We start from the raw sequence: 62,461 nt of genomic DNA on the forward strand, positions 1-62,461 counted from the left end.
TCAGATTCCCCAGTAGCTGGGACTACAGGTGCATTGCCCTCAGGCTCAGCTAATTTTTGTATTTTTTGTAGAGATGGGGTTTCACTAAGTTGGCAAGGCTGGTCTCAAACTCCTGACCTCAGGTGATCTGCCCGCCTCAGCCTCCCAAAGTGCTGGGATTATGGACGTGAGCCACCATGCCCTGCCTATAATTGCTTTTAAACATAATTTTATACTTTTCCAGGAGCCTCCTAATGCATACGTGTACTGCGTATTCTCGAAATTTATGCTTTTTTAAAACATAAACCAGGCCTGGCACGGTGGCTCATGCCTGTAATCCCAGCACTTTGGGAGGCCAAGGCAGGTGGATGATCTGAGGTCACGAGTTTGAGACCAGCCTGGCTAACATGGTGAAACCCCGTTTCTACTAAAAATACAAAAAATTATCCAGGTGTGGTGGTGCGCACCTATAATCCCAGCTACTCGGGAGGCTGAGGCAGGAGAATCGCTTGAACCCAGGGGGCAGAAGTTGCGGTGAGCAGAGATCGCACCATTGTACTCTGGCTTGGGCAACAAGAATGAAACTCCATCTCAAAAATAAATAAATAAAAAAATAAATAGCAGATTAGAAACCTGTCTGTGACTCAGGTTTTCTCATTTCTCTTAGAATAAAATTCAAACTCCTACAAAAGGCTGCATGCATAGTGCCTCTCTCTCTGCCATCCCTAGCTTCACTTTCCTTGCCTGCATCCTATCAGACAGTCTGTCTCTCCAGCCCTTGAATATTTTGTTTCTTTCCTACCTCTTTTTTTCTTTTTTTGAGACAGGGTCTCGCTCTGTCACCCAGGCTGGAGTGCAGTGGTGTGATCATAGCTCACTGCAGCCTCAAACCCTGGGGCTCAAGCAGGTCCTCCCACCTCGGCCTCCTCAGTAGCTGCAACTACAGGCATGCACCACCACAGCTGGCTAATTAAAAAAAAAAAAAAAAAAAAAAAAACTTTTACAGATGGGGTTTCTCTGTGTTGACTAGTCTGGTCTTGAACTCCTGGCTTCAAGAGATCCTCCTGCCTCAGCCTCCCAAAGCTCTGGGATTACAGGCATGACCCATCTCACCTGACCAGGACTCTCAAACTTACCCTTCATTTGTCCTGAAATCTTTCACTACAGATCCTCACGTAATTCATTCATTCTCATACTGCAGATTTTGGCTCAAAATAGCACCTAGGCAGAAATGTCTTTCAGACTCTCTTATTTTAAGGAGCTCTTGCCCCAAACCCACCCAAGTTACTTCCATCATCCTAAGTATTAATACTTTTGCTTGATTTTGTTCTTTTCTAGTTTCTGGGTTCTATGCATAGACCATTTTTACTAATATTCATATTTTCTTTTAAATACCTTAGAAAGATATTTTAGATTTCTTCATTTGAGCCATGCACATTCTTTGAAAATTTATCCTAAAATAGCTGGGCACCCAGCCCATCCCTTGAACCCAGGAGGTGGAAGTGGTAGTGAGCCGAGATTGTGTCGCTGAACTCCAGCCTGGGACACCGAGTGAGACTCCATCTCAAAAACAAACAAACAAAAAAATGTTGGGCACAGTAGTTCATGCCTAGTCCCAGCTACTCAGGAGGCTGAGGCAGGAGGATCACTTGAGGCCAGGAGTTTGAGATCAGCCTGGGCAACACAGCAAGACCTCATCTCTAAAAAATAATGTTAATGCTAACATATAACTTTGGTTCTGTTGTGATTGGCATATGGTTTATATTATACGTTTTTTTTTTATTTGAGACGGAGTCTCACTCTGTCGCCCAGGCTGGAGTGCAGTGGTGTGATCTTGGCTCACTGCAACCTCCATCTACCGGGTTCAAGCGATTCTCCTGCCTCAGCCTCCAGAGTAGCTGGGATTACAGGCACACACCACCACACCCAGCTAATTTTTGTATTTTTTTTAGTAGAGACAGGGTTTCACCATGTTGATCAGGCTGGTCTCAAACTCCTGACCTCGTGATCCGCCCGCCTTGGCCTCCCAAAGTGCTAGGATTACAGGAGTGAGCCACCGCGCCCAGCAAAAAGTTTTTTAAGTAGCTGAGTATAGTGGCACGAGCCTGTAGTGCCAGCTACTCAGCAGGCTGTGGCGGGAAGAGGGAGGCTGCAGTGAGCTATGATCGCACCACTGTACTCCAATCTAGGTGACAGCAAGAACTTGTCTCAAAAAAAACAAATAACTTCGGCCGGGCAAGGTGGCTCACACCTGTAATCCCAGCACTTTGGGAGGCAGAGTCGGGTGAATCCCCTGAGATCAGCAGTTCAAGATCAGCCTGACCAACACTGTGAAACCCCGTCTCTACTAAAAATACAAAAAATTAGCCGGGCGTGGTAGCGGGCGCCTGTAGTCCCAGCTACTCGGGAGGCTGAGGCAGGAGAATGGCGTGAACCCGGGAGGCGGAGCTTGCAGTGAGCCGAGATCGCGCCACTGCACTCCAGCCTGGGCAACAGAGCGAGACTCCGTCTCAAAAAAAAAAAAAAAAAAAAAAAAAAAAAAATACAAACAATTAGCCAGGCGTGGTGGCCGGTGCCTGTAACCTCAGTTACTTGGGAGGCTGTGGCAGAAAGATGAAGGCTGCAGAGAGCTGTGATCGCACCCCTGTACTCCAACCTAGATGACAGCAAGAACCTGTCTCAAAAAAATAGACAAATACATAAAATAAAATCGGAGTGAAGCTACCAATGTAATGTTGAGTGAGTGAAATGTTTCAGAAAATACTTTCTAGATCCTTGATGTTTAATACGGTATCCCTAGTCATATGTGGCTATAGAAACATAAACTACTTAAAACTAAATAAAATGTAGAATCTCATTCTTCAGTGACAATAGCCACTGTTCTACTGCTCAACAGACAATTGTGGCTTGTGGTTACTATATTGGACAGCACAGATATAAAACATTTCCATCAATATAGAAATTTCTTTTTTATTCTTTTTTTTTTTTTTTTTTTTTTTTGAGACGGAGTCTTGCTCTGTCACCCAGGCTGGAGTGCAGTGGGGCGATCTCGGCTCACTGCAAGCTTCACCTCCCAGGTTCACGCCATTCTCCTGCCTCAGCCTCCCGAGTAGCTAGGACTACAGGCGCCTGCACCACGCCCAGCTAATTTTTTGTATTTTTAGTAGAGACGGGGTTTCACCATGTTAGCCAGGATGGTCTCGATCTCCTGACCTCGTGATCCGCCCGCCTCAGCCTCCCAAAGTGCTGGGATTAGAGGTGTGAGCCACCGCGCCCGGCCCCCAGTACAGAAATTTCTACAGGGTAATGCAGATCTAGAATATGATCCCATTTTAAAATAAAGTCCATGGCCAGGCATGTTGGCTGATGCCTGTAATCCCAGCACTTTGGGAGGCCAATGCAGGTGGATCACCTGAGGTTAGGAGTTCGAGACAAGCCTGGCCAACATGGTGAAACCCCGTCTCTACTAAATCTACAAAAGTTAGCTTGGCATGGTGTCGGGCACCTGTAGTCCCTGCTACTCAGGAGGCTGAGGCGGGAGAATCACTTGAACCCAGGAGGCAGAGGTTGCAGTGAGCTGAGATCGCACCATTGCACTCCAGCCTGGGCAACAAGAGCAAAACTCTGTCTCAATAAATAAATAAATAAAATAAAATAAAGTACGTGTGTCACATGTGCGTTTACATGTGTATATATAAATATATTTAACAGGTTTTTAATCTGTTATGTGAATTTTTAAAATTTTTTCATACAGTGTCACTTTATTAAGTGGGTAGAAAATGTTAAATTTTTCTTTGAAACAAGGTTTCTTTTTTGGGGGGGTGGGGGGATGGAGTCTCGCTCTGTCGCCTAGGCTGGAGTGCAGTGGTACGATCTCAGCTCACTGCAACCTCTGCCTCTTGGGTTCAAGCAATTCTCCTGCCTCAGCCTCCCAAGTAGCTAGGACTACAGGCGCCCGCCACCACGCCCAGCTAACTTTTGTATTTTTAGTAGAGACAAGGTTTCACCATGTTCGCCAGGCTGGTCTTGAACTCCTGACCTCAGGTTATCCTCCTGCCTCAATCTGCCAAAGTGCTGAGATTATAGGCGTGAGCCACCACACCTGAGACACGGTTTCTTAAAACAAAAGAAAAAAAGAGACAGGGTTTCACTCTGTCACCCAGGCTGGAGTAAAGTAGCACAATCACGGTTCACTGTAGCCTCAACATCCCAGGGCTCAGGTGATCCTCCCATCTCAGCCTCCTGAGTAGCTGGGATTACAGGAGCATGCCACCACACCTGGCTAATTTTTGTACTTTTTGTAGAGATAGGGTTTCACCATGTTGCCCAGGCTGGTCTTGAACTCCTGGGCTCAGGCAATGCGACTGCCTCGGCCTCCTCCCAAAGTGCTAGGATTACAGGCATGAGTCACCACACCAGGCCTAAATTATTAAATATTTAAAATTGCCAAGTTCCTTGGAGAAACTCTATTTGACTACATTGTTTATTTTTTTAATATGCTGCTTCATAACATCTATTTATTTAAAAATTTCTTAACATATGATGCAGCAACTCCCCTTCTGGGTATATATCAGAAAGAATTGGGTCGGGCATGGTGGCTCACGCCTGTAATCCAAGCACTTTGGGAGGCTAAGGCAGGAGGATCACCTGAGGTCAGGAGTTCGAGACCAGCCTTGCCAACATGGTGAAACCCCATCTCTACTAAAAATACAAAAATTAGCCAGGTGTAGTGGCACACGCCTGTAATCCCAGCTACTAGAGAGGCTGAGGCAGTAGAATCACTTGAACCCAGGAGGCGGCGGTTGCAGTGAGCCAAGATCACGCCATTGCACTCCAGCCTGGGGGATAGAGCCAGACTCTGTCTCAAAAAGAAGAAAGAAAAGGAAGAAAAGGAAGGAGGGAGGGAGGGGGGGAAGGAAAGGAGGAAAGGAGAGAGGGAGGGAGGAGGAAGGGAAGGAGGAAGGCAGGAAGGGAGGAAGGGAGGGAGGAAGGAGGAAGAAAAGGAGGAAGGGAGGAAGGGAGGAGGAAGAAAAGGAGGAAGGGAAGGAAGGGAATTAGAGGCGTGAGCCACAGCGCCCAGCCTACATTATACTTTCTAACCTACTAACGGCATCAAATAAATAGGAACCAGTATTTGAGAAGCACATATTATAATTGGAGGCTGCAGTGGCTCATGCCTGTAATCCCAGCACTTTGGGAGACAGAGGTGGGCAGATCGCCTGAGCCCAGGAGTTCAAGACCAGCCAGGGCAATGTGGCAAAACCCCATCTCTACAAAAAATCCAAAAGAATTAGCCAGGTGTGGTGGTATGAGCCTGTAGTCCCAGCTACTCCGGAGGGTGAGATGGGAGGATCACCTAGTCACAGGAAGGTGGAGACTGCAGTGAGCCGTGATCTGGCCAGTGCACTCCAGCCTGAGCCACAGAGGGAAGGAAGGAAGGGAAGGAAAAGGGAACAGTGACAAACAGAGACCAGAAACACAGAGGGATGCTGAAGCATAAGGAACAAAAGACCCAGAGATACAGAAATTTAGAAACACGAAGAGACCCAAAGATAGTGACAGAAACAGAGAGACAGAGGAAAGTCTAGAAAGAAACAATGCAGTGACACCCAGCACCTTCATTTATTTATTTATTTACTTATTTATTTATTCATTCATTCATTCATTTATTTTTTGAGTTGGAGTCTTGCTCTGTTGCCCAGGCTGGAGTGCAATGGCACGATCTCAGCTCACTGCAACCTCCACCTCCTGGATTCTCCTGTCTCAGCCTCCTGAGTAGCTGGGATTACAGGTGTGCACCACCATGCTTGGCTAATTTTTGTATTTTTAGTAGAGACAAGGTTTCACCATGTTGGCCAGGCTGGTGTCAAACTCCCGACCCCAGGTGATCTGCCCACCTCGGCCTCCCAAAGTGCTGGGATTACAGGCATGAGCCACCTTGCCCGGCCTTATTTATTTATTTAGAGACAAGGTCTCGCTCTGTCATCCAGGCTGTAGTGCAGTGGTGCAATCACTGCTCACTGCAACCTTAACCTCCCAGGGCTAAGCAGTTCTTCTGCCTCAGCCTCCCGAGTAGCTGGGACCACAGGCATGTGCCACCACGCCAGGCTAATTTTTTATTTTTGTAGAGATGGGATCTCACTATGTTTCCCAGGCTGGTCTTGAATTCCTGAGCTCAAGCCATCCTTCTGCCTTGGCCTCCCAAAGTGTTAGGATTACAGGCATGAGACACCACGCCCAACCTCCCACATCTCTCTCTTTTTTTTTTTTTTTTTTTTGAGACGGAGTCTCACTCTGTTGCCCAGGCTGGAGTGCAGTGGGGCGATCTCGGCTCACTGCAAGCTCTGCCTCCCGGGTTCACGCTATTCTCCTGCCTCAGCCTCCCAAGTAGCTGGGACTACAGGCGCCCGTCACCACGCCTGGCTAATTTTTTATATTTTTAGTAGAGACGGAGTTTCACGGTGTCAGCCAGGATGGTCTCGACCTCCTCACCTTGTGATCCACCCGCCTCGGCCTCCCAAAGTGCTGGGATTACAGGCGTAAGCCACCGTGCCCGGCCTCCCACATCTCTTTAATTTTATATATTTATATGTACATATATACACGCATATATATTTATATATGTATAAATATATATATACATATATGTGTATATACACGCGCACACACACACACACATATATAGAAGCTTTTACTTTAAAGCTTTGATTATTGCTAAGTTTATTTTCATTGTCTCAAGATCTGTTTAACCCTGGAGCCAGACTGGGTCAGTGGGTCTGTGTGGTGCCTCATGTACCTGTCTCTGCCCCTTGAAGTTCTGTTTACCACCTTCAAGAGGCATAGCCTGCAGTCTCAGCAAAAGGATAGATTCCCAGGAAGAGTGCGAGAGAGGTTTGGGGCCCAGGTGGGCAGCCCACCCAGCTGACCCCACCAGGCGGGCATGATATCATGATATCAAATATGCTAAATTTGTGTCTGTGTACATCATGTTCTGGCCCCAGGGAAATGAGCCCTTTGCTGGTGAGGTTGGTGCCATTTTGTTTACCATCTATGCCTGAGGAGGAAAGACTGGAGGAAAGAAAGACCTAAGAGGCCAGTTTATATTCACAAACATGGAAGTCAAGCCTGTTCCACCTTTCCAATGCAATAGAGCACCTACTGGGAAAGCCATGCCTGGCCAGCCCCTGGCAAAACACACCTGAGGATTCATTCCTCCATTCACGCAATCATACCTTCAAGAAAAGTTCAGAGGGCGTGGTGGCTCGCGCCTGTAATCCCAACAGTTTGGGAAGCCAAGGCTGGCTGATCACCTGAGGTCAAGAGTTCGAGACCAGCCTGGCTAACATGGTGAAACCCCATCTCTACTAAAAATACAAAAATTAGCCTGGCATCATGGTGCATGCCTGTAGTCACAGCTACTCGGGAGGCTGAGGCAGGAGAATCACTTGAAACTGGGAGGCGGAGGTTGCAGTGAGCTGAGATCGAGTCACTACACTCCAGCCTGGGTAACAGAGCAAGACTCCGTCTCAAAAAAATAAAAAGTGTATTGAGTGTTTACTGTGTGCCAGGCACTGGGGAGACATCAATGAACAAAATTCACAACCCGCCAGGCACAGTGGCTCACACCTGTAATCCCAGCACTTTGGGAGCTCAAGGCGGGAAAATCACTTGAGGTCAGGAATTCAAGACCAGCCTGGGCAACACAGCAAGATCCCATCTCTACAAAAAAATTTTTAAATTAGCCAGACATGGTGGCACACACCTGCAGTCCCCACTACTCAGAGTGGGAGGATCGCTCGAGTCCAGAAAGTCGAAGCTGCAGCGAGCTATGATGGCATTACTGTACTCCAGGCTGGGAGACAGAGCAAGATCCTGTCTCCAAGACATAATAATAATAATAATAATAATAATAATAATAATAATAATAATTCACATCCTAATGGTGTTGCTGGACTCCAGTGGGGAAAGTGGTCAGTGGAATTCCTTAGAAGGTCCACAGACCTAGGAAGAGACTTCAGGAACTGCAACCAATCCCTGACTCTCTAGGGCCTGAGGAGGCACTTGGGTGGGAACACCCTCCACCTCCCAAGAGAAGCAGTTGACTCTTCCACGAGGAAGCACTGGACAGCCAGGAGGCGCCTCTTGTTAACCAAAGTGGGCTGTTGACCTTGAACTCCAGCTCAGAGATCTTGTCCCTGGTCTTGTTCTCAAGACTCATCAGGTTCTCTTTTTCTCTGGACATGGAATCTAGATCTTCAATTTTGAAGCCAAATCTATGGGAGTAAAACAAAGAGATTTGATTAAAACAAAAGATGTTGTGCAAAACTCAAAAAATAAAACAGGCTGGGCGCTGTGGCTCAGGCCTGTAATCCCAGCACTTTGGAAGGCCAAGGCAGGAGGATCACTTGAGCCCAGGAGTTCGAGACCAGCCCTGGCAACAAACAGAGACTCTGTCTCTACAAAAAATGCAAAAATTAGCCTGATGTGGCGGTACACGCCTGTAGTCCCAGCTACTCGGGAGGCTGAGGTAGGGGGATCCCTTGAGCCTGGGAGGCTGAGGCTGCAGTGAGCCGTGATCCAGCCACTGCATTCCAGCCAGGGCAACAGAGCGAGATCCTGTCTCAAAAAATAAAATAACAGTAGTCCCAGCACTTTGGGAGGTCGAGGCAAGCAGATCACTTGAGGTCAGGAGTTCTCAACCAGCCTGGCCAACATGGTGAAACCCCATCTCTACTAAAAATACAAAAATTAGCCAGGGGTAGGGGGGCACACCTGTAATGCTAGCTACTGGGGATGCTGAGGCAGGAGAATCACTTGAACCCGGGAGGCGGAGTTCGCAGTGAGCCAAGATCACGCCACTGCACTCCAGCCTGGGCAACAGGGCGAGACTCCGTCTCAAAACAACAACAAAAATAAACATGAGAAGCTAGATGACTGTAGCTGGCTGATCACCTGCTTGGCAGCCACAGCTTTTACCTGTGTCTTGGGCTCGGGACTCATGGAGCAGAGTGGGTGTCGCCCACAGGACGCATGAATGCTTGGAGCTTACTGGATCCCTGCATCCCTCCCATCTGTGTTCAGCTCACATTCTTAGTATGTCTAACAGGTCTCATGAGTTGCTTTTTTTTTTTTTTTTTGAGACGGAGTCTTGCTCAGTTGCCCAGGCTGGAGTGCAGTGGCGCGATCTCAGCTCACTGCAACCTCCGCCTCCCGGGTTCAACTGATTCTCCTGCCTCAGCCTTCCGAGTAGCTGGGATTACCAGCGGGTGCCACCACGCCTGGCTAATTTTTTGTATTTTTAGTAGAGACAGGATTTCACCGTGTTCGCCAGGATGGTCTCGATCTCCTGACCTCATGATCCGCCTGCCTCAGCCTCCCAAAGTGCTGGGATTACAGGTGTGAGCCACCACGCCCGGCTTGAGTTGCTTCTTAATATCCATCCTTCATTTCACCTGTCTGTGTCCTTATTTATAGGGCTCTTGTTCCCTATATAACAGAATTGAAAATTCCCTTTAAAAAAATACAGCAAATGCACACAGAGGATCAGAGGATGGAGGGGAGAATTTGATGAGATAACCAGGGAAGTATTTAGTACAAAGCCTGGCACAGAGTCCATGTGCAGTACATGTTAATTATTGTGATTATCTAAGGAAAAATAAAGAGACACAGAGAAAAGCAAAAAGGTTGCCTTAGGCCAGGTGCAGTGGCTCACACCTGTAATCCCAGCACTTTGGGAGGCCGAGGCAGGCAGATTACCTGAAGTCATGAGTTCGAGACCAGCCTGGCCAACATGGTGAAACCTTGTCTCTACAAAAAAAAAAAAAAAAAAGACAAAAATTAGCTGGGCATGGTGGCACGCGCCTGTAATCCCAGCTACTCAGGAGGCTGAGACACAAGGATCACTTGAACCCAGGAGGCGGAGGTGGCAGCGAGCCGAGATCACACCACTGCACTCCAGCCTGGGTGACAGGGCGAGACTCTGTCTCAAAAAAAAAAAAATAAAGGCCAGGTGCAGTGGCTCACGCCTGTAATCCCAGAACTTTGGGAGGCCGAGGCAGGCAGATCACCTGAGGTGAGGAGTTCGAGACCAGCCTGGCAAACATGATTTAGTAGAAACCCCGTCTCTACTAAAAATACAAAAATTAGCTGGGCATGGTGGCGGGCGCCTGTAATCCCAGCTACTCGGGAGGCTCAGGCAGGAGAATCGCTTGAACCCGGGAGGCGGAGGTTGCAGTGAGCCGAGATCGCACCATTGCACGCTAGCCTGGGGGGACAAGAGTGAGACTTCGTCTCAAAAATAAATAAATAAATAAACAAATAGGCTGGGCGCGGTGGCTCACGCCTGTAATCCCAACACTTTGGGAGGCCAGGCGGGCGGATCACGAGGTCAGGAGATCGAGACCATCCTGGCTAACACGGTGAAACCCTGTCTCTACTAAAAATACAAAATATTAGCTGGCATGGTGGCAGACGCCTGTAGTCCCAGCTACTCGGAAGGCTGAGGCAGGAGAATGGCGTGAACCCGGGAGGCGGAGCTTGCAGTGAGCCGAGATCGCGCCACTGCACTCCAGCCTGGGCGACAGAGCGAGACTCCATCTCAAAAATAAAATAAAATATAATAAAATAAAATAAATAAAATACAAACACTCCCTTAGTCCAGGGCAGGGACCAGATACAGAGATACCACTCTAAAGGTAGACATTGGTGTTGGGGTTTGGTGAGTTGGATGGCGAGTGAACAGATGGCTAGTGGGAAGGGAAAGAGAAGAGGAAAGGGTTCTCCATCCAGTACCTGGTCCCCAAGTTAATGAGTGGAGGATCCCAGCCTGCCCCACCAGGAGGGAATACATTTGCATAAGGTCCCTCATCTGCATGGCATCCCAGGGAATTTGCATAGAGATGGCAGCCTGGGCCCACATCAGTATGACCCCTCCTCCCAAGGGTTGAAACTCCAGCCTACATTACAAAGGCCTAGGGCAATAGGAAAGTGGGAGGTGTGAACCTCAGGATCTGGGGCTCCAGGAAGTAAAGACAAGTTGGTAGTAAACTACCCTTGCTCTTTAACCTTCTATGGTTCCCAGAGCATGAGCCGCCCTTCAGCTGGCATTCTGGACCTTCTAAGATACTGACCCTCACATCCCCTGCTCCCGCTCTCACCACCCTCCTACCTGGAATGCCCTTCCCCATATCCCGTGCTGTGACAAAGCTTGCCTATTCTTCAAAGCCTGGACATCCTGAAGAATTCTGAAAGCTTTCACCACCAGCCCCTCCTTGCCCTGCCCTTGGAAATTTACAAAGCTCTGTGCATCTCCCAGACATGTACAGATTTTTTGGGGTATATATTTTATTAGTAAGGTTATATTTGATTGCAAATGACTATATATATATATATACACACACACACACACACACACACACAGTCTCATACATATATATATAGTCTCATACATATATATATAGTCTATACATATATATAGTCTCATATATATATATATACCAGGAGTCATGTCTCATGCTTGTAATCCCAGCAGTTTGGGAGGCCAAGGCAGGAAAATTGCTTGAGCCTAGGAGTTCAAGACCAGCCTGAGCAACCTAGTGAGAGCCTGTCTCTACAAAAAAGTCAAAAGATGAGTCTGGCAGGCCGAGCACGGTGGCTCACGACTGTAATCCCAGCACTTTGGGAGGCAGAGGAGGGCAGACCACTTTAGGGCAGGAGTTCAAGACCAGCCTGGTAATATTGTGAAACCCCGTCTCTAATAAAACTGCAAACATAGCCAGGCGTCGTGGCCCAAACCTATAGTCCCAGCTACTTGGGAGGCTGAGGCAGGAGAATCACTTGAACCCAGGAGGCGGAGGTTGCAGTGAGCCAAAATCACACCACTGCATTCCAGCCTGGGTAACAGACTGACACTCCGTATCAGAAAAAAAAAAAAAAAAGATTGGCCGGGTGCGGTGGCTCACGCCTGTAATCCCAGCACTTTGGGAGTCCGAGGAGGGCAGATCACAAAGTCAGGAGATTGAGACCATCCTGGCTAACAAAGTGAAACCCCGTCTGTACTTAAAATACAAGAAATTAGCTGGGCATGGTGGCGGGCGCCTGTAGTCCCAGCTACTCGGGAGGCTGAGGCAGGAGAACGGCGTGAACCCGGGAGGCAGAGCTTGCAGTGAGCCAAGATCGCTCCACTGCACTCCAGCCTGGGCAACAGAGCAAGACTCCGTCTCAAAAAAAAAAAAAAAAAAAAAAAAGATTATTCTGGCACAGTGGCAAATGCCTATAGTCCCAGCCACTTGGGAGGCTGAAGTGGGAGGATCGCTTGAGCCTGAGAGGTGGAAGCTTCAATGAGCCATGATTGTACCTCTGCACTCCAGTCTGGCCAACAGAGCATGACCCTGTCTCAGAATAAGAGCCGGGTATGGTGGCTCATGTTTGTGATTCCAGCACTCTGGGAGGCCAAGGCGGGCAAATTGCTTGAGCCCAAGAGTTCAAGACCAGCCTGGGCAACAACGCAAAAACCCATCTCTACAAAAAAATAGAAAAATTAGCCAGGCATAGTGGCACATGCCTGTAGTCCCAGCTACTCGGGAAGTTGACATGGAAGGATCCCGAGCCAGGGAGGTCATGGCTGCAGTGAGCCGTGGTAATGTCACCGCACTCCAGCCTGAGCCACAGAGTGAGACCCTGTCTTAATTAAAAAAAAAAAAAAAAGACTGAGGGGAGGAAGTGTTTAGGGGAGCTGCTGCTGCTGCTGCTGCTAAAAGAAAGGAAAGGTTGCCAGGCAGGTAAAATACTTGGCATCAGCTCCATAGCTCCGTCAGGAAGCCTTTGCCCCTACCTATGCTCCTACCTCCTGGTGGTTATGGCTCTTCAGTGAAGTGCCACCTCTGGGACTCCTTGACACTAAAAGTCAACTCCCCAGGCGGGCGTGGAACCCACCCAGTCATTTGTCAACAAACTTGGTGCCCAGCCTCATGCTTGTGACCCAAGGGTGTGAAACTCCAGCCTACACCTCTGGGGCATTTTTTTCTTTCTTTTTTTTTTTTTTTTGGCAGAGCCTTGCTGTCGCCCAGGCTGGAGTGCAGTGGCACAATCTTGGCTCACTGCAACCTCCGCCTCCCGGGTTCAAGCGATTCTCCAGCTTCAGCCTCCCAAGTAGCTGGGATTATAGGCGCCCGCCACCACATCCTGCTAATTTTTGTATTTTTAGTAGAGACAGGGTTTCACCACGTAGGCCAAGCTGGTCTCAAACTCCTGACCTCAGGTGATCCATCTGTCTCGGCCTCCCGAAGTACTGGGATTACAGGCTTGAGCCACCATGGCCAGCCTCCTGGGGCTTTCTTCCTGGGCTCATCCCTGCTCACAAAGAACAGCCAGGAGAGAGCTAAGCCCACTCATTCGTAGGCCAGGAGAAAGGAGGTGCTAGAGGCCTTCCTAGAAGAAGACTCCCTGGGGACTGGTTCTTTTGTTCAATGGATAAACGGGGTTCCCAGGATTTTGCAAAGCAAGTTAGTAGCGAGGCTGGCACTAAAACCCAGAGGTCCTGGTCCACAAACCTGGCCTCAGATTGGGGAGAGAAGGTCAGAGAGATCTAAAGCACATTTATTGCCAGGCGCGATGGCTCACACCTGTAATCCCAGCACTTTGGGAGGCTGAGGTGAGAGGATCACTTGAGGGCAGGAGTTCAAGACCAGCTTGGGCAACAAAGCGAGACTCAAATTCTACAAAACATTTAAAAATGCACCGAGCAGCCGGGCACAGTGGCTCACACCTGTAATCCCAGCACTTTGGGAGGCCGAAGCAGGTGGAGCACGAGGTCAGGAGATCGAGACCATCCTGGCTAAGACCGTGAAAGCTCGTCTCTACTAAAAATACAAAAAATTAGCTGGGCGTGGTGGCAGGCACCTGTAGTCCCAGCTACTCGAGAGGCTGAGGCAGGAGAATGGCATGAACCTGGGAGGCGGAGCTTGCACTGAGCCAAGATCGCGCCACTGCACTCCAGCCTGGGCGACAGAGCAGAGACTGTCTCAAAAAAAAAAATGCACCAAGCATGGTGGCACATGCCTGTAGTCCCAGCTACTCAGGAGGCTGAGGCAGAGGATCCCTTGAGCTGGGAAGTTTGAGGTTAGAGGGAGCCAAGATCTGCACTCCAACCTGGGCGACAAAGCACAACCCTGCCTCAAAATTAAATACATAAATAAATAAAGCACATTTATTTATTTTACTGTTTTATTTTATTATTATATATATTTTAAGAGACGGGGCTCTACCATGTTGCCAGGCATGTCTCGAACCCCTAAATTCAAGTGATCTGCCAGCCTTGGCCTCCCAAAGTGCTGGGATTGCAGACATGAGCCACTGCGCCAGGCCTATTTGTGTATTTATTTATTTTAGAGACAAAATCTCTCTGTCTCCCAGGCTGGAGTGCAGTGGCTCAATCACAGCTCACTGCAGCCTCAACCTCCCTGGGCTCAGGTGATCCTCCCACCTCGGCCTCCCGAGTAGCTGTAGCTGCTATGCATTTATTATGTGTGTGCCTATTTGTCCAGCCGTCCTCACACCCAGTTTGTGCCAAGCCTGAGACACAAGCTATCTGGAGCTCACATGGCATGGAGGTTAAAAGCACAGACTGGCCGGGTGCAGTAGCTCACCCCTGTAATCCCAGCACTTTGGGAGGCTAATGCAGGCAGATCACAAGGTCAGGAGTTCAAGACCAGCCTGACCAACATGGTGAAAGCCTGTCTCTACTAAAAATACAAAAATTAGCCGGGCGTGGTGGTGCGTGCCTGTAATCCCGGCTACTCAGGAGGCTGAGGCAGGAGAATCACTCAAACCTGGGGGGCGGAGGTTGCAGCGAGCCGAGATTGATTGTGCCACTGCACTCCAGCCTTGGCAACAGAGCCAGACTCCGTCTCAAAAACAAAAAGAGCACAGACCATCCGGGCCCAAAAGAAGCACCCGGCCTGCTATGTGTCTTTGCTGGGTGGCTTGGGGCAAACAACCACCCTGTGCCTCAGTTTACTTTTCAGTGAAATGGGGATCACCATGGTGTCCCCTTCATGGGATTCCTGTGAGGAACTAACTAAGAGAAATAAGGTGCTTAGAAGAGTCAGCTCTGGCTCTGCCATTTTGTTTATTTTTATTTATTTTTAATTTTTATTTTATGTTTTTTAGACTGAGTCTCTCACTCTGTTGCCCAGGCTGGAGTGCAGTAGTGCGATCTCGGCTCACTGCAACCTCCAACTCCCAGGTTCAAGCGATTCTCCTGCCTCAGCCTCCCAAGTAGAGACAGGGTTTCACCATGTCGGCCAGGCTGGTCTCGAACTCCTGAACTCAAGTGATCCACCCGCCTCAGCCTCCCAAAGTGCTGGGATTACAGGCATCAGCCAGGGCGCCCCGCCCTGGCTCCACCATTTTGTAACTCAGTGAATCACTTTATCTCTCTGCTTCAGTTTCCCTATCGCCCATGGCGCTGCATGGCTTATATGAGATAATATTCGCAGTGCACTTAGATCAGTGCCTGGCACATGGTAAGTGCTGACTACATGTATTAACAGTATCGTAAGTGCCGGGCGCGGTGGCTCACACCTGCAATCCCAGCATTTTGGGAGGCTGAAGCGGGTGGATCAGGAGGTCAGGAGTTTGAGACCAGCCTGACCAACATGGTGAAACCCCGTCTCTACTAAAAATACAAAAATTAGCCGGGCGTGGTGGCGCGCGCCTGTAATCCCAGCTACTCAGGAGGCTGAGGCAGGAGAATCGCTTGAACCCAGGAGGCAGAGGTTGCAGTGAGCCGAGATCGCGCCACTGCCCTCCAGCCTGGGCGACAGAGCGAGACTCCGTCTCAAAAAAAAAAAAAAAAAGTATCATAACTAAGACTCGAATGCGGAGGGATAACAGCCTCTGCTACTTGAAACCTAGTCCTTCTGGGGAGGAAAGCCCAGGTGTGTGGCAGGTGGAAGGGAGGGCGAGCCTAGGTGGTCATCTTGCTAGGGCAAGAAGCCCCCAAGCACCTGCCCCCAGCTGAGCAGCTCGGCGCCTCCTGGCCCTGGACGAACCTGGGCCCAGACTGGCGCTCCGTGGCACCCCCTCCCCCGGCCTCCCTCTTCGCGCCCTCACCCCGCCCCCCGGCGCGGCCTCACCAGCTCCCCCTGGGCAGCCCAAAGAATGCGAAGAGGTAGGTGGGGGTAGGGAGGAGGGCGAGCCGCTGGGAGAGACAAAGGGCCCGAGTCTGAGCGAGAGACACAAAGACGCGAGGAGGCTGGGGAGATAGGGGAAGTGGGACAAGGACGCGGGGAGTGACCAAGTCCGGAGGCCGGACTGGAGTCCAGCCCCACCCAGCCCGGCCGGGCCAGCGCAGCCCGGGGGCCGGTCTCTGCTGCCCCCTGGCGGGTGGCTGCGGTGAGAAGGCGGCGCGGAGCAGGTGTTGGGAGGGGAGGACCAGGGCGCGCAGGGAGGTAGGGAGGGAAGGAAGCAGAGAACAGAGCAGGGACAGAGAGACTCGCACGCAGAGACAAGAGACGCCGAGAGGGAGACACAGAGAAAGAGACAGGGACAGAGAGACACAGATAGAGACAGAGAGAGACACACGGAGAGACAGAGACAGAGAAGCACAGAGACAGAGAGGCACAGAGATAGAGACAGAGAGGCACACAGAGATAGAAAGAGAGGCACAGAGACAGGCCGATAGAGACAGAGATACACAGAAATAGAGACAGAGACAGAGAGGCACACAAGGAGACACACAGAGACAGAGAGGCACACAGATAGAGACAGAGAGACACAGAGACAGAGTCAAAGGATGGAAAGAGACATGGGGACCAAGTAACCCAGAAACAGTGACAGACAGGCCGGGCTTGGTGGCTCACGCCTGTAATCCCAGCATCTTGGGAGGCCAAGCCGGGAGGATCGCTTGAGGCCAGCCTCAGCAACATAGTGAGACCCCGCCTCCCCCCCGCCCCGTCTCTTTTATTGAAATAAAGAAACAGTGACTGACAAAGGAAGACCAGAAACAGAGCGACACCGAAGCATGAGGACGGAAAGACCCAGAGAGGCAGAAATACAGGGACAGAGAGGAAGACCCAAAGAGAGTGAGAGAGACACAAAGACACGTAAGAGAGACAGAGAAATCCAGAAAGAAACGAGTGCAGCGACACCTAGAGTTCGGGGCAGAGATTAGAAACGCACGAGGGTACGAGAAACAGGCTCAGGGCGATGGGCTCGACCTACGGGGAGGTCGCACAACCGGAACGTGCTGGGGGCAGAACCGTAAAGCCCCACGTGCCTCAGGCAACTGTGATGAGAGGACCCGGGCAGGCAGGAAAGGGCAGGATTCGAACTGTGGGTGGGACAGAGGCCAGGACCGACTGAGCTAAGAGACCGAGAGAACTCCGGCTAGGGCGAGGGGCGGGGCTGGTGGAGGCGGGGCTGGTGGGGGCGGAGTCGGCCGGAAGGGCCGAAGGGGGCGTGGCAAGACCTTGGCGAGGCGGCCGGTAGGCAGGGGGCGGGGCGTGGGACCTACTCGGGAGCAGAGGGGGCGTGGCTATACCTTAGGGGGCGTGGCTTAACGCCGGGAGCGAAGGAGACAGAATTCTTTGGCAGGGGCGACCTTAGAATCCTGGGGAGGAGCGAGAATGGAATCCCGGGGAGGAACAGGCGTGGAATCCGGGGGGCGGGGTCAGAACGCCAGGAGGGGGCGTGGCCGGAGCCGGGGTCGGCTTGACTCGGGGGAGCAGCGGGTGGATCCTGTGACGTCAGCGGGTTCGAACCGCCGGAGCTGAGCGAGGGGCCGGGGGTGCCGAGCCGGGCGGGGAGAGCTGGGCCGGGAGAGCAGAACAGGGAGGCTAGAGCGCAGCGGGAACCGGCCCGGAGCCGGAGCCGGAGCCCCACAGGCACCTACTAAACCGCCCAGCCGATCGGCCCCCACAGAGTGGCCCGCGGGCCTCCGGCCGGGCCCAGTCCCCTCCCGGGCCCTCCATGGCCCGGGCCGCTGCCCTCCTGCCGTCGAGATCGCCGCCGACGCCGCTGCTGTGGCCGCTGCTGCTGCTGCTGCTGCTGCTGCTGCTCCTGGAAACCGGTGAGACGAGCGGACGGCCCCCTGCCCTCGCGCGGACCCCCTCCAACCTTACCTTCCGAGCTGGGGAAGCCGAGCACCTTCCCCGCCCACCCCCGGCTCCCCGAGCCCCCTCTCGCGTGCCCCCTTCCTGGCTGGCCCCACAGACTCCGACCCCCTACACGTCCGATTCTCTCGAGGAGACTCTGACCCCTCCTTTCTGCATCTCTCTCACCACCACCCCCATCCTTCTTAATCCAATTGCCCATCCTACGCCGGCTTGTCTGTCCCCCTCCCCATTTCTCGGATTCCCGCGCCGAAAGGGTTAAATCCCAGGAAGGCCTGGTGCCCCCTCCCCACCCCGCGCCGAGCAGTTCACCCGGATCTGGGTCTCTGTCTCCTCTACCCCTCTCAGGAATGTGGGGAATGTTCCCCCCACCTACCGCAGTAAGGTCTCGAGGAAGAGGCGAGACCACCTCCCTCCCCTATTTTTCCTTCTTCCCGGCTTGGGCGTCTGAGGCCCGGAGAGAACTGAGGACAAGCGGACCTGATTCGGGTCCCTTGGAGGGCGAAGGATAAGAGTTCTGGCGACTTAGAGGGAAGGGCCTGAGCTCGGAGCTCCAACCCCGAACCTCAGGGAGTTGGGGGCTCTGACTCCGTGGACTCCAGAAAAATTAGGGGCCGGGGGCTCCGTCTTCAGGGTCCCTGGTAGAATGGAGGCTAGGCGCTAAGTCTAACTGGGATCTAGGTAAAACTGGGGGCGAGAGAGGATCAAACTTGTAGCTTCTGGATTTAATTGTGGGCAGGGGGCTTCGTTTTCAGGGTTCCCGGCAGAACCGGGGGACAGGAGACTCGATCTCGTGGGCTTCAGACTTAATTGTAGGCAGAGGAACGTCTTCTGAGATCCAAACAGAAGTGCGAGCAGCGGGCCCCGTCTCTTGGGCTCCAGATATGATCAAGGGTCGAAGGCTCTGTCTTGAGGCTGGAGTCTCAGTCGCCTGAGTCCCAGATAGAACGGGAGGCCCCGAGTCCCAGAGGCTGGGAGACTCCTCCCTTTCCCTGTGAATGGTCGGGGGCGACGGAGACGTCGCCGGGGAAGTTTTCCTGGTTTCACTCTCGCCGAGCCAGGGAGGGGCGGGGCGGGCGCTCCTGGCTCCGGGTTCCGGACTCCCCGGTTTCGGGACCTTATCTATCCTCTGGTAGCGCCTTTGTCCTCAGAGCCATAGCAGGAGGTGGACGAGTGGAGCCGCCGCCCTTATCCCCCGTCCCTCCCATTGCTATGCCTTGGACCCCCTGGCGTCCTTCCATCCACCCCACTAGGGGAGGAGAGCGGCCCCCCTGGGGAGGGAGGGGCTGGGAGGGAACCCTTGAAAGAGGCGCTGGCCCCGCCCCTTGCAGGTGACCCGGTTGTGTATTCCCAGCGACAAACTCTGGGATGCTAGAGTTTCCCGAGGGTTTGCGCAGAAAAGAGCTCAGGGGGATCTTGGGGGAACCCCGGCCACCTCTCTGGCCTCATTTCCCCCAGGATGGCTCTCACTGGCCTCCCAGCTTTGACCCAGAGCTGGGAACTCCGCTTCCATCCCCTGCCTCTCCCTTCAGGCAGAAATAGGCAGATGAGATCAGAACTGGCACCTCTGGGTGAATTCTCCGAACCCACCAGACCCTGAGCCTACTGTTAGCTTGGTGCATGATCTCACCGAAGGCTCCAGCTTGCCCTGGGAAACAGGTCCTGTTTCTGTTTCCATCTTACAGATGAGGAAACAGGCTCAGCAAAGGCAAGCAGCCTTCTCAAGGTCTCACAGCAGGTCCCGGGGAAGCCGGGCTCCGGTTCTTCAGAGCCCCGCACCGGGTGGGCTCCAGGAAGTGCCTCTGAGTTTCCATTTCCTCCCTCGTAAAAAAACTGAGATAACAATCCTTTCCCTGCGGACCATCCGGAAGGCTCCCAGGCCCCACTGATTCCCTGTGAAACCTCTTAGCCCCTGGAGAAGGAGCTGTCGGCCCCTTTCTTGACCACCCCCCACCCCAATCCTTCGCCTCTGCTGTCCGCTGGCTGGCCGGCTGGCATGTGCTCGCTCTCCCTCTCTCTCTCTCTCCCCTCCCCCTCCCTGTTTTCCTCCTTCCCTCACTTTCTTTCCCCCTCTTCATCTCTCTTCGTTTCTCACCCTTTCTCTCTCCATCCCTCTCCAAGCTCTTTCTCTCTTCTCCTCTCCCCATCTCTCTCTCTCCTCTCCGTCTTTCTCTGTATACCTGTCTAGCTCCACTGCCTCCCCCGCTTGGCCTCCTCGGGGAATGCGGGTGCACCACCTGGGCCCCCAGCTGGGCCGGCTCCCCTCCCCCAGCTTTCTTCCCTGCCCATCCGTGTGTCCATGTCCGCCAGGCAGCCCCCCACGTAGTGGAGGGGGAGGGGAGCAGAGGGACGGCAGCCTGGCTGTCTCCTCTCATTAGGGAAGGGGAACTGGGCAGAGGAGAATTTGGGGGGTGGGTATATAGAGAGGCTGGAGCTACAAGGATGGGTACAGAGGCCAATAGAGGGAAGCCGTCAGACACAGATTTAGGAATGGGGTCAGAGACACGTCTAGGAATGGAATCAGAGGATGGAAGGGGAGTGAAATGCCGGCACAGGGTGGGGGGAGTGAAATACCGTCACAGGGATGAGGCTGAAAGACACTGGAATGGGACGGAGGAGGGTGGGGGAAGGGAGCTAGACATAGATACCAGATGAAGGCAGGGACAGGAAAAGGAAAGGGGTTTGGTGACAGGCAGGGAGCCCCAAAGACTCCAGCTGTGGGACAGCAGAGGTGCCATGACCCACGGAGGTCAGGGTACAGGGGGCCTCAAGGCCAGCGACATGTGGGGGCCACAGGGAGTGATGAACACAGAAGGGACAGGGAGCTGGGCACATGGGCCAGCTCCCCCGCCCCTGCCTGGGACGCTGTTACATTTTTAATGTCCCAGCAGTGCTGACAAATGGAGCAGGAAGGGGAGGAGAAGAGGGGACCCAGCAAGATGGGCCAGGCTGTGAGAAGGTGTGTCAGAGATATGGGGAGACAGGGCACTGGAGACCCAGGAGGCAGGGAGACTCCACAGTCAGAGACAGAAACAGAGACGTAGACCAGAAGGCTTGTGAGAAGAGAACCCCAGGAATCGAGGCAGAGAGCCAGGTTCCAGACACAGGGAGACCCAGACGGAGAAAGAGACCAGAGATGTCAGACATACAGAGGAAAGAGGAAGAGAGTGACTAACGGGGACAGGGTATCTTCTCAGGCTAATGAAAATGTTCTATAATTGCTCAGGTGATGGATGGCCAACTCTGAATATACAAAAGCCACTGAACTGTACACTTTAAATGGGTAGATTGTATGGTATGGGAATAATGTCTCAATAAAGCCGTTACAAAGAGACAGAGAATATAAGAGGCACAGAGCAGAGACCAGAGACTCTGGGGGACACAGATAAGAGTGACAGAGGCCAGGCACATTGGCTCATACCAGTAATTCCAGCACTTTGGGAGGCTGACGCAAGAGAATCGCTTGAACCGAATTCAAGGCTGCAGTGAGCCCTGATTGCACTACTGCACTCCAGCCTGGGCCACAGAGCAAGACCCTGTCTCAAAAGAGAAAAGAGTAACAGAGACCCCAACAGAGACCCTGGGAATTGGAGACACAGAGGGACAGGGACCCTAAGAACTAGACACAGAGAGAGATAGAAGAGGCCCTGGAAGATACAGATAAGAGACGCTAAGAGACAGCAGGGATACCATTAAAAGACTTTCAAGAAGCCGGGCATGGTGACTCATGCCTATAATCCTAGCACTCTGGGAGGTCCAGGCAGGTGTATCACTTGAGCTCAGGAGTTCGAGACCAGCCTGGGCAACACGGCGAAACCCTGTCTCTGCAAAAAATTTAAAAATTAGCCAAAGGTGGTGGTGTGTGCCTATAGTCCCAGCTACTTGGAAGGCTGAAGTGGGAGGATCGCATGAGCCAGGAAGGTTGAGGCTGCAGTGAGCTGAGATCACACCACTGTACTCCACCCTGGGCAACAAAGCAAGATCCTATCTCAAAAAAACAAAACAAAACACACGGATTAGAGGAGGCCAGGGGGCAGGTGCAGAAATCCAGGCACAGACAGACAGCCCTACATCCTGGCTGCTGCAGCCGCTGCTCACTCCCTGAACCAGCTCCTGGATTTCCGCTGCGGGGGGTGGGCACTGTGATTAATACAATTAATTAACTGACAAGGTGACTGAGGCAGCAGCTGAGGCCAGTACTCAAAGCCTCTGGCCTTCAAGGGCCTTCTCTAGTCCCGACGTGCCTTGCCATGGGAGGGTGGGTCGCTGTGCTTTATAGATCTGCGGGGGAAGCCAGGCCCTGGGGAGCCAGCCAGGCAGGAGTCCACGAGCCCAGCTCCTCCTCCCCTAGACCCAGGTGTCCAGCTTCAGGCCCCGCCTCCCTCAGACCCAGAAGCCCAGGCCCCAGCCTCTCCTCCCTCAGACCCAGGAGTCCAGGCCCCAGCCCTCTTCCCTCAGACCCAGGAGTCCAGGCCCCCATCCCTAATCCCCCAGACCTGGGAGTTCGGACCCCCATCCCTGCTCTCTCAGACCCAGGAGTCCAGGCCCCCATCCCTAATCCCCCAGACCTGGGAGTTCAGGCCCCCATCCCTCCTCTCTCAGACCCAGGAGTCCAGGCCACCAGCGCTTCCTCCCTCAGACTCAGGAGTCCAGGCCCCCATCCTTCCCCCCTCAGACCCAGGAGTCCAGGCCCCCAGTCCCTCCTCCCTCAGACCCAGGGGTCCAGCCTCAGTCCCCTGCTCTTCCTCCCTCAGACCCGGGAGTCTAGGCCTCCAGCTCCTCCTCCCTCAGACCCAGGAATCCAGGCCCCCAGCCCCCTCCTTTCTCAGACCCAGGAGTCCAAGCCCCCAACCTCTCCTCCAGGGTTCTATAGGTCACTCTGCACCCTCCTCGCTGCCTTGGTCTACCCATCCCTGGATCTCAGGGTCTCAAGCTGTGTCTGTCCCCATAGTTCTCCCATGGGCTCACATTACACCCTGGGCAGCCTCCACTCTGCCACCACAGGAAGCCTGCAGGTGCAGTCCACAGGGAGAGGAAGTGTGTCTGGGGACCCAGCTCACACTTCATGAAGCTGTCACCAGTCTGGCTTGCCCAGTGACACTGAGGGAGGCTGGTGTTCCCATGGCCACAGTCCCCTGGCTATGGTGCTGGCCATGTCCTGGCCAAGTTCATGGCACAGCCCCTGCCTAGCAGTGTGCTGGATGATGGGGGCTCACTCCTGGCTGTATCTCCCTTGCCTCCACCTGACATGCAGAGCGTCTGGGCAGCGGCCCTCACCCCTGTCCCCCTTACCTCCGCAGCCCTGTCAGCCTCCAAGTCCCAATCCTCCCAGCTTCTCTCTGTCACCCCCACCGCTGGTCCTGCTTTCCCATTCCAAGTTCTGAGTGTGTTTCCAATCTCGCCATCCTCCGTCCCCACAGCCCCGACCCTGATCCCGGCGCCTCTCCCCCGAGACCCCTGCCCCACTGAGGGCTCTTTCTTTTTTCTTTTTTTTTTTTCTTTTTTTGAGACAAGAGTCTCACTCTGTTGCCCAAGCTGGCAATAGTGTCTCACTCTCTCACTCTGCCTTCCAAGCTGGTACAGTGGTGTGATCTTGGCTCACTGCAACCTCCGCCTCCCAGGTTCAAGAAATTCTCGTGCCTCAGCCTCCCAAGTAGTGGGGATTACAGGCGGGTGCCACCATGCCCAGCTAATTTTTGTATTTTTAGTAGAGACGGGCTTTCACCATGTTGACCAGGCTGGTCTCCTGAGCTCAGGTGAGCCACTGCACCCAGCCTGTGAGGGTTTTTTCTTTCTCTTTTTTTTTTTTTTTTTTTTTTTTTTTGAGACATGGTAGCCACCACCTGTAATCCCAGCTACTCAGGAGGCTGAGGCAGGAGCCCGAGACTGAGCAAGACTCCGTCTCAAAAAAAAAAAAAAATAGAAAAGACTTGGGCTTGTTTCCTGAGGGCTCTGTGCAGAGGAGGGCGTGTTCTGCAGTTTCTAGCAGGATCCTTCTGGCTGTGCATAGGAACAGATCACAAGGACAACTGCAGTCCTCCAGGTGGGAAGTGGCAGTGGATTAGACCAGGGCAGGGACTGGGGAGGCGTCAGAGGTGGTCTAACTAGATAAATGTCAAAGAAGGAGGTGACAGGGTTTCCTGATAGATTGCTTATGAGGTGAGAGAGAAAGAGGTGAAAATGCCTTAAAAATGGACTGTAGGCAGGACGCGGTGGCTCACGCCTGTAATCCAAGCACTTTGGGAGGCCAAGGCAAGAGGATTGCTTTAGTTCAGGAGTTTGAGAACAGCCTAGGCAACAAACAGTGAGACCCCTTCTCTACAAAAAAAATTTTTTTTTAATTAGTCAAGTATGGTGGTGCCCGCCTGTAGTGCCAACTACTGAGAAGGCTGAGGTGGTAGGATTGCTTGAACCCAGGAGGTTGAGGCTGCGGCAAGCTGGGATCCTGCACTCCACCCTGAGCAACGGAGTGAGATCCTATCCCAGAAAAAAAAAAAAGGAATGTTAACTCCACAGGGCCTGAACTATCCTATTCATTCATTTGGAATTAGAAATTCAGAATGGGGAACTTATAGCAATAGGATTTTTTTTTTCAGACGGAGTCTCACTCTGTCCCCCCAGCTGGAGTGCAGTGGCGCGATCTCAGCTCACTGCAAGCTCTGCCTCCCAGATTCACGCCATTCTCCTGCCTCAGCCTCCCGAGTAGCTGGGACTACAGGGGCCCACCACCACACCCAGCTAATTTTTATATTTTTAATAGAGACGTGGTTTCACCGTGTTAGCCAGGATGGTCTCGATCTCCTGACTTCGTGATCTCCCTGCCTTGGCCTCCCAAAGTACTGGGTTTACAGGCGTGAGCCACCACAGCTGGCCCTTTTTTTTTTTTGAGATGGAGTCTCACTCTGTCCCCCAGGCTGGAGTGCAGTGCTGCAATCTCAGCTCACTACAACCTCCACCTGCTAGGTTCAAGTGATTCTCCTGCCTCAGCCTCCTGAATAGCTGGGATTACGGGGGCCCGCCACCACGCCCGGCTAATTTTTGTATTTTTAGTAGAGACGGGGTTTCACCATGTTGGCCAGGCTGGTCTCAAACCTCAAACTCCTGACCTCATGATCCGCCCTTCTCGGCCTCCCAAAGTGTTGGAATTACAGGCGTGAGCCATTGCGCCCAGGGATTTTAGAACCTCATTCATTCGTTATTCAGCAAGTACTGAGCATCTACTAGGTACCAATCTCTCTTGCAGATACTGAGGGTACAGGTTGTGAGCAAAACAGACAGAAGATCCCTGCCCTCGTGGCGCTGGCAGTCAGTTTTCAGGAGGATGTGACATATCTAGTGTGTGAGATGGTGAGAAGCACTATGCAGACAGAGAACATAACAGGGCAAAAGGGCGGAAGAGCAGTCAGCCAGGGAGGGGAGAGGAGGTGGCAGCTGAGGTGGAGTATCTCGGGGTAAAAGAACCCCCCGAGGAGTGTGCCCCACAAGAAGCTAAAAGTGGTGGGTTTGTTTGAGACCGAGTCCTCACTCTGTCACCCAGGCTGGAGTGCAGTGGCGCAATCTCAGCTCACTGCAACCTCCACCTCCTGAGTTCAAGCGACTCTCCCTAAAGTAGCTGGAATTACAGGCATGCAGCTAATTTTTGTATATTTAGTAGAGACAGGGTTTCACTGTGTTGGCCAGGCTGGTCTCGAACTCCTGGCCTCAAGTGATCCATCCACCTTGGTCTCCCAAAGTTCTGGGATTACAGGCTTGAGCCACCGCCCCCAGCCTAAAGTCGGTTTTTTTGTTTTAATCCTCCAAATCCAGTAGTGCTCAGATGCCATCCTAAATGGAGGATTGGAGGGGAGCCTCCCTTAGAAGGAAGATCTGGGCCCCTGGAAGCCACAGGACTGCTCCTTAGGTCAAGAACTCTGAATCTGGCCAGGTGCAGTGGCTTATGCCTATAATCCCAACACTTTGGGAGGCCGAGGTGGGTGGATCACTTGAGGTCAGGAGTCCGAGACTAGCCTGGCTGACATGGCGAAACCCCATCTCTACTAAAATTACAAAAATTAGCTGGGTATGGTGGTGCATGCCTGTAATCCCAGCTACTCGGGAGGCTGAGACAGGAGAATCACTTGAGCTGGGGAGGCAGAGGCTGTAGTGAGCCCAGATTGTGCCACTGCACTCCAGCCCGGGCAACAGAGTGAGACTCCACCTCAAAAAAATTTTTTTAAAAAGAACTCTGAGTTGCCGGGCGCGGTGGCTCACGCCTGTAATCCCAGCACTTTGGGAGGCCCAGGTGGGCGGATCACGAGGTCAGGAGATCGAGATCATCCTGGTTAACATGGTGAAACCCCATCTCTACTAAAAAAATTAGCCGGGTGTCGTGGCGGGCACCTGTAGTCCCAGCTACTCGGGAGGCTGAGGCAGGAGAATGGGGTGAACCCGGGAGGCAGAGGTTGCAGTGAGCCGGGATCGTGCTGCTGCACTCCAGCCTGGGTGACAGAGCAAGACTCCGTCTCAAAAAAAAAAAAAAAAAAAAAGAACTCTGAGTCAGCCTGGCGTGGTGGCTCACGCCTGTAATCTCAGCACTTTGGGAAGCCGAGGCGGGCAGATCACGAGGTCTGGAGATCGAGACCATCCTGGCTAACACGGTGAAACCCCGTCTCTACTAAAAATACAAAAAATTAGCAGGGCGTGGTGGCGGGCGCCTGTAGTCCCAGCTACTCGGGAGGCTGAGGCAGGAGAATGGCATGAACCTAGGAGGCGGAGGTTGCAGTGAGCCGAGATAGTGGCACTGCACTCCAGCCTGGGCAAAAGAGCGAGAATCTGTCTCAAAAAAAAAAAAAAAAAAAAACTCTGAATCCCAGAGACCCAGGGACTTGGAGGGGGTGAAGGGTGTGGGGCTCCAGGGAACTGGGGCTCAGCTTTTCAGGTCTCCTCCTCCAGGAAGCTCTTCGTTCGTTCGTCGTCCCTCCCTCCTTCAGACAGGTCAAGCCTCTTCAGGTTCCTCCCATACCACCCCTACTCCGTCTTCCAGGCATTCTTGGTGATAATTATTTGTGCAATATTTGTACCCCCTGCAATCCGGGTGTCAACCCTGGAGAACAAGCACCTGATTTGTCCTGTTACTTCTGTGGCATCCACACTTAGCAACATTCATTCACTTGGCAGTGTTTACTGAGCACCTACTACGTGCTAGGCCCTGTTGTAGGTGCTGGGGATACAGTAGGGGAATAACACAGACAAACCTCAGGGCTGGAGAGGGCAGACCCTCTAGCACCCAGGACCTGTTTGTTGAGTAACTATTTGTTTTTTGGATTTGACCTATAAGATGTGAAAGAACAGCCAGATTCTTCCAGGTTCTGCCTTTTCCTGATCCCTCCCTCTCTCCCTACTACCAAATCCCTTCCATTTTAAAATTTTAAATCCTGGTGGGGCACAGTGGCTCACGCCTATAATCCCAGCAGTTTGGGAGGCTAAGGTAGGCAGATCACCTGAGGTCGGGAGTTCGAGGCCAGCCTGGCCAAGATAGTGAAACCCTGTCTCTACTCAAAATACAAAAATTAGCTGAGTGTGGTGACATATGCCTGTAATCCCAGCTACTCGGGAGGTTGAGGCAGAATTGCTTGAACCCAGAGGCAGAGGTTGCAGGGAGCCAAGATGGCGCCACTGCACTCTGGCCTGGGTGATACAGCGAGAATGTGTTTCAAAAAAATAAAATCCTAAGACCTATTAGCCTCCTCCCCAACACTCAGTCTCAGTCTTAACCTCTTGTTCTTTTCATTGCCAACTTTTTGTGTCATTTTGCTGTCTGGTCATCTATCTCTGCTCAGCCCACCACCTTCCCCTCAGGCCTCCTTGGATGAAGTTAAGTCATTCTCTATTTGAAGAGCCCGCAACGGCTCCCACTTGCCACAAAGAGGAAACTAACTTCCTCGGCCCCAGCCTACTTTGCTGTCTCTGCAGTTCACACAGGCCCAAATGGCTTTCCTTGACCCTCATTGAGTGGCCTTCCCCCCTTGCCCAGCTAGGAAGGGGCCAGAGCGCTTAACCACCCTGATCCCAACCTTAGTGCCTTTGGGGGCCAGGCGGGTGATAAGTCCCAGCACCTGGGGAATCTGGAGGAGCCGGAAGGGAGTGTGCCCTGTGGGAGGGGAGTGATGTCCTTCCTCAGCCCCACCCAGCTGTTGCCCCCAGGAGCCACATATCCGGACTTCTGTCTGGAGCTTTAGACAGCAATCTCCAGGCCTTCTGTGTGGGCCGCTACTTCCCAACTGAAATAACACTCTGTGGGCCAAAGCAAACATGCACCACAGTCAGATCTGGCCTGCAGCAGGCGGCTGACCCCTGCTGCTCTGCTCACCTGGGCCACGCCCCGTGAACATCCCCCATGAGCAAGTCCTTCCATGGAACTGGCACAGGGACCCTGGAGGGCGGCTGAAACATCCCCATTTTACAGATGGAGGAAGTTGGGCTTGGAGACAAGGTTGCCAGCTGGAAAGGGTGTCAGCGTTAAATAACAAGATTCAGAAAATATGATTAAGTATAGAGTTTATTCAAGCCTAAAGCTTGAGGATGGCCACCCGGGAGTGTGGATTCAAGCTGCCCTGAATAAACCCTTTAACTAGCTGTGATTACAAGTGGACTTTTTTTTTTTTTTTTTGAGACAGGGTCTCACCCTGTCACTCAGTCTGGAGTGCAGTGTGTGATCATGGCTCACTGCAGCGTCAGTTTCTCAGGCTCCTGGCCTTGAGTGATTCTCCTGCCGCAGCCTCCCTAGTAGCTGGGACTACAGGCCCTAGCCATCTTGCCCAGCTATTTTTTTTTTTTTTTGAGACGGAGTCTTGCTCTATTGCCCAGGCTGGAGTGTAGTGGCACAATCTCTGCTCACTGCAACCTCCACCTCCCGGGTTCAAGCGATCCTCCTGCCTCAGCCCCCCTAGCAGCTAGGATTACAGGCACCTGCCACCATGCCCGGGTAATGTTTATTTTTTTAGTAGAGATGGGATTTCGCCATGCTGGCCAGGCTGGTCTCGAACTCCTGACCTCAGGTGATCCACCTGCTTCGGCCTCCCAAAGTGCTGGGATTACAGGCGTGAGCCATCGTGCCGGCTTTTTGTTTGTTTGTTTGTTTAAGTGATGAAGTCTCACTATATTGTCCAGGCTGGTCTCAAACTCCTGGCCTCAAGTGATCCTCCACCCACTTCGGCCTCCCATAGTGCTGGGATTACAGGCGTGAGCCAACGCACCCAGTCTGCAAGTGGATTTTTAAGGAACAAAGAAGAGAGAGTTCCTAAATTGTTACCAAGAATTTACATTGAAACAGCATAAGGTATCTGCAGGTCTGGCTCAGAAAAAAAGATAACAGAAGGTATTGATTGGCTATGCACTGTTTATTGTATCACAAATTCCAGGAACAAGAAGCTAATAGGGAGGGCAGCTGTGCAGGAACCACTGCCTCGGGCATGGGTGGAGGAGGCGTGTGACCGAAGTCCCGTATTCACTGTACAGTCTCCCTGGGCCTGATACATTTCGCATAGCTCAGACTGATCTGAGCTATTTTTCTTTTCTCAGGTTGGGTGGGGGTGGCCCCTCTGGACTGGAAAAGCCTCATTTTTCCCCCAAGTGACACACCTGAGTTTGTTTGACTTGTTTCCCCCAAGTGACACACCTGAGTTTGTGGGACATGTGTGGAGATGATGTATTTATGTCACACTTCAGTCTTCGCTGATGGCTTTTTTTTTATATATTTATTTACATTTTTTCTTTTAAGGTAGGCAGGGTCTCATTCTATTGCCCATGCTGGAGTGCAGTGGCGAGGTCTCTGGGTTCAAGTGATTCCCCTTCCTCAGCCTCCCAAGTAGCTGGGAATACAGGTGCCCGCCACCACGCCCAGCTAATTTTTGTATTTTTGGTAGAGACAGGTTTTCACCATGTTGGCCAGGCTGGTCTCGAACTCCTGACCTCAGGGTGATCCACCCGCCTCAGCCTCCCAAAGTGCTGGGATTACAGGCATGAGCCGCAGCACCCAGCCTTTTTTCTTTCTTTCTTTTCTTTTTTTTTCCCCTCCCGAGACCGAGTCTCTCTCTGTCACCCAGGCTGGAGTGCAGTGGCATGATCTCAGCTTACTGCAACCTCCACCTCCCGGGTTCAAGCGATTCTCCCACCTTAGCCTCCTGAGTAGCTGGGATTACAGGTGCCTGCCACCACACTCAGATAATTTTTCTATTTTTAGTAGAGATGGGGTTTTGCCATGTTGGCCAGTCTGGTCTCGAACTCCTGGCCCCAAGTGAGCCTCCTGCCTTGGCCTCCCAAAGTGCTGGGATTACAGGTGTGAGCCACCGCACCTGGCCTTATTTTATTTTTAATTTCTGTTCTTGTATTGCTATAATTTACTGATGACTTCTTACCCAAAGATCCTCGGCCTGTCCTCACCCAAGGGGACTGTCTTCCACCAGGGACCCCTCATAAGAGTTACTCATTAGGATGGTGTTCCCTGGGGTTCCTGTGTGTATGACGCCAGGGCCTGTGCACCGCCTCCATGGCCCATCTCCATCAGACAGAGCTGGGCAGTGCTGTTGGCCCTCGAAATGAGGCTTGTGCCCTGGCCTTTCCTGGCCTGGGGGCTGAGTGCCAAGGCCACCTGTAATTAAACTGAGCTTCCTATGTTTACTTAGCAAGCACTGACCTCTCATTTCCTGGGGCCCTATGCTGAGTGTTCCCACAGCTATTCTTTAATCTTTAAACAGCCCTTGGGACGCAGGCACTATTATTAACCTCACTTTACAGCTGGGGAAACTGAGGCACAGAGAGGTTAAATGACCTGCACAAGGTCGCAGAGCCAGGATTCAAACCCATGAACTATGGGCCACTCAGTCGCCATGCTGTACTGCCGTGCACAGCAGAGGAAGATTTGTTCTTGTTCTTGTTTATATTAAAAGTGAGAAAACATGGGCCACGCGCAGTGGCTCACGCCTGTAATCCCAGCACTTTGGGAGGCCAAGGTGGGTGGATCACCTGAGGTCAGGAGTTTGAGACCAGCCTGACCAACATGGTGAAATCTGGTCTCTACTAAAAATTCAAAAATCAGCCGGACGTAGTGGCTCGCACCTGTAATCCCAGCTACTCAGGAGGCTGAGGCAGGAGAATCACTTGAACCCAGGAGGCAGAGGTTGCAGTGAGTTGAGACCGCGCCACTGCACTCCAACCCCTGGGTGACAGAGCAAGACTCCATCTCCAAAAAAAAAAAAAAGGTGAGAAACCACTTAGGCTGGCTGAGAACTGCAAACATGCGTCCACATAAAAACTTGAACTTGCATGATCCCAGCAGCTTTATTCATCAGAGCCAAAAAGTTGAAACAACCTCAATGCCTATCAGTGGCTGAATGGATAAACAAAATGTGGTCCGTCCGTGTAGTGGAATATTATTGAGCCTTAAAGAAGAGTGAAGCGCCGACACGTGTTACAGATGGATGAACCTGGAAAACAAGATGCCAAGTGAAAGAAGCCAGACACAAAGGCTACATAGTCTATTACTTGAAATGTCCAGAACAGGCACATCAACAGAGACAGAAAGTCGCATCGTGGCTGGGGGAATGGGAAGTGACTGCTTAATGGATAAGGGGGTTACTTAGGGAATTATAAAAATGCCCAGGCTGGGCACAGTGGCTCATGCCCGTAATCCAAACACTTTGGGAGGCCGAGGCAGGGGGATCGCTTGAGCTCAGGAGCCTAAGCAACATGATGAATCCCCATCTCTACAAAAAATACAAAATTAGCTGGGTTTGGTGGCTCGCACCTGTAGTCTCAGCTACTTGGGGGGCTGAGGTGGGAGGATCACTTCAGCCCCAGAGACAGTTTGCAGTGAGCAGAAATCGCGCCATTGCACGCCAGCATGGACAGAGTGAGATCCTGTCTCAAAAAATAATACCCTAAAACTGATTATAGTAACAGATGTAAAACTCCAGATATACTTAAAGCCACTGAATTGTACTGTATTTTTTATTTATTTTACTTTTTTATTAAAAAATTATATATATATATTGTTTTTTCTTTTCTTTTCTTTTTTCAAGACAGAGTCTCACTTTATCACCCAAGCTGGAGTGCAGAGGCACGATCTCGGCTCACTGGAACCTTCGCCTCCTGGGTTCAAGTGAACACGTCCGGCTAATTTTTATAGTTTTAGTAGAGACAGGGTATTTCACCGTGTTGGCCAGGCTGGTCTCAAACTCCTGACCTCAAGTGGCCCACCCACCTCAGTCTCCCAAAGTGCTGGAATTACAGGTGTGAGCCACTGCACCCAGCCTTAATTGTATACTTTAAATGGGTGAATTGTGTAGCGTAAGAATTTATATCTCGATAAAGCTGTTTAAAAAAAAAAAAACTACGTAAAAAATGAGCAAAGGACCCGAAGAGACATTTTTCTAAAGAAGACATACAGGCAGCCAACAAACATATGAAAAAATGCTCAACATCATTAATCATCAGAGAAATGCAAATTTAAACCACAATGAGGTGCCATCTCACCTCAGTCAGAATGTCTGTTACTAAAAAGTCTAAAAAAACAGATGCTGGCAAGGATTTGGAGTAAAGGGACTGCTTACCCACTGTTGATGGGAATGTAAATTAGTACAGCCTCTATGGCAAACAGCATGGAGATTTCTCAAAGAACTAAAAATAGAACTACCATTTGGTCCAGTATTCCACTGAGTATCCTCCCAAAGGAAAAGACATCATTATATCAAAAAGACACCTGCGCTTGTATGTTTATTGCAGCACTATTCACAACAGCAAAGATATGGAATCAACTTAAGTGTCCATCGATGAATGGAGGATTGGATAAAGAAAATGTGGTCTATATCTACAAAGATTTCATGACAAAATTGCCAAAAGCAGTGCAGCAAAAGCAAACATTGACAAATGGGATCTAATTAAACTAAAGAGCTTCTGCACAGCAAAAGAAACTATCCTCAGAGTGAACAGACAACCTACAGAGTGGGAGAACATTTTTGCAATCTATCCATCTGACAAAGGTCTAACATCCAGAACCTACAAGGAATTTAAACAAATTTACAAGAAAAGAAAAACCTAAAAAAGTGGGCAAAGGACACGAACAGACACTTCTCAAAATAAGACAGTCATGCAGCCAACAAACATGAAAAAAATGCTCAACATCCCTGATCGTTGAGAAATGCAAATCAAAACAACGAGATACCATCTCATACCAGTCAGAATGGCCATTATCAGAAAGTCAAGAAACAACAGATGCAGGCAAGGTTGTGGAGAAATAGGAATGCTTTTACACTGTTGGTGGGAATGTAAATCAGTTGAACTATTATGAAGACAGTATGGCGATTCCTCAAAGATCTAGAACCAGAAATACCATTTGACCCAGCAATGCCATTACTGGGTATATACCCAAAAGAATATAAATCATTCTATTACAAAGATACATGTATGCATATGTTCATTGCAGGACTATTCACAATACCAAAGACATGGACTCAATCCAAATGCCCATCATGGATAGACTGGATAAAGAAAATGTACAGGCCGGGCACTGTGGCTCACGCCTGTAATCCCAGCACTTTGAGAGGCCGAGGCAGCAGATCACGAGGTCAGGAGATCGAGACTATCCTGGGTAACACGGTGAAACCCCGTCTCTACTAAAAATACAAAAAAATTCGCTGTGTGTGGTGGCGGGCACCTGTAGTCCCAGCTACTCGGGAGGGTGAGGCAGGAGGATGGCGTGAACCCAGGAGGCGGAGCTTGCAGTGAGCCAAGATGGCGCCACTGCACTCCGGCCTGGACAAAAGAGTGAGACTCCGTCTCAAAAAAAAAAGAAAAGAAAAAAGAAACCTGCACATGTATCCTGGAACTTACAATTAAAAAAAAAAAAGAAAGAAAATGTGGTATATGTCTACCATGGAATACTACACAGCCATAAAAAAGGATGGGATCATGTCTTTTGCACCAACACGGATGGAACTGGAGGCCATTATCCTGAGTAAAATAGAAAGTCAAATACCACATGTTCTCACTTATAAGTGGAATCTAAACAGCAGATACACAAAGATTGGAATAATGGACAGTGGAGACTACAAAAGGTGGGAGGGAGGGATACGGGTGAGGGTTGAAAAATTAACTGTTGGAGGCTGGGCACAGTGGCGCACACCTATAATCCCAGCACTTTGGGAGGCCGACACGGGTGGATCACGAGGTCAGGCGTTCGTGGCCAGCCTGGCCAACATAGTGAAACCCCATCTCTATTAAAAATATTAAAAAATTGGCCGGGCGTGGTGGCTCATGCCTGTAATCCTAGCACTTTGGGAGCCCGAGGCGGCAGATCACGAGGTCAGGAGATTGAGACCATCCTGGCTAACACGGTGAAACCCCGTCTCTACTAAAAATACAAAAAAAAAAAAAAATTAGCCGGGCATGGTAGCGTGCGCCTGTAATCCCACCTACTCGGGAGGCTGAGGCAGGAGAATTGCTCGAAGTTGGGAGGTGGAGGTTGCAGTGAGCCGAGATCACACCACTGCACTCCAGCCTGGGCAACAGTGCGAGACTCTGTCTCAAAAAAAAGAAAAATTGACTGTTGGAAGCCAGGTGCATTGGTGCATGCCTATAATCCCAGCACTTTGGGAGGCTGAGGCGGGCTGCTCACTTTGAGTTCAGGAGTTTGAGACCAGCCTGGGCAACATGGCAAAACCCTATCTCTACAAAAACAAAAATTAGCCGGGCACTGGTGGCACATGCCTGCAGTCCCAGCCACTCAAGTTGCAGTGAGCCAAGATTGTGCCACTGCACTTCAGCCTGGGAGACAGAGTGAGACCCTGTCTCAAAAAAGAAAAAGAAAAATTAACTGTTGGGTACACTGTTTGCTATTCAGGTGATAGATACGCTAAAAGCCCAGACTTCACCTCTATGCAATATATGTATGTAAGAAACTGGCACTTGCACCTGCTAAAAATATAATAATTTTAAAATTTTTATTTTAATAAAAAAATAGAAACTTAGGGCCAAGGGGGGAGCTGATCATTTGAGGTCAGGAGTTCGAGACCAGCCTGGCCAACGTGGTGAAAGCCCATCTCTACTAAAAATACAAAAATTAGCCGGGCATGGTGGCGGGCGCCTGTAATCCCAGCTACTCAGGAGGCTGAGGCACAAGAATCCCTTGAACCAGGGATGGAGGTTGCAGTGACCAAGATTGCTCCACGGCACCCCAGCCTGGGCAACAGAGCGAGACTCGGTCTCAAAAAAAAAAAAAAGAAACTTGGGAAAAAATGCTATGTAGGAGGTCTGTAGGTTTCATAGGAAGGTGAGAGAAAGTATATTACTGAGTGGGGGATGAAGACTATACTCAGCCTTTAAATGTTTTAAAATGTATTTTATGAAAGTTTTTTTTTATTGATTTATTTTCAGAGGATTCCCCCCCCCAAAAAAAAAATCTTATGAAAATTTTGGGGTGGGCTGGGTACAGTGGCTCACACCTATAATCCCAGCACTTTGGGAGGCTGAGGTGGGAGGATCACTTGAGTCCAGGAGTTCAAGACCAGCCTGGGCAACATAGCGAGACATTGTCTCTACCAAAAAAAAAAAAAATACAAATTAGCCAGGTGTGGTGGTGCATGCCTGTAGTCCCAGCTTGAACCTGGGAGGTCAAGGCTGCAGTGAGCTGGGTGGCCCACTGCACTCTAGCCTGGGTGAAAGTGAGGCCCTGTCTGAGAAAAAATGTAGTTGAAAGAAAAGAAAACTTTTATTTTTTATTTTCTTTTTTAATTTTAAAGGCAGGGTCTCACTCTGTTGCCCAGGCTGTTCTTGAACTCCTAGGCTCAAGCATTCCTCCCACCTTGGCCTCCCAAAGTGCTGAGATTGAAGTCTTGAGCCACTACCCTGGCCATCATGTCAACTTTTAAACATACAAATATAGGTAAGAAGAATGGCCTGGTGGCCGGGCGCGGTGGCTCACGCCTGTAATCCCAGCACTTTGGGAGAGTGAGGCAAGCGGATCACGAGGTCAGGAGATTGAGACCATCCTGCCTAACACGGTGAAACCCCGTCTCTACTAAAAATACAAAAAAGAAAAAAATTAGCCAGGCATGGTGGCAGGCGCCTGTAGTCCCAGCTACTCAGGAGGCTGAGGCAGGAGAATGGCGTGAACCCGGGAGGCGGAGCTTGCAGTGAGCCGAGATCGTGCCACTGCACTCCAGCCTGGTCGACAGAGCAAGACTCCGTCTCAAAAAAAAAAAAGAAGAATGGCCTGGAGCCTCCCTCACCCTCCCCACCTAGACCCACTTGACAATGGGTGACATATTTTGGTTTTTGCTGAACCATTTAGGAGTAACTTGAGATCATGACATTGCGACTTCATATCTTCTGGGAAAAATAGTGTGTGCACAGCCACAATTTAATTATCACACCTCGGAACATGAACAGCAATTCCAAAATCATATATAATATGAACTCATAGTACATGTTATAGTTATATAATAGAATAGTCATTTTAGTCTTCCCTAAAATGTCTTTTCCAGGTGGCTTTTTTGGAATCAGGATGCTGCGAAGCTGCCTACGTTGCATGTGGAGCCTGCATTTCCCGTGGGGCCCCCTTCGTGGTGGCCCTGCCTGGAGGTGTCTGGGTCCTTCCCCCACCTGACTACTTCACTCTCTGTCCTCTCTGCCCAGGAGCCCAGGATGTGCGAGTTCAAGTGCTACCCGAGGTGCGAGGCCAGCTCGGGGGCACCGTGGAGCTGCCGTGCCACCTGCTGCCACCTGTTCCTGGACTGTACATCTCCCTGGTGACCTGGCAGCGCCCAGATGCACCTGTGAACCACCAGAATGTGGCCGCCTTCCACCCTAAGATGGGTCCCAGCTTCCCCAGCCCGAAGCCTGGCAGCGAGCGGCTGTCCTTCGTCTCTGCCAAGCAGAGCACTGGGCAAGACACAGAGGCAGAGCTCCAGGATGCCACGCTGGCCCTCCACAGGCTCACGGTGGAGGACGAGGGCAACTACACTTGCGAGTTTGCCACCTTCCCCAAGGGGTCCGTCCGAGGGATGACCTGGCTCAGAGTCATAGGTGAGCAGGGTAAGGGCGGGAGGCAAGGAGGTGGGAGGGCCGCGGTGTGGGAGCATCCCCTTGCGGGTCAGTTTCTCTCTTGGCTTCAGCTGTGAGGTTCACATTCTCTGTGGGTTTCCATCCATCAGCAAATGTTCATTAAGCACCTACCGCGTGCCAGATGCTTTTCTGTGTGCTGAGGATGCGGCAGACAACCAGGCATTCTTGGGAAAAACAAAAAAATAAGTATTGGCTGGGCGCAGTGGCCCACCCCTGTAATCCTAGCACTTTGGAAGGCCGAGATGGGCAGATCGCCTGAGGTCAGGAGTTCAAGACCAGCCTGGCCAACATGGTGAAACCCTGTCTCTACGAAAAATAAAAAATTAGCTGGGTGTGGTGGCCCGTGCCTATAATCCCAGATACTCAGGAGACTGAGTCAGGAGAATCGCTTGAACCCAGGAGGCAGAGGTTGCAGTGAGCCGAGATTGTGCCACCACTGCACTCTAGTCTGGGTGACAGAGCAAGACTCCGTCTAAAAAAAAAAAAAAAAGTATTGAGGTTGGGTGTGGTGGCTCACGACTATAATCTAAGCACTTTGGGAGGCTGAGGCAGGTAGATTGCTTGAGCCCATGGTGGTGCGCAGATGTGGCCCCAGCTACTTGGGAGGCTGAGGTGGGAGGATCGCTTGAGACCAGGAATTTGAGGCTGCGGTGAGCTGTGATCATGCCACTACACTCTTAGCCTGGGTGACAGAGTGAGGCCCTATCTCTAATAAATAAATAAAAGAGTAAGTCAGGCAGTTAAAGGGGCCATGGAGGTTGGAGAGGGCCAAGTTGCAATTCTAGCTAAGGAGGTCTGGGGATATTTAGGCAGAAACTAGGAGAGGAGGAGCCCTGTGGGTATCTAAGGGAAGAGCGTTCCAGGCAGACGGAATGGCAAGTACAAAGGCCCTGAGACAGGAATACCTGGAGTATTTGAGGGCCAGGAAGGAAGTCAGGGTGGCTGGAGACATATGAGTGGGGGAAAGTAGGAAGCAATAAAGTCAAGGAGAGGATGGGGACAGATTGGCAAAAGCCTTGTGGACTATAAGAAGCCTTTGGCTTTTGCCCAGGGAGGATAAGAGCTGTAGTAGGTTCTTAGCAGCAGACAGGTTTGATCTGGCTTGGGTTCTCACCAGCTCCTCCTGGCTGTGTTGGGAGGGGAAAGGATGGGAGCTGAGAAACCACAGGGTAAGGCAACTGCAAAGTCCGGGTGGGGCCGGGTGCTGTGGCTCACGCCCATAACCCCAGCACTCAGGGAGGCGGAGGTGGGAGGATCCCTTGAGCCTAGGAATTTGAGACCATCCTAGGCAACATAGTAAGACTCTTGTCTCAATGACAAAAAAAAAATTTTTTTTTTTTTTTGAGACAGAGTTTTGCTCTTGTTGCCCAGGCTGTAGTGGAGTGGCGCGATCTCGGCTCACTGCAACCTCCACCTCCCAGGTTCAACCAATTCTCCTGCCTCAGCCTCCCAAGTAGCTGGGATTACAGGCTCCCACCACCACACCTGGCTAATTTTTTTTTGTATTTTTAGTAGAGACGGGGTTGCGCCATGTTGGCCAGGCTGGTCTTGAACTCCCGACCTCAGGTGATCCGTCCACCTGGGCCTCTCAAAGTGCTGGGATTACAGCCATGAGCCACTGCGCCTGGCCGGGAAAGAAAAAAAAATTGTTTTAATTAACCAGGCTCAGTGACTTACACCTGTAATTTCAGCTACTCGAGAGGCTGAGGTGGGAGGATCACCTGAGCCCAGGAGGTTGAGGCTGCAGTAAGCTGTGATTGTGCTACTGCACTCCATCCTGGACAACAGAGCGAGACCCTGTCTTAAAACAAGTCCAGTCCAGGCAGGAAGTAAAATGGCTTAGAAGTAGGGGACACAGTGGCCTCATTGAGATAGGATGTGCAGGGAAGGCGTCTTAGTCAAGTCCTAGAGTCTGAGAAGGAGCCACCTTTGGGCATAGCAGAGGGGCACGGGCACAAAAACCTGGGAGGTGGGCATGAGCTGGGAGCTGGGTGCGTTCCAGGAATGGAAAGGGGGCTGGTAAGGATAGGCAAGGGCTTGGGTGACCCTCAGCGGGGCCACATTACACGGGCTTCACAGGTGGAGGCGAGGAGGCTGGACTATGTCCTCAGTATGGTTAAGAGCCATGGGAGGTGTCAAGCCACAGGAGAGATCTGGACAAACGTTTGAGGTTGCAAAAAATGACCGGCAGCAGTATGAGGAGTGATTGGAGGAGTGGACGGAGGTAGAAGGGAGCTGGGACGAGAGGCGAGAAGAGGCATTGCTGGGAAGACGGATGAGGCAGTGGGGGCAGAGGGAAGCGGGCGGCATATAGTGGTGTTTTTAGAAGATAGTAGGTGCTGGGCTTGCCCATGGATTGAGGGGGAAGCAGGATCAGAGAGGAGTCCCAGGCCTGGTGCGGTGGCTCACGCCTGTAATCCCAGCACTTTGGGAGGCCAAGGTGGGCAGATCGCTTTGAGGTCAGGAGTTTCAGACCACTCTGGGCAACATGGTGAGGCCCCATCTCTACAAGAAAAAAAAAAATTAGCTGGGCATGGTAGCACATACCTGTAGTCCCAGCTACTCAAGAGGCTGAGGTGGGAGGATCGCTTGGGCCTGGGAAGCAGAGATTGCAAGTGAGCCAAGATTGCACCACTGCACTCCAGCGCAAGACCCTGTCTCAAAAAAAAAAAAAAATAGGACTCCCAGCGGGAAGGTGACTGACACTTGGCAAAAATAGAGAAGGCAGGGAAGATTTTTTTTGAAGGATGCTTTTTTTCTTTTCCTTTTTCTTTTTTTGAGACAAAGTCTCACTACATTGCCCAGGCTAGACTCGAACTCCTGGGCTCAAGGGATCCTCCTACCTCCGCCTCCTGCATAGCTGGGACTACAGGCATGAGTCACCACATCCAGCTACGAATGCTCTTTCTTTAAATCTTGAGGCTGGGCTTGGTGGCTCACTCCTGTAATCCCAGCACTTTGGGAGGCCGAGGCGGGCGGATCACGAGGTCAGGAAATCAAGACCATCCTGGCTAACACGGTGAAACCCCATCTCTACTAAAAATACAAGAAATTAGCCGGGCGTGGTGGCGGGTGCCTGTAGTCCCAGCTATTCGGGAGATTGAGGCAGGAGAATGGCTTGAACCCGGGAGGCGGAGCTTGCAGTGAGCCGAGATCGCGCCACTATACTCCAGTCTGGGCGACAGAGTGAGACTCTGTCTGGAAAAAAAAAAAAAAAAAAAATGTTGGAAGTCCCCTGGGAGCCCACCTTCCCTAGGCAACTTCCCAGAAGCCACGTCACTCTGGATGCCTTTTTTTCCCTCTTCTCAGCCCAGAGCGTCTGAGAAGTTCACCCTGTGCTGTCCTTGAGTAAACACTTCCCTTTCCAGTAACACATGAAACCACAGCCGTTTTCCATAATACAAAGGACAGCTCTTCTCCTCCCCACCCTCACAAACGCCTCTCTTCTTGTGCAATCATTTGTTCTCATCCAGAGATAACTTCAGGGCTGGGCACGGTGGCTCACACCTGTAATCCCAGCACTTTGGGAGGCTGAGAGGCAACAAGAGCAAAACTCTGTCTCAAAATAAATAAATAATGAGACTCAGAAAATATGATTAAGGGCCAGGCGCAGTGGCTCACGCCTGTAATCCCAGCACTTTGGGAGGCCGAGGCAGGCGGATCACGAGGTCAGGAGATTGAGACCATCCTGGCTAACACGGTAAAACCCTGTCTCTACTAAAAATACAAAAAAATTAGCCGGGCGTGGTGGCGGGTGCCTGTAGTCCCAGCTACTTGGGAGGCTGAGGCAGGAGAATGGCATGAACCCAGGAGGCGGAGCTTGCAGTGAGCTGAGATCGCGCCACTGCACTCCAGCCTGGGCGACAGAGCGAGACTCCGTCTCAAAAAAAAAAAAAAAAAAGAAAATATGATTAAGTGTAGGGTTTAATCAAGCCCAAAGCTTGAGGATGACCACCTGGGAGCATAGATTGAAGTTGCCCTGAACATACACTTCAAGCAGGGGCCAAGGCAAGCAGCTCTTGCAAGTGAGCTTTTGTTTGTTTGTTTGTTTCTTGGAGAGAGGGTCTCCAAAACTACAAATAAAAATTAGCTAGGAATGGTGGCGCACACCTGTAATCCCAGCTACTGGGGAGGCTAAGGCAGGCGAATTGCTGAAACCAGCAAGGGCAGGTTGCAGTAAGCTGAGATTGCACCACTGCACTCCATCCTGGGTGACAGCAAGACTCTGTCTCAAATTAATAAAAAAAAAAAAGAGAGAGAGAGAGATAACTTCAAGAGCTTCCGTATACACACTGGGGCAGAAGTAAGGAACAAAACAGCCAAAGCCTCTGTCCTCATGATGCGTGAGCCACCAAGGGATAGTTGGCCAGAGTCGGCGGTCAGGAAAGTGCCCTTGACGAAGTGGGGCTTGGAGTGGGGTCTGGAGAAGGAGGCCAAAGCAATCCAGGCACAAAATCACCAACCAAAACCCCAAAGTGGGTGGAGGCAGAGACTGAGGAGGGCGTGGATGGGGAGCACGTGGAGTGGCCAGGGGAGGTGGCCATGGGGAAGTGGTGGGCTCGGGCCCTGAGTCACTATTCTAACAGCTTGGAGGGCGGCCAGGAGGATGTGGGGAGGCTTGTTGGATGCTCCACGGTGGTCAGGGGAGAAGGCGGTGGGAAGGGAGAGCTGGGAAGAAGAGGAGAGTCAGACTGTGTTGAGAAGTTCAGAGGTGGATACCCAGGTCCAGAAAGCAACAGAAGATGTGAGTCTGGGTGGGGGAAACACATCATAAGCATGAGCTGCTATTCTTCCTGGAGTTTTGTTTTTGTGATTTTTTTCCATGTTTTCCAAGAGAATGAGGTGGAAAGGGTATAAAAAAAAGAAATGGCTTTGAGATTTTCTGCCTTTATCACACTTCCAGTCATTCAATCATCTAATGGTGATTACAGGAAAAGGAACAGGGGGCCTTTCCAGCTGGACCTTTGAACCACAGTACTCAGTTACTCGCTCGGCCTTGATTTGCTTTTTTTTTTCTTTTTTTTTTTTATGGAGACAGAGTCTCACTGTCACCCAGGCTGGAGTGCAGTGGCACGATCTCGGCTCACTACAACCTCTGCCTCCCAGGTTCAAGCAATTCTCTTACCTCAGCCTCCCGAGTACCTGGGATTACAGGCACCTGCCACCACGCCCAGCTAATTTTTGCATTTTTAGTAGAGATGGGGTTTCACCACGTTGGCCACGCTAGTCTAGAACTCCTGACCTCAGGTGATCTGCCCACCTGGGCCTCCCAAAGTGCTGGGATTACAGGCATGAGCCACTGCGCCCATCCTAATTTTTGTATTTTCAGTAGAGATGAGTTTTCACCATGTTGGCCAGACTGGTCTCAAATTCCTGGCCTCAAGTGATCCACCCTCCTCAGCCTCCTAAAGTACTGGTATTGCAGGTGTGAACCACCACGCCCGACCAGCTTTTTTTTAAATCTCAACCTCCGCCAGGCTTTTGGACCCTGTCTCTGCATCTCTGGCAGGGCGAAGAGACAGTATACCGAAATGGCCAGGCCAGGCGCCTGTAACCTCAGAGCTTTAGGGGGCCGAGGTGGGAAGATGGCTTGTGCTCAGGAGTTTGAGATCGGCCTGGGCAACATAGCAAGAACTCATCTCTACAAAAAAATTTAAAAATTAGCCGGGCATGGTGGTGCATGCCTATGGTCCTAGCTACTCTGGAGGCCAAGGCGGGAGGATCACTTGAGCCTAGGAGGTGCAGGCTGCAGCAAGCTATGATCACACCACTGCACTCGAGACCAGGTGACAGAGCGGGCCCCTGTCTCTAAAAAATAAATAAAGTAAAATAAAATGGGCAACACTTGGATAGGGCAGTGCAGGCCAGACATTACCCTAAGCCATTTACCTACCAATGTATTATTTAATTCACACAGCAATCCTAGGGGTGGGTACTTTCATTATCCCCATTTTACAAAAGAAGAAACAGCTACAGAGTTGCAAAACCACTTATCCCAAGCCAGGCCGCTGATAAGCAGCAAAGCTGGGATTGGAACCCCGGCAGTTAGGGCCTAACCACCCTGCTCCTCTGCTGAGTGTTTGTTGAATGACTGCCGGTGAGGAGTGACGCACCCCCTCTCCTCCTCTCCCCAGCCAAGCCTGAGAACCAAGCTGAGGCCCAGAAGGTCACATTCAGCCAGGACCCTACGACAGTGGCCCTCTGCATCTCCAAAGAGGGCCGCCCACCTGCCCGGATCTCCTGGCTCTCATCCCTGGACTGGGAAGCCAAAGAGACTCAGGTGTCAGGGACCCTGGCCGGAACTGTCACCGTCACCAGCCGCTTCACCTTGGTGCCCTCGGGCCGAGCAGATGGTGTCACGGTCACCTGCAAAGTGGAGCATGAGAGCTTCGAGGAACCAGCCCTGATACCTGTGACCCTCTCTGTACGCTGTGAGTGTATCTGGGGTGACCCCTCCCCCATCAAAACTGCCTACACTGGCTTCTCTAAAGCGCTGTCTCCATTGTCTCTGAATGTTGTCTACGTGGGTTCCCTGAAGCCAAATTCTGCACTACCTTCCTGCCATTGTCTACACTGGCTCCCATGGGCAAATCTACATACTTCCCCCTCATTGTCTACACTGGCTTTACTGGGTTCCTGCATGCTGTGCCTAGTCTGTGGTAACCTGGGATGGGCTTGCAAGATTGCAAGAGCCAGTTTGATACATTTCTTTCCAATTCCACATCCAGTGAAGTTTTCTCGGTAGCTTGAAATCAACCTTGGGGAATATTTACACCAAGGAAATTGGCAAACCCTAGAAATGGGGGCTTCTTTTATTCCCCAGAGAGTTGGTTTACCAGCAAAGAGCTGCCCCCAACAGTGTCTTTTCTGGCTCCCGTGGACCCCGGTTGACACTGCCCTTGGACCGTTAGATCAATCATGCTGGGCCATGTCTACATGTCTACACTGCCCAACCTAACATCATCTCCACACCTTCCCATACTTCTGCCTTGACTTCCCTAGGTGCCATCTATACTGAGTCTCCCAGAGTCTCTACACCGACCCCTGATCCCTGATATTATTTACATTGTATTTATTTATTATTTTTTATTTTTTATTATATTTTTATATATTATATATTATATAAAATATATAAATTATATATTATATATTAACATATATTTTGTCATTTATTATTTTTTATTATTATTTAATATAATATAATTACATTATATTATATATTACATTACAGGCTCCAGCCCCCGGGCCCTGTTGATCCTGACCCCTCCCACTGGGTTTTTTGCTAGCTCTTCCAGAAACTGCCTATACTCACACCCCGTAATGTTACCCAGAGAGGCCACCCTGGCACTCTTCACACAGAATCCCTCAAATACTGGCTTAACCACCTCTTCCACCACTGTCCAAAATGACCACATATCCCAACTCAATGTTGTCTACACTAGCTCCCCAGGCAATGCCTCCACTTACACAGATTCCCTAAGCCAAGTCTACACCAGCTCCCCCAGGCAACATGCATCACGTGCGCCCATAAGTGCAACAGCTCCCCTGAGCCTCGTCTGTGCCACTTTCCTCCCGGGACCGACACTGGTTGCCCAAACCCTGTTTTGACATCCTCCCCCCATGCCAAAAACACACACACAGGCCGGGTGCGGTGGCTCACACCGGCAATCCCAGCACTTTGGGAGGCCAAGGCGGGCAGATCACTTGAGGTCAGGAGTTCGGGACCAGCCTGGGCAACATGGTGAAACCCTGTCTGTACTAAAAATACCAAAATTAGCTGGACGTGGTGGTACATGCCTGTAATCCCAGCCATTTGGGAGGCTGAGGCAGAGGGATGGCTTGAGCCCAGGACGTGGAGGTTGCAGTAAACCAAGATCACCCCACTGCTCTCCATTCTGGGCAACAGAGCAAGATCCTGTCTCAAAAACACACACAAACACACATTATTTGTAGTGGCTCCCTTAGGGACTGCCAGCACTGAACAATAACTCCCACAAAATTATCCTCAGTGGTTTCCCTGAACAGTGTCTACACTGACATCAGCACACACAGCCTGGACTGATTTGCCCCAGACAGTTTTGACTGCTGTACCTCCTGCCAACCTGCCCCGTTTCTTTAGCATTCCTGTCTATCTGCTAACTTGTCCACCCGTTCTGGGATTCTCCTCCTTGCTGATCCAGTCCCCCCATTTCCCCCAGACCCTCCTGAAGTGTCCATCTCCGGCTATGATGACAACTGGTACCTCGGCCGTACTGATGCCACCCTGAGCTGTGACGTCCGCAGCAACCCAGAGCCCACGGGCTATGACTGGAGCACGTGAGTCACGTGGTCTCAGAACCCTGGGTCTGAGGGAGGCGGGGCTGGGGGCCTGGACTCCTGGGTCTAAGGGAGGAGGGGCTGGGGGCCTGGACTCCTGGGTCTAAGGGAGGAGGGGCTGGGGGCCTGGACTCCTGGATCTGAGGGAGGAGGGGCTGGGCCTAAACTCCTAAGTCCTCCAGGATGAAGGGAGCTTGCATTTCGGCAATTTGGGGTCTCCGGGAGTACTTAGGTCCCTGGAGCTTGGCTCCTGGTGGGTGTATCTTTAGGGATGAGGCCTGTGCTCCCCTCTCGACCTTGGTATCCCTCTCACCTGACCCCACACCCCTCCAGGACCTCAGGCACCTTCCCGACCTCCGCAGTGGCCCAGGGCTCCCAGCTGGTCATCCACGCAGTGGACAGTCTGTTCAATACCACCTTCGTCTGCACAGTCACCAATGCCGTGGGCATGGGCCGCGCTGAGCAGGTCATCTTTGTCCGAGGTGAGTGGGTCTTGGGGGCCGTGTGTGGGGACCTGGGTCCGCTCCCCTGGAGTTCTGCCCTTCAGGATTTGGGGCTGCACTGGGGGAGGCTGCGCCGCCGGCCTGGGAGGGATGCAGACCCGCCTGGCTGAGGGGAGATGAGGGTTGGCCTTCCCCTCGTGGCCTCAGACTGGGGTCTGGATTTGGGGTGTCGGGGTAGGTGAAGGCAGCAGAGTTGGGGGGTTGAGGACTTTGCTCGGGGTTCCTAGAAAGTAGAGGCCTGGGTAGGGTCCTCACGAATAGACCTGAGGAAGCTGCCCTGGGCTCCAGCTCCTGAGAAAGACGTACACCTAGAGTCAGGCATGCAAACTTCAAAGAGACAGAAACCAAGAGCTCTCACCCCCAGAAACACAATCCGGCCCCAAGGCACGGAGCCAAAGAGGAAAAGCACAAAGCCAGACCATCACCCAGTGATGGAAACTGGGTCAAACTCACAACTGCAGGGCCACACACCTAGAGCGAGGCCGGGACTGTTAACAGAGCCATGCTCCCTGGGACAGAGAGACCCCTGGGTCCCGGAGATGGGGCCAGAGACCCCTCCTGTCAGAGCCACAGCTGGCAGGATCCACAGCCACAGACACTCCCTGTGCTGAGAAATTCTGTTGCAGAGATGCATCAGAATCCAGACACTCACCTGGATGGTAACCCTGCACGCTCAAACCCATTGTCACCAAGACACACACCCAGGAGGACAGTGGCACCAGCCAAGATAGACTGAACGAAGCCAGATGACACCTGGAAAGGGACATTCTTTTTTTTTTTTTTTTTGAGATGGAGTCTCGCTCTGTCGCCCAGGCTGAAGTGCAGTGGCGCAATCAGCTCACCACAACCTCCGCCTCCCGGGTTCAAGCAATTATCCTGCCTCAGCCTCCTGAGTAGCTGGGACTATATGCGCTCACCACCAAACCCGGCTAAGTTTTGTATTTTTAGTAGAGACAGGGTTTCACCATATTGGTCAGGCTGGTCTCGAACTGCTGACCTCAGGTGATCCACCCGCCTCGGCCTCACGAAGTGCTGGGATTATATGCATGAGCCACTGCGCCTGGCCAGAAAAAGACATTCTTAGAAACACCCCAGGGCGACGGTCCATGCAGCACACCTGTGCAAACACGCAATGTGCAGGCCCCCCAGAAACATGACTGAAGGTGTAGGGACAAACTCCCAGACAGGGGCTGTCCCTGTCATGCAGACAGACTAGCCATGGAGGGACAGAAGCAGACCCCCTTACTGAGTCATAATCTTAGAATGCACACACACTTGCAGGGACACCCGAGGGAAAACAGACCCCTCTTCAGGAATCCAGATACAGCCAGGGAGATAGGACACCCCTACCGGAAACACTGTCACAGACAGCAAACCCAGAGAGACAGCTGTCCCGCTCTGGGCTCACCTGGCGCGCGAGGATGCACACAAGTCCCCGGAGGAAGATGTCACACAGACACGCTGGGGGCAAAACTAATCCAGGACAGCAACGGCTGCACACGGAGGGATGTCATCCCTCACTCACAGACCCTCAGACGGAAAATCAAAGACATCCTGGGAGGAGCTTCTTCCCGGGAACTCTCCCGAAACTCCCCGAAACTCCTCCAAAATTCTCCAGAAAGTCCGTTAGGGAGATTCTCATTCAACAAATATGTGTTTCCTGTTTGCTAGGCACTCTTGCTGAGGTTGGGAATACAATGGTGAATGAGCCACAGTCCCTGCCCTCAGTAGCACACCCAGGGGAGGGTCAGCTCCACCCGCCCAGACAGACACCGAACTGGAAATACACCCCTAACCTCTACCCCAGATACACCTGACAAGCTGATCCCCTGCCCACACACCCAGCAGGTGGCTCCAAGGTCAGAGCCTGCAGAACACAGACGCAATAGAGAAAGACTCATCGCTGTGGAAAGACATCCCCACCTCCCCACGACAGTGGCCACAGGGCCACCCCCAGCCAATAACACCATTACAAAGACATGTGCCTTCAGATAATGCCTGCAGAAACGTGCATGCTCCAAGCACTCTAGAAATCCTGTCTCAAGCAGTGAGTGCCCCGACAGCCACAGCCAGAGGAGACACACTCAAAGCTCCTGGGGTCACTCTCAGAGGGTCTCTGAGCCACGAACCCACATCCAGGCACACACAGAGTCGTCACAGAGACACAGTATGGAGTCCACAGCAGCACGAACATAGGATACGAATGCCCCACCACAGGACAGATCTATCTTTAGGGAGACTCAGAGAACTTTTTATTTTTAATAGAGACAGGGTCTCGCTATGTTGGCCAGGCTGGTCTTGAACTCCTGGCCTCAAAGCATTCCTCCAGCTTTGGCCTCCCAAAGTGCTGGGATTACAGGCATGAGCCACCACACTAAGCCCGATTCAGAGCTTTGAACCCTAGACATATGAACAGACTCAGCTTCGAGTTCCAAAACACCAATGCCACCTCCAGAAACAGAGACAAGCCTCCCAAGATAGGCTCAACCTGGTCCAGTTAGTGACAAGCACAGGAGAAAAATCTGTTTCACTCCTCAACCCAGTGTATAGTTAGAGACATATATACCACCCTACCCCCCACCAAAAAAGATTTTATCCTCCTTTTTTTAATGCTATTTGTGAGTCACTAAGCTGATTTGACAGCCCGCTGGGTCATGACCCCCTGTTTGAAAACAACAGAAACAGATGTCCTTCCTGGGTCTCAGCCCCTCCTGTGTGTCAAGGTGTAGAGGTGGGGTCAGGTGTGGGTGAACCCCCTACCCCCGTCTGTCCCAGTTATGCCTTGCATGCAGGGATGGGGGAAGTGGATGTGGGTAGGTTCTGGTTACATTGACTTCTGTCCCTGGCTTGGGGCCCAGGAGCCCCAGCCCTCCCTGCTCACTTCCCTCCTCAGCATTTCATGGCTTCCTCTCTCTCTCCGCCTCCCCACTACCTCCCATCCCCCATCCCCACCTGCTCAGCCCCTGCAGGGAGCACTAAGGAAGTCCCACTGTCCCGGTCTGTGAGAACCCCATTTTACACACTGGGGATAAGTGGCCTAGAGATGAGGCAGCCACAGCACTTGGAATAAATGCTCCCAGCCACTCAAGAGGGCAGAATTATCAGGAATCTGTGGCCCTCTGCAGAGAGCTTTGGGATCAGACAGCCTCCCACTGAAACCCAGCTGTCCTCCCCCGAGGGGGTGTGCCCCCAAGCTCATAGCTTTGTGAGGACCCCACAGCACATTCAGGGAGGGCTGCGAAGTCAGATGGCACCAGGGTCCTGGCCAGTGACCGGGCGGCCAGATCTATTGCATCCGAATAGCCAGCTTCCACTCAGCTACAGCGATTGCCAGACATGGGAGTTTGGTGTTGCTAGATCTGATTTGTCCCCGCTAAGAGAAACCTGGATTTTTAAGTGAAATCGCCTGATTTTTGAAAGGTTGGCTAGCAATTTAAATTTTGCAAAACACTAACACCTGGGGACCACTGGTTGGCATCCCCCTCCTTGTACAAAGTGGTGCTCAGGCTGTAGTGAAGGGCGGAGGGGCTTCTCCTTCCCGCCTACTCCTCCTCCTCCTCCATTCTTCTGCCTAGAGTCACCCCCTAATTCTGGTCACTCCCGCTCCCTCCATCCCCGCCTATCCTGCATCTCCCCCACCCCCTCACTCCCCAGAGCTATCCTCGTGATCTTGTGTCTCCCTTTCTCTCTCTCTCTCACCCCTCCTTCTCTCTCTCCTCAGAAACCCCCAGGGCCTCGCCCCGAGACGTGGGCCCGCTGGTGTGGGGGGCCGTGGGGGGGGCACTGCTGGTGCTGCTGCTTCTGGCTGGGGGGTCCTTGGCCTTCATCCTGCTGAGGGTGAGGAGGAGGAGGAAGAGCCCTGGAGGAGCAGGAGGAGGAGCCAGTGGCGACGGGGGATTCTACGATCCGAAAACTCAGGTGTTGGGAAATGGGGACCCCGTCTTCTGGACACCAGTAGTCCCTGGTCCCATGGAACCAGATGGCAAGGATGAGGAGGAGGAGGAGGAGGAAGAGAAGGCAGAGAAAGGCCTCATGTTGCCTCCACCCCCAGCACTTGAGGATGACATGGAGTCCCAGCTGGACGGCTCCCTCATCTCACGGCGGGCAGTTTATGTGTGACCTGGACACAGACAGAGACAGAGCCAGGCCCGGCCCTCCCGCCCCCGACCAGACCACGCCGGCCTAGGGTTCCAGACTGGTTGGACTTGTTCGTCTGGACGATACTGGAGTGGAACACTGCCTCCCACTTTCTTGGGACTTGGAGGGAGGTGGAACGGCACACTGGACTTCTCCCGTCTTTAGGGCTGCATGGGGAGCCCGGGGAGCTGAGTAGTGGGGATCCAGAGAGGACCCCCACCCCCAGAGACTTGGTTTTGGCTCCAGCCTTCCCCTGGCCCCGTGACACTCAGGAGTTAATAAATGCCTTGGAGGAAAACATCAGGGGTGTCTTGTAATACATCAGACCCCCTCCTTGCATGTTGGGGAAAGAGAGGGTGGGACAGGGACTCCTAGGTCCCAGGGCTGGGAAGAGCTGATCCACGCCCCCAGGGAACGAGAACCTGGCAGGGGTTAGACTGGGGAAGGCTGTGGGGCTCGGACCACTTGGATCCTTGAAAGACGCATTGGATGGCCGAGAACCGCGAGGCTCATGCAACTAGGATTCAGGTCACTGGACTGGGGACTCAGAGGCCTGGACATTTGGACTCCTGGGTCGCAGGACAGAGGCTGCCTTTCTGGATGGTGTGGCCAGACCCATCAGAGGCAGGAGTTCTCTGGACTCCTGGGCCCTCGGGTGGAGGTGGGGGTGGGGACAGCAGGGGCTCAGCCAGGTTCCCTGCGTCCTGAGAGAATGAGGCCAGAGGGCTGTGATCCAATGGAGCCTCAGACCTCAACTCCCCCAGGTTACTGGGGGTCTCGGGAGGGGAGGGCTGCTCCCCACTCCCATTCTTAGGGGCCCTAAGGGCATGGGGCAGGCGGGGGGGGGCGGGGTGCTGGGGAAGTCCCACCTCTGGCCACCCCGACTGTGGCTCCCCTCCTTCTCCATCCTTGCCCCCAGGGATCACCCCAGGGGACTTTTCAGTGGCTCCCTGGGAGTGGCGGCAGCTCCCTCCAGCTCCTCTCAACTGGAAAAGCAAAGACGGAGGGGGCGGCCCTTGGTCCTTGAACTCCCAGGCTCAGTAAGGGACAGGTTTTTACCCGCGTCACCTCTGCTCTCCCAAGCCTCCGTGCCTCCTCTGTAACACGGGGCAGGTGTTTCCATCGGCCTCACAAGGCTGTCGTGGGACCCAGTAAGGACATGCCCGTGATGCCCTCATGCAGCCTCTTCGACCTCCACAGACCCCACCAAGCCCTGTGCCAGGCGGTGCTGGGGCTGCAGCTGTGGCCTGCACAGACCCAGTCCCGTCCTCCGGTGTGCACGGCCATAATGACCACAAGAATAGCAGCAGTATGTTTAGGATGAAGGTGTGTGTGTGGACCGAGGGGCAGTCTCTCTCTCTCACTCCCCCACCCTCTGAAGCCCTCCAGAGGATGCCAGGCTGTGGAACGGGAGCAGTGGAGATCCAACAGTCCAGCGTCCTCTGGAAGCTTCCTCCTCATCTGGAGAGTGAGGCCGATGCATGCGTGACCCCCACGGGCTCTTCCATACTTGTTACTTCCTCTGGTTGTTTGTTGTCTGTACTCACCCACCCACCCCACCCGGACAACCGGAGGGCAGGGGCGGGGAATTGGGTCCGCCTGGCACACAGTGGATCCTTCAGTGCCATGCTGAGTCCTCCTTACACACCCACCAAACACCTACTGTGTGCCAAATCTCGGGCACACAGTCTAGTATGGAAATTGGCAAGTAAACGGGTAACCGCTCCAAAAACTCTTCCATTAGGAAAGACTTGAGAAATGGAAATGGGAGGTGCTAGCAAGGAAGGAGAGGCCCAGGAGCAAACAGGCTTCTCGACCCCTTTTCCTGTCTTGCCTTTTTTTTTTTTTTTTTTTTTTTTTTTTTTTTTGAGACGGTGTCTAGCTCTGTTACCCAGGCTGGAGTGCAGTGGTACCATCTCGGCTCACTGCACCCTCCACCTCCCAAGTTCAAGCAATTCTCCTGTCTCAGCCTCCTGAGTAACGCGCCCAGCCTTTTTTTTTTTTTAAGAAGTGGGGTGGTCTCCCTATATTACCCAGATTGGGCTCAAACTTCTGGGCTCAAGCGATCGATCCTCCCACTTCAGCCTCCAAAAGTGCTGGGATGACAGGTGTGAGTCACTGTGCCTGGCCCCTGGCTAATTTTTTTTTTTTTTTTTAAGACGGAGTTTCACTCTTATCCAGGCTGGAGTGCAATGGCGCGATCTTGGCTCACGGCAACCTCCGCTTCCCAGGTTCAAGCAATTCTCCTGCCTCAGCCTCCTGAGTAGCTGGGATTACAGGCGCGTGCTAGCATGCCCAGCTAATATTTTGTATTTTTAGTAGAGATGGGGTTTCTCCATGTTGGTCAGGCTGGTCTCAAACTCCCAACCTCAGGTGATCCACCCGCCTCGGCCTCCCAAAGTGCTGGGATTACAGGCGTGAGCCAACGCGCCTGGCTAGCCCCCGGCTAATTTTTAACATTTTTTCTAGAGATGAGATCTTGTGCTCGTTGCCCTGGCTGGTCTTGAACAATCCGCCCGCCTCGCCCTCCCAAAGCGCTGGGATTACAGGCGTCAGTCACTGCCCCCAGCCCTAACCCCCTTCCTGATAAGTGGAAGGAGATTCTAGTCCCCAGAGGTGATTCTGGATCCCAGAATTCTGCCCCCGCATTCTCTGCCTTCTAGCCGCCCCTGGTCCTGTCTCCTCTCCTCTCATCTTCCCACTCTGCCCCGCCTCATTCTGCCCCAGCTACACAGTCTACTTGCTGTTCTTTAAAAACAATACAAGGCAGGCCGAGCACGGCATAATCCCAGAACGTTGGGAGGCCGAGGCGGGAGGATCACTTGAGCCCAGGAGTTCAAGACCAGCCTGGGCAACATGGCAAAACCCCATCTCTACAAAAAATTCAAAAAAAAAAAAAAAAGCTGGGCCTGGCGGCACATGCCTGTAGTTCCAGCCACTCCGGAGGGTGAGGTGGGAGGATCGCTTGAGCCCAGGAGATTGGGGCTACAGTTGGTGGTGATCATGCCACTGCACTCTAGCCTGGGTGACAAAGCGAGACCGTCTCAAAAAAAACCATAGAGCCCCACAAGCCTCCTGCAGGGCCACTGGCTGTTTGCGCTGCCTGCGATACCCCCAGACACTCTCATGATTCATCCCCGGTGTCTCTTTCAGGCCCTTGCTCAGTTGTCACCTTACAGTAAGGTAGAGGCCCTCCCACTACCTTCGGGGACCCCACTTTGCACCTCCTATCACTTCCGCACTCTATATTTTTGTATCCCCCATGACTTACTCCCATCAGGCATGTGAGCTATTGTACTGGTTTGCTTACTGTTGTTCTCCCTGCCCAACCAGAATCAAAGTTCCATGAAGGTAGACACTTTGTATGTTTTGTTCGCCACTCATCTCCCATGCGGGGCACACATCCTCGCTCCTTCCTCATGCTCAGCAGTTTGAGTTGAATGAAAGAATGTCCCCTGCCCGTGGGAGAGGACATAGACAGGCAGGTGATGATGTGGGGTGGGATGGTCGCTTGGAATAAGGAGCTGTGGCTTCCTCCTGGAGACCCCCTCACGCTGTCCCTCTCCTTGCAGAGACCCCCAACACAGCAGGCGCAGGGGCCACAGGCGGCATCATCGGGGGCATCATCGCCGCCATCATTGCTACTGCTGTGGCTGCCACGGGCATCCTTATCTGCCGGCAGCAGCGGAAGGAGCAGACGCTGCAGGGGGCAGAGGAGGACGAAGAGTAAGTGATGGGCCCTGAGACGGGGATGGGAGAGGGGTCGAAGAACTGAGGAGTATGGGGTAGGGGTGAGGGTGGGAGAAAATTCTCCATAATGGCTGTGTGAAACAGACAGACCTAAAGGAACTGGGGTCTAAATGGAGTAGGGAGGTGTGGGTTTCTCTCTGCTACAAAGTATGGCATTGAATTTAAAAATTAGCTGGGGGCCAGGCACAGTGGCTTACACCTGTCATCCCAGCACTTTTGGAGGCTGAAGTGGGGAGATCGATCGTTTGAGCCCAGGAATTTGAGCCCAGTCTGGGTAACATAGGAAGACCACCCCCATCTACCAAAAAAAAAAAATGGCCACGCAGGGTGGCTCTGACCACTCCGCTCTGTAAAGACTCATCAGAGCCCAGGCTCCTACTATATATATATATATATTTTTTTTGTGACGGAGTCTCACTCTGTCACCGAGGCTGGAGTACAGTGATGCAATCTCGGCTCACTGCAAGCTCTGCCTCCCAGGTTAAAGCAATTCTCCTGCCTCAGCCTCCGGAGTAGCTGGGAATACAGGCGCCCACCACCATGCCCAGCTAATTTTTTGGATTTTTAGTAGAGACAGGGTTTCACTGTGTTAGCCAGGATGGTCTCTATCTCCTGACCTCGGGATCCCCCCTCCTCAGACTCCAAAAGTGCTGGGATTACAGGCATGAGCCACCATGGCTGGCCGAGTTGTTAATAAAAGAAGAAAGGGCGGTTCCTAAATTGTTATGGAGAATTTACATTAAAATAACGTAAGCTATTGATTGGCTATCCACTGCTCTTTGTATCACAAATTCCAGAAACCTGAAGATAAAGAGTAACACTGGTCAGGCAGGGTGGGTCAGGCAGGGTGGCTCCTGCCTCTAATCCCAGCACTTTGTTTTGTTTTTGTTTTTGTTTAAGATGGAGTCTTGGTCTGTCGCCCTGGCTGGAGTGCCAAGGCGCCATCTCGGCTCACTGCAACCTCCGCCTCCCTGGTTCAAGCGATTCTCCAGCCTCAGCCTCTCGAGTAGCTGGGATTACAGATGCGCGCCACCACGCCCAGCTAATTTTTGTATTTTTAGTAGAGACGGAGTTTCACCATGTTGGCCAGGCTACTCTTGAACTCCTGACCCCAAGTGATCCACCCGCCTCGGCCTCCCAAAGTGCTAAGATCACAAGCATGAGCCACTGCGCCCAGCCAATGCCAGCACTTTGGAAGGCCAAGGCTCTTGTTGCTAGTGGTTCGAGACCAGACTGAACATCAAAGTGAGACACCATCTCTAAAAAAATAAAACAAACAAAATTAGCCAGGCATAGTGGTGCACACCACAGGAGGCTGTGGTGGGAGGTCACTTGAGCCCAGGAGCTCAAGTCTGCAATGAGCTATGATCATGCCACTGCACTCTAGCCCGGGTGACAGAGCAAGACCCTGTATCTTAAAAAATAAAAGACTGGGCACGGTGCCTCACACCTGTAATCCCAGCACTTTGGGAAGCCAACCCAAGTAGATAACTTGAGCTCAGGAGTTCGAGACCAGCCTGGGCAACATGGCGAAACCTGTCTCTACAAAAAAAATACAAAAATTACCCAGACCTGGTAGCCCGTGCCTGTAGTCCCAGCTACTTGGGTGGGCTGAGGTGGGGGTGGGGGCATGTGGAGGCTGCAGTGAGCTATGATCACACCACTGTAGTCCAGTCTGGCCAACAGAGTGAGACCTTGTGAAAAAAAAAAAAAAGAAAAGAAAAATAGCTCAGAGCAGTCTGAGGTATGCGAGCTATGCAAAATTTGTTTTTTTGAGACAGGATCTCACTCTGTCCCTCAGGCTAGAGTTCAGTGGTATAATCTGAGCTCACTGCAACCTTCGCCTCCTGAGCTCAACCAATCTTCCTACCGCAGCCTCCCAAGTAAATGGGACCACAGACACGTACCACCACACCTAGCTAGTTTTTTTATTTTTGTAGAGACAGGGTTTTGCCATGTTGCCCAGGCTGGTCTTGAACTCCTGACCTCAGGTGATCCACCCACCTCAGCCTCCCAAAGTGCTCGGATTACAGGCATGAGCCACCATGCCCAGCCTGGAATCTGTATTTACCACAAGCTCCCTAAGTTTTTCTGATGCACAAGAAGGTCTGTTACACCACTGTCTTAATCATCTAGTTAGTTCAAACCAATAACTTGCTGCTGATCTCCTCTGTGCGCAGCTCCATGCCGTGACCCAGTGTGTCCGAGAAGGCCTGGAGCTCACAATATGGAGGAGGAGACAAAACTGTCTCCAGATAGTGATGGTGTAGCATGACCAGTGATGGGATAGGGCAGTTGAGCAAGCTCTGAGAAGCCAGAGGGGGCATCTGACCCAGGCTGGATGGTCAGGGAGGGCTTCCTGGAAGAGGGGACATCTGAGCTGACAGAAAGCATCGTAAGCACCTGTCATTACTGTATGCTTTGGTCTGTGGGTGTGTAGAATGAGGGACAGGAACTTTAACCTAATTTGAGGGACAGGAAGGCACTTCATTTATCCATTCATTCTTTTCACACATATTTACTGAACTCCTCATAGTGGATTCTGGAGACACCTTGCTGACGACCCAGATCTTTCTTTTTTTTCTTTTCTTTTTTTTTTTTTTCTTTTTGAGGTGGAGTTTCGCTCTTTTTTCCCAGGCTGGAGTGCAATGGCGCGATCTCGGCTCACCGCAACCTCCACCTCCCGGGTTCAAGCAATTCTCCTGCCTCAGCCTCCCGAGTAGCTGGGATTACAGGCATGCGCCACCACGCCCGGCTAATTTTGTATTTTTAGTAGGGACAGGGTTTCTCCATGTTGGTCAGGCTGGTCTCACACTCCTGACCTCAGGTGATCTGCCCGCCTCGGCCTCCCAAAGTGCTGGGATTACAGGCGTGAGCCACCACGCCCGGCTGATCTTTCTTTCTTTCTTTTTTTTTTTTTTTTTTTAATTTTTGAGATGGCATCTCACTCTATCGCACAGGCTGGAGTGGAGTGATCTCATCTCACTGCAACCTCTGCCTCCCGAGTTCAAGTGATTCTTGTGCCTCAGCCTCCTGAGTAGCTGGGATTACAGGCGTGCACCATCATGCCCAGCTAATTTTTGTATTTTTTGGGGAGATGGTGTTTCACCATGTTAGCCAGGCTGGTCTCGAACTGCTGACCTCAGGTGATCCGCCCGCCTCAGCCTCCCAAAGTGCTGGGATTACAGGCGTGAGCCACCGCCCCCAGCCCAACACAGATCTTTTTTCCCTCCCAGAGCTCACAGTGGGGCATGGTAATTATAAATAACATTTCAAGTACAAATTCAGTAAGTGCCCTGAGGGGGAAGTACAGCTAGGTATGTCCATGTAACAGGAATTCCTGATCCACTGGGGAAACCTGAAAGCTTCCGGGAAAAAGAGGAATTCATGGAATGAATAAAAACTCTTACTCCAGGCAAGAAAAGGGGGCAGGGGAAAGGGAGACCCAGGTAGAGGGAACAGCATGTGCCATAACCCCGGAGTCAGAAGGATGCCTGGGTCTTAATCTCCACTTGACCTACCTCCTACCCCACAGCCTGGAGGGACCTCCCTCCTACAAGCCGCCGACCCCAAAAGCGAAGCTGGAGGCACAGGAGATGGTGAGCACTTTCCCTGGAGCCCAAGCTATCCCCACCTCCACACCCACCCCAGGGCTGGGAGCGGCCTGGCAGGGAGAAGCTGGCTGGGTGGTGGGGGCAGTTCCTGACCTCTCCGCCCCTCTCCCACTACAGCCCTCCCAGCTCTTCACTCTGGGGGCCTCGGAGCACAGCCCACTCAAGACCCCCTACTTTGATGCTGGCGCCTCATGCACTGAGCAGGTAGGAGCTCATGGGAAGACAAAGGTGGGTTGGGGGTCTGGGTTGAAGGGCCAGGGGTCAGGCCTGGCAAAAGAGGTCAAAGACTAAAGGTCATAACTCAAGGTCAAGGGTGTGTCCCCGGTTGGTGCTTAATGCATTGAGATGTGTTCAGGATTCCATGGGGGAGGTAAGGGGTGAAAAGGCCCAAGGTCACAAGGTTAGAATTTAAAGTCACTTGGGGGCTGGGCACGGTGGCTCACGCCTATAATCCCAGCACTTTGGGAGGCCAAGGCAGGAGGATCACTTGGGGTCAGGAGTTCGAGACCAGCCTGTGCAACATGGTGAAACCCCGTCTCTACTCAAAACACAAAAAATTAGTTGGGTGTGGTGGTGCGAGCCTGTAATCTTAGCTACCCGGGGGGCTGAGGAGGAAGAATCGCCTGAACCCAGGAGGCCAAGGTTACAGTGAGCTAAGATCACACCACTGCACTCCAGCCTGGGCAACAGAGCAAGATTCCGTCTCAAAAAAATAAATAAAACCAAATAAATAAAATCACCTGGGCCGGGCATGGTGGCTCTGGTCTATAATCCCAGTACTTTGGGAGGCCAAGGTAGCTGGACCCCTTGAGCCTAGGAGCTCGAGACCAGCGTGGGCAACATGGGCTACCCAGCAACATTTTGTGTCTACAAAAATACTGAATTTACCTGGGTGTGGTGGCAAATGCCTGTAGGCAGGGTCTCACCCTGATGCCCAGGCTGGAGTGTAGTGGCACAGCCCCAACCACCTGGGCTTAAGCAATCCGCCCACCTCAATCTCAAAAAAAAAAAAGAGGAAAAGTCATTAGGTCAATGAAAATTGATTATCTGGTCAGGCGTGGTGGCTCACACCTGTAATCCCAGCACTTTGGGAGGCTGAGACAGGCAGATCACCTGACGTCAGGAGTTCCAGACCACCCTGGCTAACAAGGTGAAACCCCTTCTCTACTAAAAACAAAAATAAGCCAGGCATGGGTGACATGCTCCTGTAATCCCAGCTATTCAGGAGGCTGAAGCAGGAGAATCGCTTGAACCCAGGAGGCAGAAGTTGCAATGAGCTGAGACCGCGCCACTGCACTCCAGCCTAGGCAACAGAGCAAGACTCCGTCTCAAAAAAGAAAAAGGCCGGGTGCGGTTGCTCACGCCTGTAATCCCAGCACTTTGGGAGGCCAAGGCAGGTGGATCACCTGAGGTCAGGAGTTCCAAGACCAGCCTGGCCAACATGGTGAAACCCTGTCTCTACTAAAAATTACAAAAATTAGCTGGGCGTGATGGCGGGCGCCTGTAATCCCAGCTACTTGGGAGGCTGAGGCAGGAGAATCGCTTGGACCCGGGAGGCAGAGGTTGCAGTGAGCCCAGATTGCACCATTGCACAACAGCCTGGGAGACAAGAGCAAAACTCCGTCTCAACAACAAAAAAAAATAGAATGAAAGAAAATTGATTATCTACATTTGCTGGATACTGTGCCTGGAGCTGGGACAAGACAAATCAAGTCACTCCCCTCAGTGGTCTACTGGAGGTCAGGGGTCAGACACTGAGGTTGCGCTCAAGGTTCAAAGGACTGTTTAGAGCCCAAGGTTAAGTACTTGAGGTCAAGACTGAGGTGAAAGGTTCATGGGGAAAGATTTGCAGAGATCGAGTGTCAAAAGTGAGTCCCAGGATTAACAGGGTGAGTTGCACGAGCTGGGCTTTGGGTTAAGGAAGGGCTGAATGAATGTCCCAGTGCAATATGGCCTCAGGGGACAAGGAGTGAGGTGGCATCTTGTTGGCATGGGGAGAGAGCGGTCAGGATTTTGGGGTCAAGAGCAGATTGGTAATCTGTGTCGTGCGTAGGAAGTGATCTTGAGTTCCTGTCCTCTCTCTACCTCCAGGAAATGCCTCGATACCATGAGCTGCCCACCTTGGAAGAACGGTCAGGACCCTTGCACCCTGGAGCCACAAGCCTGGGGTCCCCCATCCCGGTGCCTCCAGGGCCACCTGCTGTGGAAGACGTTTCCCTGGATCTAGAGGATGAGGAGGGGGAGGAGGAGGAAGAGTATCTGGACAAGATCAACCCCATCTATGATGCTCTGTCCTATAGCAGCCCCTCTGATTCCTACCAGGGCAAAGGCTTTGTCATGTCCCGGGCCATGTATGTGTGAGCTGCCATGTGCCTGGCGTCTCACATCTCACCTGTTGATCCCTTAGCTTTCTTGCCAAGGATCTAGTGCCCCCTGACCTCTGGCCAGGCCACTGTCAGTTAACACACATGCATTCCATTTGTGATGTCTACCTTGGTGGCTCCACTATGACCCCTAACCCATGAGCCCAGAGAAATTCACCGTGATAATGGAATCCTGGCAACCTTATCTCATGAGGCAGGAGGTGGGGAAGGTGCTTCTGCACAACCTCTGATCCCAAGGACTCCTCTCCCAGACTGTGACCTTAGACCATACCTCTCACCCCCCAATGCCTCGACTCCCCCAAAATCACAAAGAAGACCCTAGACCTATAATTTGTCTTCAGGTAGTAAATTCCCAATAGGTCTGCTGGAGTGGGCGCTGAGGGCTCCCTGCTGCTCAGACCTGAGCCCTCCAGGCAGCAGGGTCCCACTTACCCCCTCCCCACCCTGTTCCCCAAAGGTGGGAAAGAGGGGATTCCCCAGCCCAAGGCAGGGTTTTCCCAGCACCCTCCTGTAAGCAGAAGTCTCAGGGTCCAGACCCTTCCCTGAGCCCCCACCCCCACCCCAATTCCTGCCTACTGAGCAAGCAGCCCCAGCCTAGGGTCAGACAGGGTGAGCCTCATACAGACTGTGCCTTGATGGCCCCAGACTTGGGAGAAGAATTTACTGTTAACCTGGAAGACTACTGAATCATTTTACCCTTGCCCAGTGGAATAGGACCTAAATATCCCCCTTCCGGGGAAAGTGGGTCATCTGAATTGGGGGTAGCAATTGATACTGTTTTGTAAACTACATTTCCTACAAAATATGAATTTATACTTTGACCAGGTCTTGCCTTTTCTGTGGGATGTGAAGGGGATGGGGTGAGACATGAAGGGGAATGAAGAAGGAGTCCAAGGGCTTGAGAGAATCAGTGAACTGGGGTCAAGAGAGTTAAAGACAAAAACAAAGGGACCAAAGATACAAAATAAGAATTGAGAGAGTAATGAGCAAAAACGTATCAATCAAAAACAAAATGTTTTTTTTTTTTTTTTGAGGCAGAGTCTCTCTCTGTCGCCCAGGCTGGAGTGCAGTGGCATGATCTCGGCTCACTGCAAGCTCCACCTTCTGAGTTAACGCCATTCTTCTGCCTCAGCCTCCCGAGTAGCTGGGACTACAGGCGCCCACCACCACGCCCGGCTTATTTTTTGTATTTTTAGTAGAGACGGGGTTTCACCGCGTTAGCCAAGATGGTCTCGATCTCCTGACCTCGTGATCCACCCGTCTCGGCCTCCCAAAGTGCTGGGATTACAGGCGTGAGCCACTGCGCCCAGCCCTAAAAACAGAATGTTGAGTAATGGAATGGGGAGGGGTCCAGGGCATGCTGTTTAATGAACATTCATAATTGCAACAGCAGTATGATGAATGGGACAAAGATAAAAATAGCAATTGGCCAGATGCAGTGACTCATTCCTGTAATTCCAGCACTTCGGGAAACTGAGGCCGGAAGCTCGACTGAGTCCAGGAGTTAAGAGACCAGCCTGGGAAACACAGTGAGACCCCGCCTCTACGAAAGTTAGCCGGGCGTGGTGGCACGCACCTGTAGTTCAGCTACTCTGGAGGCTGAGGTGGGAGGATCGATTGAGGCCAGAAGTTCAAGGCTGCAGTAAGCTATGATGGCGCCACTGCACTCCAGCCTGAGTGTGACAGAGTCCAACCTTGTCTCTAAAAAAATAAAAATTAAAAAAGCAGTAACGAAAGTATAAGAGGCTCAAGTTTAATGGATAAATGGCAAGTAAAAGTAGACTAAAGGCAAAATCATGAATAATGTTGTAATAGGAGCCCAAGGCATGACGGATAATAAACCTGAATGAATGGGCCAGAGGCAGAGTGATGAATAATGGAAAAATAGGGACCGGGGGCAAGGGAGGTAACGGACAGGACTTCATGGATCCAAAACATGATGGCTAATTAGAGAAGGCCCGGAAGAACGACGAAAGTGAGCAGGCAGGCTGGAGCTAAAAGTAGTCTGGGCAATGAAGCTCAAATGAATGGGGCAGAGGCATGATGGGTAATGGGAGAGGAATGAATGGGCCAAAGATAGAAGCCGCAGTGACGCGAGGAACAAGAGGCATGATGGGTAACGAAAGGGGTGGGTCTAAGGCAACTGTTTCGCTAAGAGGTGATGAGGGCATTGTGGGTAACGAGGAGCAGCGCAGGGTTCGCAGAACAGATTAGAATTCTCCCGAGGCACTCTGGGAAGGGCCAGCACTTCCGGTTTTAGGTCAGCTACTCCGAACCAGAGGTGGGGTGGGGGCCCGGCTGCCGCGGTGCCTGGTGGGACGCGAGGCCTGACCTTGCTGCCTAGCCGCCTCTGCCGCGCAACCCACCTTTACCTGTCCTTCGACCCTGGAACGTTAGCCAATGAGAGTACCAAGCTGATACGCCACCAAGGTCGGCCCCGTACACACTGGAGCCAATCAAAATGCTGCAAGGGTCAAAGCCGACCAATTATCACAGCAACCTCGCCGCGGGGCGGAATCAAAAGAGGGCCTCCTCCAGGAGAGAGGCGGGGCGATGCCTCAGCGGGC

At 52.0% G+C, this 62,461-nt stretch overlaps 1 protein-coding gene across 5 annotated transcripts; it reads left to right on the forward strand.

Annotated features, from left to right (window-relative positions):
- The first annotated feature begins 17,529 nt into the window (after positions 1-17,529).
- Positions 17,530-60,715, forward strand: NECTIN2 (nectin cell adhesion molecule 2). Of its 5 annotated transcripts, XM_024351456.3 has the most exons (9): positions 17,530-18,049; positions 36,762-37,151; positions 43,325-43,621; positions 45,389-45,506; positions 45,840-45,988; positions 53,719-53,872; positions 57,432-57,495; positions 57,628-57,714; positions 59,602-60,715. In XM_024351456.3, exons 1-9 carry the CDS (start codon positions 17,950-17,952, stop codon positions 59,869-59,871), a joined length of 1,629 nt encoding a protein of 542 aa, XP_024207224.1. In that variant the 5' UTR covers positions 17,530-17,949; the 3' UTR covers positions 59,872-60,715. The 5 variants fall into 5 exon arrangements, with proteins under 5 accessions (XP_024207224.1, XP_016791664.1, XP_054529535.1 ...); XM_016936175.4 differs by lacking the exons at positions 57,432-57,495; positions 57,628-57,714; XM_054673560.2 differs by lacking the exons at positions 57,432-57,495; positions 57,628-57,714; positions 59,602-60,715 and adding an exon at positions 54,797-55,489.
- Positions 60,716-62,461: the final 1,746 nt, after the last annotated feature.

This window comes from Pan troglodytes, chromosome 20 (genome assembly GCF_028858775.2).
Source record: "Pan troglodytes isolate AG18354 chromosome 20, NHGRI_mPanTro3-v2.0_pri, whole genome shotgun sequence".
NCBI classification, from domain to species: domain Eukaryota; kingdom Metazoa; phylum Chordata; class Mammalia; order Primates; family Hominidae; genus Pan; species Pan troglodytes.

Excerpts from the sequence above, each read along its gene's own strand:
- NECTIN2 (XM_024351456.3), top strand. The coding sequence starts at position 17,950 with ATGGCCCGGGCCGCTGCCCTCCTGCCGTCGAGATCGCCGCCGACGCCG. Across the intron at positions 37,152-43,324 it reads GACCTGGCTCAGAGTCATAG|CCAAGCCTGAGAACCAAGCT; the intron begins GTGAGCAGGGTA and ends TCCTCTCCCCAG. Across the intron at positions 45,507-45,839 it reads ACGGGCTATGACTGGAGCAC|GACCTCAGGCACCTTCCCGA; the intron begins GTGAGTCACGTG and ends ACACCCCTCCAG.